This window comes from Haematobia irritans, chromosome 3 (genome assembly GCF_050003625.1).
Source record: "Haematobia irritans isolate KBUSLIRL chromosome 3, ASM5000362v1, whole genome shotgun sequence".
NCBI lineage: Eukaryota > Metazoa > Arthropoda > Insecta > Diptera > Muscidae > Haematobia > Haematobia irritans.
Window position 1 is genome coordinate 231,616,326 of NC_134399.1, and position 65,507 is coordinate 231,681,832.

A 65,507-nucleotide genomic window follows, 5' to 3' on the forward strand; every position below is an offset into this window, starting at 1 on the left:
AGTTTTTAAGATGCAACCACTATTTGCTAAAAAAAACACATAAATTTGTTTTGGAAAAAAATGTGGTATGCAAATGTTCTTTATTTAGCATTTTGCATATTATATACATTTTCGGAGGAATTGGCGATCTTGTACATTTAAGTGTTAATAGGCAAAATCTATTAATTTTTAAATTTAACGAAAAATATTTATATATGACAAATTAAGCGACTCTCATAGCTTATAGTTTTAAGCTAATAATAAAACATAAATGTTAATGAAAAAGAAAAGCAATATGTAACGAAAATGTTTTTCTAAACAGATTTATTGAAAAACAAACTTTTTGGGCGAAACTAAAATAATTCCATTCCATTTTTTTAGGATTTCTATAGTGCTTTGTTAAACTAACGAAATGAACCAACAGTAAATAAAAACCCGGTCATTAGTTCATTCTTACTACCTTTTCTTCTGTTTTAGTTTTATGTTAATGACGTACGTTGTACGATCATTGATTTTTGTACCCGTTTTAATTCACAAAATTTTTAAGATATGCACGCTTAATAGTATCACATCAAACCTATTTCAAGAGCATAATGTTCTTTTTTAACAGGAAACAATTACTATGTTTGTCGCAACCATGTTATTTTCTCGGAAATTATATATATAATATTGGAAATCCTATATAAGTATAAAGAGAAAATAAAATTTTTTAAGACAGAAATGTTTCATGTTCCCCGTTTCCCATTCACAACTAAATATATTATTAGGCTGTGGACATTAAAAAAATATATATATAAACATAAATTAAAGCAAAATAAATAAATAATTTTAGGGGCAGTTTAAAGATGTCCTTTTTCTACACTGAAAAAAATATTGTCGTGAGGCTAAATAATTCATTTCCTTAAAATACGAATGCAAATGTTGCTTAGCATAGAAGACGCATTTCTATAATATAAAGTGTCAGAAAGTCGATAAACTTTTCAATGAAGTCGTATTGTCCTTATAATTAAGTGATTTGATTTTAAAAATGGGTATCAAATGTTTAAGTGATGAGGATGGCAATCCGCTGGAGGGGAATGAAAATGGGATGCAACCAATCTGCGGGAGGAGAAGGACGGCTCGTGGGCAAACCAACAAGTCAATAATTCCCAATGAATATTGATTTGGTTCCTCGTAAGAAACAGTGGAGATTTGATTCCAAAAACGATACAAAATAAAACCACAAAAATGGAAAACAAGTGTATTAGGATTGTATTCTATGTTTTGGATTTTATTCTTTTCTGTGACTCTTACCAGTGTAACTCTAACAGGCAAAAAAAAAAAAGAAAAAATGTTTGGGCTAAGGTCAACTTGACTTTATTAATTCAGAAAAATTGTTTAAATTTAATGAATTTGTCTTTAAATTTGTTGTCTTTTTGCATTGTGACTACAAAGCAAAAAATCGTTCAAAGATAGGACATGTTTTCCAACACTTTATTTTAAATACGTTTTTTACATGAAACATAGCATAATTTCTACTGGAAGTCATGTCTGAATTTGGAAAATAAAGTCGTCGTTAACTTGTTTTTAAAGGACTTTGACCCAACGAAGAAAACAGTATTAGTAAAATTCCATGCGCTATTCTAGTTAATGAACTATTCCTAACTGCTTTCAGTTTAGGATTTTTTTACTGAAACAAGTAAATTTTATTATTTCACACAAAAATTTACCTTAATGGACATAAAATGGCTAAACTAAATTGATGAACATTTTTTCCTTTAGTTTAGAAGGCACTTTTTTCTGGGTGTAAAAGAAGGTCCATTAGCGGAATCGAATGGGGCTCTTTGATTTAACCAACTTATTTAATAATTATAATACAATCGTTTAAGGCAATAGATTGAATTCATGATCCTAAAGTGTGTTAACATGGATTTATTTGTACTTTAAAATAAATATCCAGAGCAAAATTTTAAAATTTTCATCTCCTTTTTGAAATATATTGAATAGATAAATATAAACTTAAAATTTAAAATCAATAATATCATACACACAAACAATTTTTTTCTGATTCAATCACCAAACTAATTGGTCCAATTAATTTTTTAATTGAAATGTCTTCAATCACGAAAATGATAGTATCAATCACAGTTTTAATTGGGCATAGAAAAAATTCTTGATTAAAAAATTAATTGATTTTTTTCAGCAAATTTCAATTATTTTTTTAATTGATTCAATTAAAAATTTTATCGATGTTGATTGCAAAACTCAATTAATTTATTAATTAAAAAAGGTAACTATTTTTAATTACTTTCTGAATTGTGTGAAATACATTTTTAATTAAAAATTAAAAAAAAACACTCAGCACTATTTTTAATTGAATTAGTCTTCCGAATTTGAAAGTTTGAAAAGTTAATTGTATCAATTAATTTTTTAATTAAAAATTTTAAAATTTTCAATCATTGACTTAATTAACTTAATATTTCTATCATGATTAAAAAGTTAATTGTATCAATTAATCTATTAATTGAAAAAATTTTCAACTTCAATTATCTTTTTAATTGGAAATATTTTGGTGATATTTTTTTCTGTGTAAAACTCGATGTCATAAAACTTTAAATCAAAAATAAATACTTAACATTATAGAATATTAAAAAAAAACTAACATTCAATTTATAGCTAATCGAAATTCAACCAAGAGGACCAAGATACAAAAATTACCATTGAGAATTTTTTCTTGTTAAGGAATAGAGAATAGTTTTCTTTACATTAAGGCACTTTGGATTATATATGACTTAAAGAACCCAAACAGGCATCATAAATTTAATTAAATAACTGTGTTAAATAAGGGTTATAATCTACTTTTATTAAACTGTCTTCATTATAAAGGATTTTGTTCTTAATATTGGTACTACAATTTATGCCACATAATTTTTCTTATAAGCTCAATATGTTTTTCAGTTTGAGAGGTTTGATTACCTGTATTATGAACACATGGTTGATCAAAATATGTTAAAAAATATCACCAAAATTTTTTCAATTAAAATCATCATTGAACTTGGAAAATATTCAATTAAAAATTGAGTTGTTATTGTGTTTTAATTACAAAAAGTCATTAAAATAGATAGTAATTGTAAAATTGATATTGCTAATTGACGTTGATTTGTATTAGAACCAAAACAGCTGAAAAAAAAAATAAATTAGAATTAATGTTAAGATTCTGTATTCTTAATGAAAGCTTTTGTGAAATCAATTAATTAAATTAACTCTATTTGAATTTGAACTGAAGTTTATTAATGTGTTGAAATTAGGGCTGTCGTTCGGGATCGATTTTTAAAAATCCCGGGATTCGGGATTTCAAAATATTGAATCCCGGGATCCCGGGATTTTTCGAGATTTTTTTCGGGATCCCGAAATTTTCGGGATTCTTTAAATATTTTAATTAATTACAATTTACAGCGCCAAAAAATTGTTGTACATTAAACCAATTTATTTAATTAATTCAATTTTATTAACAACAAAAGAACATAAGAGTAAATTTAAAAGCAATTTTAAATTGCTATCATACTTAGCGAAAAAAAAAAATAAATGAAAAAAGCCATTTCTTATCGCAATCTTACTCAGCAAACATTTTAAGGATTAGGTTAGATTAGGCGTATTTTCGTATACTTGTGATAATCCTTTTGTACTTCGATTTAAGTAAAAATATCGCAGCATCCAAATTTTTGTCAGATAATCGCGATCTTGTCATATTTTCGACGGACCTTTTATCTTTTATTTTTATTTTATTTATCTTTGCTTTTTATTTTATGTGGCACGAATTCCATTTCACATGAACTCATTATTCAAAGGTCCTTCTCGTTTATTTCGATTTTTGATGAAATTGTACTCTTTAGTATACCTCATGTATAATAAATTCTTACTCAAGATGTTTATTAACTCAATTTGTCGGTTATGAAATCTAAGGGCCGTTTACACTGAGTGAAGACTCCAATTTATTAATAAACAATCTTAAAAAAACACAATTTTATCACATTGGTATTATTTTTTCGGGATCCCGAAAAATCCCGGGATTCAAAATAAAAAATCCCGGGATTCGGGATAAATCCCGTCCCGAAAATCCCGGGATTTCGGGACGGGATTTATCCCGAGTGACAGCCCTAGTTGAAATGCTTTGTTGAAATCTAATTTTGAGTACACAGAGGCATATAAGCAAAATATTCCCACTTAACAAGTAAGTTGAAGTTGAAAACATAATCAAATTAACATTTTAATATGTCCGTGCAAATAAAGTTAACTTTAAAATTTATGATAACATTGTCTTAACGTTAACAAAGTGTTAACAGAGCTCTGCTAAGTGCTTAACAGAGAAAAATAAAGTTAACTTTAAAAAGAACAAATAGTTAAAATAAAAAAACGATCATTGTGCAAAAACTATAGAAGGGGCAGTATACACCCATGATGAGTTAGGGCATGATGAGTAGAATCTAAATCCGAAATAATTTCATAAAGTTCATTGCCAGAATTCGAGATATTTTCACTTTAAGTTGCGATTGAGTTAAAGTTAAAAACAAATGTGACCACTGTGCAAAAACTATAGAGGGGGTAGTATACACCCATATACCAAATTTTAGGGCACGATGAGTAGAATCCAAATCTCGAATTCTGACAATGAACTTTATGAAATTATTTCGGATTTAGATTCGACTCATCGTGCCCTAAAATTTGGTATATGGGTGTATACTGCCCCTTCTATAGTTTTTGCACAATGATCGTTTTTTTATTTTAACTATTTGTTCTTTTTAAAGTTAACTTTATTTTTCTCTGTTAAGCACTTAGCAGAGCTCTGTTAACACTCTGTTAACGTTAAGACAATGTTATCATCTATAGTTTTTGCACAATGATCGTTTTTTTTATTTTAACTATTTGTTCTTTTTATAGTTAACTTTATTTTTTCTCTGTTAAGCACTTAGCAGAGCTCTGTTAACACTCTGTTCACGTTAAGACAATGTTATCATAAATTTTAAAGTTAACTTTATTCTAACGGACATCATTTTAATTATATAAAATTTTATTCAGAAATAGTTTCATTGGTTAGACTACATATAAAGAAAGAAAAAACCAATTATTGTTATAAGCGGAAAATTATAAGAAAGGCAAAGGGCAAAATAATCACAAATAGATTAGCAATAATATATTAAATATTTGATTGATAAATTAGTTGATGAGTTTTTTAATTAAACCTAATTGTTAATAGTTAATTGTTAAGAAAAAATCAATTAATTTTTTAATCAAGTCCTTTTTTCATTTCTATTTCTAATTAATTCTGTGATTGTGATTATAAACTTAATTGGAACAATTAATTTTGTGATTGTATTAGAATCAAATTTTTCTGGCTACACAAAACCTGGACATAATAGTTGAGTTACTTCATTAAAATATTTTGTATTTAAAGAATCTTGAATGTTAAATGTTGTTTACGGCAAATTTCTTTTAGTTTACATTCTTAATTTTAATATAAAGTTTTGTAGCTTCCTACAATTGTCTTTATTTATTTTTTTTCATATTGAAGAAGCCACATCTTTTGCTAAGGATCAATACGAACATCTTTAAATCAAACTCCCAATTTTTGATTGAAATTACTTTTTTATGCAAGATATATATGTATGTACACAAATCCTATTCATTTTGTTGGAAATGTAAGAAAAAATTAATTTCTTAACACTACTTAATTCTTACCTTAATGTTTGATTTTGTTATATCTACTTTTACACGTTTTTTCCCCCAATATATAATGATTTTAATCATTTAATTTGAGGAAGCAAATATTTTAATCTCAAATTTCACTTAAAAAATTTAGGTCTCCTTTCGTACATAATCATCTCAAATCGACAATACGTTGATCAATATGAAATGTACTTAAATAATTGCAAACAAATGTCCGCTATATTAAACATTTATCACTCAGTCTATAACCTCGAACCAGACGTTTTATCTAAAACTCGTTTCGTCACTTCAGCCAAAAATAATTCGAAATGTAAATAATCATAAAACACAACGTTTCATTGTTGTTCGCCAACAGAATTCATTTCTAGGGTTAATAACCCATCTGAGAGTCATCAAATATTAAAAGTAAAAAATCGAGAAAAAAACATCAGCGATCGAAAAAAAATTTAACTGTATATCATCTATAACGTTCGCTTAAGTACTTTCATATAATAAAACATTCATATGCAAAATTGGAACCTCTGTTTGCATGGGATAGCCTATTAGCCCAGCTATGCATAGGTAAATAGATTTAATATCTGGTCTCAGTTACACTAATGACATATCTGTGTATTTGAATTTTAGGTTTCCGACTGTAAACCGTATAAAAACTCATCCAAAAGAAAACCATCACTCGAATTCTAATTAGGGTTTTTCGATTCAAAAAAAAATGTCTCGTTGTGTAAGATTTTCATAAATGGGAATTTTATATTTTTGGCCTGAATGAATTCATTAAAATTTTCAAAATGGTTTTACTTTTTTCTTGACACAGTTTGTACACGATCGACTCCTACTCGTCAGCAATATATGAAGTTTTCTGCTTCTCAATATAGAGAAACCAAAATCACTTTTATTTCGTTTCAAAGAAAAATTATAGTATCTGAAGAAATTATCGTAAAGGGAGAATTAGAACCATAGGTTTGAAGATAACAATGCATCAAATATAGTTTTAAGACATTGCGTCCTTGATTTAAAAATGGTTTGATTGTGAATTTACAATTTTTTCAGACTGGATTTAACACTTGTTTTCGACAAAATTTAAATGATTTGTACGATTTTATGAATTCTTACTCTGTTTTTAACCTATTTGAAACAAAAAAAGTTAAATTACCCATTTAAAGTATGAAAAAACCAAGTTATAAAAAATTGAATTAAAAGAACTTCCTGGGTAGTTAAAATACAGAACATCATTGGGAGTGCATCTTTTGGAAGTGCTTTTAAAGTTGTGCCTTTGGAAGAACTTCCAAATTTTTTTGCTGGGATATTTGTTTCCTTTTTTTATTTTTTAAAATTTCATTTTTTAAATAGAAAGTGATATTTCTGTTTCTTGGTACTTTACATAACAAAATTAAGATGCAAAATTTGTGTGTACAGTGAAAGCTCTCAATAGAGGACAATTATGACGAGTCGTAAAATCTATATAAAACCTTAATTTTAGGTTAAATTGCTTGATTGTTTTTACCATACAATCAAAATTTTGTAGGCGATTTATAAAAAAGTTCCTCTCCATACATACTACTAAACCTACAGCCATTTTCCAAAACAAATTGCATGTGCAGGACTCCACTACAGTCGAACTTCTCTATAACGAACGAGTAATATAAAGAAAATTCGCTTCATATGTTAGAAAAACACAAGTTTGTTCCCTTTAACTTTTTTATTTGCTGTAGTCAGTTATGTTGATTCGTTATAAAGACGGCTAACGAAGCCGTCTTATCAACCAACTGGGAATTGAGCCCATTTTAATCTGATACAATTAATTTTTAAACAAATTAAGCTTGAAAATATTGACTTTTTTAACTAAAATATTATAATTAAATGATAATTATAATTTAATTAATATATTTTCTTTAAAGTAAAACAACCAAATAAAAATATAATTGAAAATGTTGTCGTAAATATTTAGTTTCGGTGTATATACAAGAATCATTAAATTCTGGCTCAAAATCTAAAGAAAAAACTTGAATCATAATAAACCGCTCATTTAAAATATTATTGATTTTCGAGATAGACATCAATACAATTTTTAATTGAACAATTACTTGGAAGTACGGAAGAAATCAATTAAGTTTTTAATCAAGGATATTTTTAATTTCCAAATAGTACCCAGCAAAATAATTTGGAAGTTCTTCTAAAGACTCAACTTTAAAAGCACTTCCAAATATGTCCTCCCAAAAATGTTCTTTATTGTTTTATTTTAACTCTTTTTGTTTCAAATAGGTTAAAAACAGAGTAAGAAATAATAAAATGGTACAAATTATTTAAATTTTGTTAAAAAAAATCCATTGTGGAAAAATTGCGACGGTCAAACGGCAACCGGTCCAACGTTTCAGACAAGCGTTAGAACCCATTAAAAATCTTAAAATATTACAAAAATTATTTATTTGACAAAATATCACAAAACTGTTTAAAACACATCCATAACACTGTATGCACACCTTGAGAAGTGATGCAAAATCAGTGCAACTGCTGTTGAATGAAATTGGATCAATCAATCACGAAGTTTGAACCAGAAACAACTTTATTTTCTGTGTACATTGTGGATTTTAGTTTTGAAACAAATTTAAATGTTTTACTCGGTTTGCAATAAATATTCAAACTAACGTGTTGCGCATTTGGAACTTCTTGAAGGTCATTTTTATGAGTGTATGGTATAAAGAGATTAGGTCTCTACAAAAATGATGTCCCTTTGGTGATCATTTAGATGGTACCATTTCCACAATATTTATTTTCCATATACACGGCCATTCAGTTCACTGACTCACAGAGAGAAGGTCGCAGTGTTATAGGTTTTTGTTGTTGTTTTTGTTAATTTACCGTTTCTCACCCCCACCAACAACGTAAAATCTACATACGGGAATCACGCAAACTACAACAATCAGCCAAACAGCTCCTCATTATTCATTTTTTTTATTGTTACTGTACTCTGAGCTCTTCTACTGCCCTTCTCACCCTTCTCCGAATTTTAGGTAAAATAAAAAAAGAAAAGTGCAATACAAACTTCCAAAAACCAAATGAGTTATTGAGAGTGAGTGGTGCTTGTTCTTCTTCTTCGTATTCGAGTCATTTCACAAATTTTGGCAATCCCAAAAAGGGACAGCAGAAGCGACAAAACTGACTTACGATCCATTTGGTCGCCAATACCTCTCTCCTCGGCTAATGCAGACAACAAATGATCGTGGGCCAGAGACATTTGACGCCGACGTCAAAAAGCTGAGAGTGTAGATACTTACGGGACATATGCAAGTGATTATTGAATGACTCCAGTGTTACGTTGTAGGGACGTTGACGTTGCGTTCGCAGCGATGCTTGAGTACATTGTTACCGCATGTATGGCTTATGGCCATATGTTTGGCCGAGTGTGAGGCTTTTTTCTGTGACTCGACTGCAACGAATGTGCAAAGCAAAAGCACCAAAAAACAACGCCAATAACAACAACAACAACACAAATGACAACAACAAAATATGCCAAATTATACAAAAACAACAGAAGCAGTAATGAACACCGAAAATAAAGTGAAACACAAACAACAACAACAACACCAGAAGGGAGCAAATTGAGAACACTACGTCGCATAGAAATGCCGCACTGGGAATTTAACGTTCTCTGATTCAATGCGACACATTACACGCTGCAGCACGCCGTTCAGTTCAGTTGGATTTCTTAATTCGATCAGTAAAGGTTCGGTCAGCAGAACACACAAATTTGGATTAATCAGCCAACCGACCAGCTAGCCAGTTAGGCATCCAGCATAGAAGCATTTAGACCGTCGTTTACAAAGCTATAGGGATATACGTTTTAAGAGCTCTATCAAAGCCATCAAAAAGGCCTACAAAAATAAAATAAAAATCGGGACAGTTTTAAACCCGGAAGAGTTAAGTGAAGTAATAACTAATGAATTTACATAGAGAGTGAGAGTCCAAAGTGAAATGAGTAGTATTGGCTTTAAGAATAAAATACCAAAAAATAGAAACTCTCAAGGATTGAATATATGGTTCAAATTACAAGGACAACTAGAAGTTGTCATTGACCCAACAAAATCTACTTCTCCAAGCGAATCAAGTAAGTGCCCATCCTACAATACAAGACCTAAGGCCCTTCAATCCAAATCAAATGACATTGAAGTGTTCAGTGTTCGTTTCTCCAGTGTCTTCGCGTGTGTGAGAAATCAAACTAGTTGGGGAATTTCTAGTGGGGACGATGATTTTTTTCGCGAGTGTCTCTATGCGCAGTGCGTATTCGTGACAGTGTCGTGTTCAAAATTAAAATAAAAATATTACTGGCCTCTATTCAATCTATCATGATGATAGCTTTTGTTGCGGCCCTATGAATAACGAAAAAAAGCTTTATTTCCTTCTCACCCAAAAGGACATTTAAAGAGAAAGAGGGTAAGCTTATCGTTGCGCATTTTTTGTGTTGATTCTTCGTCTCAAGCCTTTTATGCGCCCTTTTCATATGGTGATGGGTATGGACTCTATATCCATGCATCCATACAAGCACAAGGACAGAGTAGTGCGTTTTTATTGTATGCGTGAGTGTGTGTGTGTGTGTGCCTACTGCTGCTCTTGCTGATCGTGTTTAGTTTTTGCTGTTCGTCTGCACTCTTTGTCTTGATTAATACCCTCCAAACCTCGTATGTCCCCCCTTTGTCATCAGCATTGTCATCATCGGTTTCCTACTCTTCGTCTGATTCGTAATTTTTAACTTAATGTTACATACCTACTACATAAGTCTGTGTGTAGACGATTTGCCTGACCGTACTAGTCTGTTCAAGTGTGTATGTGTTTGTGCCTTAGTATGTTGTATAAATGTTGCCTTGCGGAATGTGTGAGGGACAAGTAGATTCTTGCCTTGCGTTGCCTTGCTATTTTAGACTTCGCAAAGTTGCAAACGAGAACGCACGCATTTAACGGAAGATCACAAACGAGTGTTTTGTCGGTCAAGGCAACAGTGAACAAAATCCCCCTCTCTATCTCCCCCCCAATTGGAATTACCCACAAAATTAAAAAAAAAAAACATAAAAAAACTCATATACAGTGTAATCTTCAATCGTTTGAAAGTCGTGAAAATCAGGGGAGGGGGAATTCACCTTCACCCTTATTCCTTTCCACACCCCCTACGGTTTCGTGTTACCATGTAAAAGTGCCAAATTGTAAAACGCAAATTAAAATCACTCAGGATATTAAAAGCTTTACTCGTACCTCGTTTAAAATCTACCTGCATATCGAAATATCGATATAATTTAACATATGCACACGCACACGTCTACATGGAAGCGGCACCCCCACCTACTGATATAGTAGATTGTATATAAATAATAATTTACTCAGGTTTTGTGGTGCTTTGTTTTATTTTCGTTGACATACAAATGTTGGTAAGTACGAAAAATAAAACAATAACATAAACAGAGTTTGCGAAAATATATTTCCATGTTTGCTTCAATTGGATTAGTTAAAATTGTCCAATCATCGAAGTCACTTTCGTTTTCATTGCTACACAACTATAAATTGCATTCAACCACATATTTCTTTGGAACAAACACGCACACACTCGCGCACATGCTTAATAGTTGCTCAATCCTATCGTATCACACCACAAACTTAATGACGAACAATTATTAGCTCGTCTATGAATAAACTACAAATCAACCACAATTATTTACTACACCCAGGCAAACTCTTGTTCTCAAATAAAAAGGAAAATAAACTCCAATATAAGAGTGTGTGAGAGATAGAGAAATACACACACACACACAAACACGCATATTACATATAACAAAAGATCATGGTCACACACTAGAGTGCATAACTATCCCAATCCCCTCCTCTACTGCTAATGCCTTTCATTCACTGCAAATGCATCTCCAACAAATTTGCCATTTTAGTCATCAACATCACATCCGCCAACTCGAGGCAGGAACAGACAGACGATAGGAACGGAGCCACAAACATAGAGAGAGATAGGCCCCACTAGCACCATTCAAGCATTACAATATAAAGCCTCAGCCCCATATGATTTGCGTTGATGGTCAGTCGGTCCGTCTAGCTGAGTGGCTGAGTAGTGTGCCAGTCAGAGAGTAGTAGACAGTGGTTTTCTCTGATTACCCCATTTGCAAAAGCTAAGATGGTCAACAGAGGCGGCAATGAGCACTACACTCCACCAGACAACGGTAAGTGAGCCTGCTGGTCTGTTGTCGTCTGTCGGCTTTCCTGTTGCGCCTTATCTACTGCTGCCTATCCATGAATGCACATTCGTCGCACATATGTAGATAAAATTGTAACCCAGACCGAGAAATGCACAGAGAGACTATGAAACTAGTAACCCAGGTGACGTAATGCCCAACTACTCCACTAACACATTTTTCTACATTCCTCCGAACACAAAAACAACAAAAACTTCCCCACACACATGTGTAGTATGGTGTGTGAATATTTCTTCCATACTCTCTGAGAACTTAAGTAAAAAAAGCAATAATAATAATCACACACACACAGGCACTTCATAGCAGAAGTAGTTCTCTTATGGACCCTAGCAATGCCTAGCTGCATCCCTGCAAACATTTTCTATCGAAAGTGTATCGAAGTAGTTTCGCCACAGAAGATAAAACTTTCATAGGCGATATCATTTTCTTATCGAGTTAGTGTCCCCGTTCGGGAACAAATGTCCCACTACGCGATAGTATTCTCGGAGAATCGAACCAGTGGTTAAAAGAAGTCAAAAAAAGCGATAGCTATTTTTTAAAAAATGGGTCGAAAACCTTTGTAGTTAGTACCCTACATTCTGTCATTATTTATATTCATAATTTATTATGGTTATTTTTATTTATAATATTATAAATAAAAATAAATATTTTTTTAAAAAATAACAACGATGATCGTCCAGACCAAGTATTGAACTCGGAACCTTTCGTTTTCTTGTCAGAGGCTTTCCCAACGCTTGTTGACTGAGGTGTTATTGAAAAATTAGCTATGTCGATTTAATGAGTTTATATTTAGATTTGTAATCGCCGTTAGAGCCGAATTTGTTTCGACAAGGAAACGCCCCACGCGATAGTTGCATTTATTGTTTTTGTATTTCAGATATTACTACCAGAACACTTCCTGGCTATCCGAAATAGTGACATCGTAGCGAAAGACGATAAAACAAACAGCCAAATGTTGGCAGGGATAGTTCTAAACGATGGGACAAACGAGCCAGACACCCGCTCAGACTATCATTTTTTTTTTATTTTGCTACATATCGTAAACTAACAGACTAACCGTATGGGCACAAAGAGAGTCCCAAGCACACATACATGCACAATACTAATAGTGGAAGCGAGTGAGTGTGTGCATAGCGTTGTTGATGATGATAGCTAGCCTGTTGGTATGGATGTCTTCAGTTTCTCGTATTTCTTCTACTGCTTCAATAGAGAAACCTGACTAGAATTGCACTTTTGTATGGTCACATTTTCAAGGTTTTTGCGATAATCTTTTCCGTTGTTTGCTTTTTTTATTACTGCTTATTTTTTTTTTTTTTTGTCTTTGCTCGCACCATCATTTCATTTGACAACAGCAATAACAACTAGAGGAGAAGGCAAAGAGAGAAGATATTCCCTTACATACACTGCTAAACTTCACCATCATCCTATTATTCAGTGTTATTTGATGAAGGGGTTGCCTGTATTGTTGTGAATATCAGCTAAGGGCATTAATATAGCTGTCTACACAAAGAATAACTCCATAATTTTCAGCCAATCAACTTACTCTCGTTATCTTACTAACACTGACGAGGCAGTGTACACATAAGGTTTCATTGATAATGTGATACTTTCTTGCCACTGACAAAGGGTTGTGAATGACGTAAGGTAAGGCGATAGGCACTGGACAATAATTCACATGTGGGGATATCTACCATAATGTTCGAGAATCCTCGATTTTCTATCGAAAATACTTTTTACCTCCAGTGTCATTTGGCGTGAAACTTAATCATAAGTCGCCGGCGATATAGATGGAGTATAGAATTGTAGTAATAACTCGAGATTAGTCAATCCAATGGGGGCATTATTTGAGGAAAAAATCTTTCATAAACTCACAACTTTTCAAAATTCAAAGACATTTTCGAAATCAATAAAATGCAAGCGAAATTTCGCCCAACTCCCGTGGCGATCCTATTGTAATGAAGAAAAATTTTCAAAATAAAAATGTTCTTCACTGTCGGTGCTGAGATAAGAAAACTATTCTTTCAGTATAATTGCTGAAAAAGGTAAAATGAACAAATTTCGATTTCTAAAAACCTTTCGTAGTGCCACCAACACATACATACACACGTTGTGTGATCCAATTATTTTTGAAATAACAAATGAAGTGTAACATTTATCTGTTTTCTGTCCTTTTTGTTTTCAACACAAACGGGCAATTCATAAGCAACGATGGCTAATACTTCAATTCCATAGCCACAAAGAGAGCTTCCGTTAGCCTTGATCTCCAATTAATAGCGATAGCATGTCGTTGCTTTACAAGAGGCTTAGATTCGTAATATGGAACAATAGTTCGACCGTGGATATATACGCAAGCCAGAGTATGTTATGTGTGTGTGTGAGTAAGAATATTTTATTGATGCCATTCAAGGCCATTTCAGCGCGCACACACACACACACGCGCGAGCATCCATCCTCATTAAATCCCGTGAGGGAATATGCAATGCAATAAGGCGTTAATAGCACACTCAAACAAAAAATACACAAAATCAAAATAGGAAGAAGGAGAATGATGCTTGTCGTAGAATGCAATCATCCAAATGTGTATGGCAAAGTCAACACACAAATGATGCATGCGAATGCAATGTATCTGAGTTAGTGCGAGTGTGTTTCTGTGTGTGTTTCTGTGCCATTGTGCATTGGATGGATCAAGCTATTCTCGGAAACTGAAACCAAGGCCAACTGCTGGTTGCTTTGCTAGTTAGTTTCGTCGACGACGACGACTACAGCAACAACTTTTTCAAGTCTAGGCAGGAGGAACATTATAAAGTTCCATGAGTATTCTACTGCACTGCATATCATCGAGAAGTAAGCAACTGACTGCTGCTACTGTTGATGCATGGCATTACTAACAACACACACACACAGTCAACCCAAACAACAAGGATGGACGTGTTTTGTGACTGGAAAATTTCAAATCAACTAAAGACATCTCTTCATACATATTTACTTGTGATGTAAATATCTCCGTTTGTCTGTCTGTCCATCAGTCTGAGGCAGATGCAATGGGCAAACGCCTCCCTGATGCAGGCGAGACGTTCGAGAAACCACTATTCTTGATAATCGTCAATTCATAAGTCTAGATTTAACATTTTCCTAAACGCAGACACACAATCGCCCCAATAGATACTTCGACAACATAGACGGCTACACGTGAGTGTAACTCACGACTTTTGCCAAAGAAAATCTAGAAAAACCCTGGACAAAACCAAAAACGAGTACCTATCGTGGTAGAGGGACATGCAGCGAATAGAATTTTCCATCGAATTCCATTGCAATCGCTTAATTCTTTTGTTTTGTTCTCTCGGCTTTTGTTGTGGTTCCACTTCGGTTTCGGACTGAAGAAGGCGCCTTTGCAGACATTTTGTGTCAGTCAGTCAGTTGGTCATGTGAACCGTTTACAACTTCCACAACAACTGCTGACGACGAATACACCACCAGCACCAGTTCTCCATATATAAATGCAACCTTATACATATGAATGCGAGTGTGCATATTTGTAGACATGAACACGTGTAACTTTACCTCTGGAAGGCGTCAATGGGCTCAAGTTATGAATAAGTGTATAGCATAAACAAATGACCAACGAGTTAATGGGCTGTATTACTGGTTTTACTTTTCAGTTTGAATGGCCTAGTTCCCGAGATGCACAAAATGAGTAGGTGACATGTAATTGTTTCCATGTTCTTTCAATTAAATTTAAGATTAAAGTAAAGCGGAAATTGTGTGCATATTTACAATTTAGCGTTTTGTAATTAATGGGTAATTTTTGCAATTCGCCATAGAACATAGAGCGAATATGCATCATTCACCTTTGGACTTTTCACAAGAAATGCACGTAAATAAGTGTTCGCCTATCGCAATAGTTATGTTTTCTATTTAATAAACTCATTTTATCGAGTTTATCAAATAGAATAGTACGGAACAAAAAGATCGGTCCCTTGTCCTACTTTATACACAACTTAAATCAAAGTATATGCAGATCCACAAATACTTTTTACCCATAAACATAAACTTTTCGATCGATTTCAATACATTTGCGAAGGAACTCCCTTAGACATATATCCCTGTTTTCTATAAACCTTCCGATGTCATGCGATCAAAAATCCAGCGTATACTGCTCAATGTCAAAAATGAAGAAACGATGCACAATCTTAAAAACTCAATTATATTCAATACCAACACCAACCTCCATAATATCTTAAAACTTTACTAGAAGTTAATTAAAGTTTTTTAATTAGAATTTAATTCTTCTAACTTATTTTAGATTTTTATAAAAAAAAAATTAACTCTTACGAATATTAATTAATTGAAGTAAAACACCATTCATACAATATTATTTTTTTTTTTAATAATTGTAAGTAAAACTGTTCTACTAATACTCAAATATTGTTCAATATCGTATATAACTATCAATTTTTATTATATTTACTATGCCAATGCAATATTTCCATAATAATAATGTGATAAGTGAATTTTGGAGTATTTTGTTGCAACAAATGACCTTCGATCAACTTCCTACAACAAGTCATAATAACGTACGAATAGAATCGATGAACGAGATATTGTAGCTCGCAGTGCAGTTTACATTGTCCCTGCCCACAATGCCAACCACCTCGCATTGAAGATCATTAACAGCAATTAAAAACAGAGCAACAACAATATCAGGCATGAAAACACTTTAGAAATGATCAAACGAGCCACAACAATGAGCAAGCAAATGTGTCGATGATGATCATCAGCAGTTGGTGGTGTCCCCCCAACACGACTGCATCGTCTCTTTCCCTACAGAGTTGAAACAGAATTGAATTTGTACACTTCAATGATTGCTTGTTGTTCATATATGCGTATTTGTATATTGTTGTGGTGGGAAGAGGAGAGAGATGATTTGTGGATGTGGATGAGTGTGTGTGTGTGAATACTAAATTCGCTTTGTTTTTGTTTGTCTAATAACCTTGTGAAATGTTATTAAACCCAATAAGTTTCTTAACCTTTTAACTGTGTGATTGTATGGATATGCAAGCAACAAAAAAGCTAATAACAACACTCCCAGCAAATAAATATAGAAATATGCAAGTGCATATGTACACCCTCAAAAAAAATCGCTTCTTTAACATATGTTCCAAACATATTTTGCAGGAAGCACATATATTATTGGATACTGCCGAAACACTAATATGTTTGTTTTATGTGAACATATTAAATGTTTGGAAGCATTTTGAGCCCAAAAATATTATATGCTTGGAAGAATTTGTCCCAAAGACGATTGTGCTCATTGCCTAACATACTCGTAATTTTCACTTTCACGAAATATTTTAGTTCTTGGCTCCTTTTTCTGTAATACAAATAATGTTGAAGAAATTATTCACTTTTATAAATTGTTTAAATTTTACCTTTCGCCTACACGGAAAATCGAACCGAGGACCATACAGTTTGTAAGCCAACACACTATCCACTGGACTACGTAGCTGTTATAGTCACCAGTAGATAATTATCGTTATAAGTTACTTTTATATAGCATAGTTTGCAGCGCCCACGAGCCCATGCAAACATAACATTATTTAACAGAAACAAACATTTGTTTGCCACGTGGAGCAGTGATTAGCATGTCTGCCTTGCATGCAAAGGGTCGTGGGTTCAATCCCTGCTCCGACAATTTTTTTTTTTTTTTAATTTACACATTTATATTTATACTATATTAAATTTTTATAATGAAACTTCGAAATGTGGGTTATTAAAGATTTATAGTCAGTAACAGTGCTTGATATAAACGAAATTGACTGCGTTTTGGATAAAATATTATTTTTTTATTGCAAAAATAACAATTTTGTAACAAAAAACTGTTTTGGTACAAAACTTTGAAATTTGGAAGGAATTCAAAAACTCTAACAAAAGAAGAACGTGGAGTCGAGTATAAACATACATAAATAATTTTATAATATAAACATAAATTTATTTAGGCGTGAACAGTTTTTTACTAGCATTTAACACCATCGCTCTTTTATTTTTCTTTAATAATTCATTTTAAAGAAAATAAACTTTTTAAATTGTTTTAGCCGCAAAACTCGAACTTAATCCCCGCTTTTATATTTGAAGGAGTCCGTCAACTCCTCGTGGACTACCTATTAATAAAGAGGAACTAAACTTTGTTTTTATACATTTTACTGTGTAATTTTTCACTATTTCCTCCTTATTTCATTTTACTGTCCCAACTCTAAAAAGAGTATAGTGCTCTTTCGTTATTTTTATGAATACCCCTGATTTCTTTTAACGAACCAAGAAAAAATTGTGCACATAATGCCAAAAACGATAAACAAAACACATGTCCACACATACATAAAATGCTGTTCTCAAGGCGAAAACATATGCTGTTTGTTTTTCAAATGCATATTCTCTTGGTTCCGAATTTCTATTCTCTTTATTCAAATGAAATAATATTTAGACTTAAGCATATCAAATTTTCGGCCTTATCATAAAACAGTTTTCCGAAACAACATACAAACGGTTTCACAGAAATTGTTCTCTTTTGATTCTTTTGCTGTGTTATATTGATATCTTTCGTCAACTCTCCCGGTTTCCATCTCTATTTCTTTTTCTATACTCTCTCTGTCGCTTTGAATAAAATATCACAACATATGTATGTTTAGTCGAAATTTGTAAATTTATATATGTTTGCATTCACACATATGATTTTTATGAAACATTCATGCCCCAAACATAATATATTCTAATATATTAACATAGATGTCCCAAACATTTAGTGTTAGTTTAGGAACATTATATGTTTGCACTTAAATATATTGTGTTTTAAAATTGTGCCCGAAACACATTTTGTTTATATCGGAACATATGAAAAACATATTTTTCTAACAGTGTATGTATGCAGTCATATAAAGAAGGCGACTAATGGAATAGGCCCAAGTGATACAAGTATTAATAATGCAAACATTCGCACACACACTCTCACACTATTGCTCTTTCTCCTCACCTCCAGAAACACGTATGAAGATAGCGACAAAAATGTTGATGGAGTCTCGATAGAAGAGTAACGAAGAATTTAGATCGCACATTGAGTAAACAACTATGTTTGTTTTTGTTTTCCCTACTCTCTTTAATTGGGGGCGGCAGTATGTTGATCTTAGTATGCTATAAGCAATGGGATCATTATAGGGAAAAACGTACTAAACAACTCCACATGTACTCTATCTCTCACACTACCTTACAAACCATAAAGGTGAATGTTATTAGAATGATTTTACATAGAACACATACGCAAACTGCCACCTAGGACAATGAACCAACCAATGTTTCAAAAAATAACGATAAGATTATGTACCTAATATGTATATGTGCTTACATTCTGGCGAAGAAACGTTTCTACTCCTCATGCTCCACTCCGCTTAATTTTTACGTTCTATGTTTATTTTCGTTGTTTAGCATTTTTTTAGACATTCGGGCAATCCACGGAAGGAAGTAAATCGAATTTGCGATAAAAACAAACCACACTTCACTCACATAAATGACAATACGATGACGCGTGTGGAATGGTGGGCGGCAGAGGGCGGCGAATGGGTATCGTAGATGTTCGCCGTGCAATATTTTTGTTTTAATTTACACATGCATTGCGAACAACAAACATACACACGGACTCGCGCATACGTATGTATGCGTGTGCGCTTTTCGTCGTTTAAACATATTCAAATACTACGAAGAACCCACATTTGTATGTAGTACTAAGCGCATGAGTAAGAGAGTTTACGATGGTGATGATGTGTTATCATTGCGAAATAATGCAGAGTCGTTCGTTCGGGTTCAATGACACCTCGACCGCGGCACATGATCGGGAATAACCTCATGCGAAATGATTTTTTTTCCTGTGGGATTCATATACACACACTCAACGGCACAAACTAAGCACCAAAATACAACTTCACTTTTTTCGACATAGACAATTTGATATATTAGATGCATTGCCCTCTGGACAAGAATTTTCCTTCTTTCTTCGCATGTAGCTGTAATTGCTATTCATTTCTTTCCTTTGATTTTACTAATTTGTATAATTTTGCATATTTTTTTTAACGCACACTTCTAAAACTTTTTCACCAAACGCACACTTTACATTCGCTTTACACTCTACGAAAAATAGATCCGATCCCGCTAACGGTTTAAAGAAAACTAAAGGACCGTACATTTTTCTATCGCTTCTATGTGCTTTGCCTTCATGCGCCAACTAAAATAGTTTTTCACCACACACTCAAACTATGAGAGAAACATTGCGTTCATAGCTAATGTTGCCGTGGCCGCTGCAGCCACTGAGGCCAGCTACATGCTCACCAAGTGGCGGGTCTAGCCTAGAAGAGATTCGTGGTGACTAGCTCAAATAGTTGTCGATGGTTATGATGCCAAAAACCATACGAATCAACAGTTCGCAATAGAAACCAAAAGCTCGAAACTATGGAGAAAAGCTTTTTCTAGACCCATACCTAGACGGCGAGCGAAACTCAACCATATCAAACAACTACAACTATTATCTATAGTTGAATGGGCATACGTGACGCTGGCACTCAGCAACAAAGATCGTTTACACATCATTGCCAAACCCACTGGCTTAGATGAAAACAATCTGATTCTGTGCTTACCCATAGGAAGCGAAAAGAAAGAGTTTGAAGAGTCATTGTGTTTAGGAATGGAACCCTGTGGACAATGCTCTGTCCTCAATAGTTTATTTCTTTGGACTATAGAAATATTGCTAAATTTTAGGGCTTCTTATTTAGAGTTTCCACCATGTATCCAAAGAAACAGAAACGAGTTTGAAATGAATTTCTTAGAAGACACAATTTTTTCTGGCTTGCCTACCATTAAATTATTTTATTAGACTTGCTGTACTAGTAACCAAACATTGCTTGGCTAGCGAGATGCTTTTGGGAGAGGTGAAGAAGAATTCTACAAGTGAGAGAGACACCTACCCACACTTACACTGCTTGCCTCATTTGTACAAACGAAAAAGAGGTCATTGTGAAATCTCTAATTCTCCATCTAACACAATCGAAGCTCTCTCTCTCTCTCTCTGGTTCTCTTGTAGACATGTATTTGGCTCCGATTAGACAAATGGCTCAGTGTTAGTGGGACCGTATTTTATTTTATATTTCTTGTAGAAGGGGGCGCCACAAGAAGAGAACAAACAATATAGCTATCGCACTATTTAAAAACTGGGGTAAACGACCGAAAGTCCGACAAATGATGACTAGGTTAAGGTGAAGGTCATACTCTAGCCGGCTGGCTGGTTGAGAGCTTCAGAGAAACAGACCCCAACACACTCAAACACTCTCATGCAATATCCATTGAGACTCAACGATTGTTAGAGTGAGAATGTCTGCACTTTCTGGTGTTCGGTATGATGTGTTTGCCGGTGTCGGGTGAAGTTAGCAGCGTTAGACACACGACTAGCACTTTCAGCATGGAGGGGTCGAAATTTCGTTTCTTTGCCAGACGAGCCCAAACATCTTGAGGATGATTCTGTTTTACTATTTTTCTTTTGTTTGTTGTTCGAAATTGTACAGCACAAGTAGCTATAGGCTTTCGTAGATTTATATCTGCCATCAGAAGCAGACATTGGCGGTGATCGTTGGGTTACTCTAACGCCAGCTTTGTTTGAGACAGTGTGTACATGCTGGTGGTGATCATGATGCCACGCTGAGTATGTCTACGATTGTTTGTGTCTGTCTATTGTATATTTTTTTCCAATTTGGCAGACGAGTTGTTTTTGTTAGTAGAGACCTTGAACTTGAAAAAACGATGTGTATTCAGCGTATAGGTAGTTTTTTGTTTTGCTTTGTTTTTGCACTTAGATTTTTAGTATTTTCGCTCACAAATACCCATGCAGATAGTAATTATTATTTGTATCTTGTTTGGTGTGAGTACTGTGTTGTGGGAATTGGTCATTACCTTAAGAATTGCTGAAAATAGACTGCGATCCACAGCATGCATCTACTCAGTGATGGAGTCGTAAGGGGATTATATGTCCCTCCCATATTAGTATCATTGATTTCCCATATTCTTACCACTGATTTATTTTTCTTTAGTCTATTCTCATAAAAAGGAAAAGGGTTGAATATTTGCATAAAGTAGAATTTAATAATCTAATTTTGAATTCAATACCAATACGCGGAGCAACCATAATGCAATGCTTAGTTAGCCCGTCTTGCTCTGTTAGAGGCGAAAGCTAGTTTACGTTCATATTCACAAAATTTCGCCTTTGCAAAACTTATTTTAGGTGGTGTCCAATTCAAGTTTCTGACCACTCAAACAAAAGGTAATCTAATTTCATATTTCAATTAAAATGTTTCCTTCAACATAGAAAAGGACCTTCTTGGCATTCCGATGGATGTTTCAGCATTGGTAAATGCAAATGTATAACACATATCAAGTGTCCCAAATTCTATAACAAAACATAAGGAGTGATGGGGTGGAAGCATGTTTTCAAAATCGACCATTCACATATTTTCACAACCACGTGGTATGCGATATAGTCGTACAGTTCATTGTAGTCTTCCTACTAAATACTTTCACTTTTCCTGTCAACATTCACTCATAGATATAACGAACTATGCAAATGCATTTCGATTTGTTGGTTGGCTATGTCTGGTCTCCTCGGACAAGCCAAGCATCATCGTAAGCCTTTTTGTCTATGGTGGCGCCAAGCACCTAGCCAACGATGAAAGTTCATATGCTCGTATGCTCCATTCCAGCTAGCCGGCACACACGTTACCACACAGCTACCATATCCACCCACCACCCAATAACAACAAACTCGCAATCTACGTGCCTTCTACGTTAGAATGTTGCAAGTTGTGGCATCTATTTCTGAGCTCTTTTGGTCGTTTCTAGTTGTTGCTCCTCATAGCCATCATTTGAATAGAATGTAAAAATGCATGAATGAATGAAAACAGCTGCATACACACTTACACACACATCTATGACCATGCACTTACGCTTACACAAATGCAAAACTAACAACGAACCTGTAGCAGTAGACGTGGTGACTAGTCGCCGACGAAATGAATGAATGGCTTGACTGGATGGTTGGATGTTTGGCTAGGTTGCGTTGTAAGTTGAGGAGATGATGACGACCACGACGACGACAACGATGACTACACATCGGTAGATGGTAGTTTTTGTAGAGTAGCTGCTGGTGGTTTTTCTACTACTGGCTGCCTAATGCCGAACATGTGTACACAAATCTATGCAATTGTACTGAAAGGGTTGGGGGAAAATGGGACCAATCTAGCAGCACTAGTGAGGAGGCCAAAGTCAATGTGTGTAATGTTGTTGTTGCTTAATGCTGCTGTGGCTGGTCTATGGTACAATGTACATCGACTTGTACGTGTACATGGTATGTCTCTAGGTATATATTTCTAACTACTTTACATTTGCTGCTAGCTGGCTTCTGCGTTGTTTTTATGGCTAGTCTAGCAGAGGCAGAAGCAACAAGTGTTTGCATTTTCTATTACGTCTGGTGTGTGTTTGGTGTTTCTTTTTTGTTTTCCTGCATTGTCGTCGTAGGGGCTTTCCTGACCTTGTCGAATACGATTAGAGTTGTGGGTTACATAAGACTACACTGGTCTTCAGTATTACGAAATTGGTTTTACTATGAAATTCTGTGCAGGTGACACATATCATAAACCTCAACTGATGAATTTGATGCTTTTGAGTAACAAAAGTATTACTCAACCTTCTTCAAAATTAATAAATCAAAATATGAAATTTTATTTTGATTCAGAATCCGGACCGGACCAGCTTAGGCCTTCTCCCACTTCTGAAATATTACACTGTATATGCATTGCATAATTTGTTTGGGATTGAACCCATGATCATCGCCATATAATTTAATTGAACTTAAGTAAAAGGTAAAAGACGATGGTTTTGTTTAGAATGACCGTTGATTTAGCAATATTATTTTTACTAAACCAATTTATTACATTTTCAACTATTCCATTGAGATCCATTTCAAATATTCTAATGACATAAACTGTATGTCAATAATAACACACTAATACCATTCAATTTCACTATTCTCAAATTTTCTTAAACCATATTCCATAATGATTTGCCTTGGATAAACAAGTAGTTCACATCCCCTTGCTACGACCATGCTCTCATGCAATGGAGGAATAAACATTTCTAGTGTGAGAATATGCGTGCGTGGTGTTTAATATTAAATATACACAACTAAAATGTAACCTTGAAAATAGCAAAATAAAAAATATAAAAGTAATGTAGAAAGCTGAGAAAGCAAAACCCACAAAGAACTTTATGGATGGAACTCTCTCAAATAGTAATTCTAATTTTGCTCTCCATGCCTCACATACTAGGTGGCACTCTACGAAGAGAGAATATAAAAAATAGCATTCTGATAATTTTAACTATGGACGAGGCATAATATTTTGCTTAAATGAATATTTAAATTCCAATCGTGTCAGCCAAGGGGTTTGAAAGGGGATCGATCAAATACTGTTTTGTACCATCTCCTTAAAATGTCCATTTGGGATTGGATAGAATACAATGCTCTCACTCTTTACCTCTCCCATCATCACTCAGTTAACTCTAAACATTCAAGTCACAAATTCGACAATAAAACAAAAATACGAGGAATGAGTATATTATTCCCGAAAAAAACAGTTTTTGGGATATTTTAAGAGTGTGTGGCAAAAGCTTGAGTGTGTGAGTGTGACTACTGGACAAATCTCTTGCTTGCGAAATCGCAACAGCAATAAAAACAACTTTCAAACATGAATGCAAACTGCTGTTTGGATCTCTAATATATATATTTTTGGGTATGTACATACCTACTCACCAACATATATGGATAGGAGAGGAAAGCACAACAAAAGGCCAATTGCGTTTTGCCAGCCACAGAAATTCTCAGCTCATATACACGTATACTCCCGCAAAGAAACTCCTGTTGGAATATGATGGTTCTTTGTAGGTATGTTTTTTCACTGAGCATTCTAAATCAATAGTAGATGCTTTTGTTGTTGGTGGTGATGGTGTTGTCGTTGTCGTTGTATGCGACGACGATTATTGTTGCTGCTCTTTGTGTGAAATTGGGCGCAGTTCGTGTGGTTCAAGTGAATGTTTTGGATAGTTTTCTCAGCAGTTGCTTAATGCGCTTTTTTAACGCTGCTAGTCAAGACAGTTGCGCATATTCAAAGATCTAAATCGGTTCATCGGTCGGTCGGTCGGTCGTTCGCTCCAACAATAAAAAACTTTTCTGAAGAAATACTAAAATATTTCGCGAATAAATAAAAACTCCAATATTTTCAATTTCCTACACCTAAAGTGATAAAACCTATACAAAAACAATTTAAAGAAAAGTTATTAAAGTTGTGATAATAAAACAATTATTAAAAAACTCAAAGAACAAACACTCAATTTATATCAGATAAAAATAAAAGCAAGAAGGATTATAAAACGCATTACATTGAAAAAGACAGAGATTCATTGTAATTGTCAAACGCCTATCCCGGTGGCGTAATGCAAAGCGCTGGCTCTGAATCACACAGTGAATACTAACACATAATTTGTTATATGAACTATAAACTACAAAAAAAAGAACTACTAAACATATGCACACTCTCCGCAGTGCAGGTATAACACCTACAACACAGAAAATACTGCCGCACTACAATGTGAATTATGTGTTGCCAACACTATCATCTATTGTACCAACAACAAAAGGTGAGATAGTGGACGACTGAGAAAGACCTTGAAAATACCATTTCACTTTCGTTCTACACTCGTAGTCGACGATGCCCTCACATCGGTCGCCGATTAGATAAACCTTGCACTCACAAAACACAAACTAATGAACAAGTCACCACATCCCCCTTACCACTTACTCTATTAACCCAGCGACAATAGTTTCGTTTGCACTGACTGTGTTGCTGCTTTTGTTTCTTTAATTTTTTTCCCCGAACGAAGCACTGGCATGCACTATGTTCCTTCACCGCTTATAATGCCAACAACCAGAATTTGCTCTATGGCACTTAGATATGTGCGTGTGTGTTTGATTGTTCGTTCTAAGTTTGTTTGTATTCCTGAATATTTTGCACAATAAAAAAGAACAAACATTCATCCATAGTGAATAATAGATTGATTTAAATTCGTGAGAATGTGTGAGTGATCGCCCGAGTTTAGCATGGAAATGCCGCTGTTTCAGTTTCTGCAAAGTAAATACGACACAGCACGATCTGCATGCTAGAATTGTGCATATGTGTGTCTCTCACTCTCTCGCCTTCAAATTCCCCTACATATGACATGAAGAATCAAACACATTTCTAGATACAGCAAAAGCTCTATCGCTCTTATTTTGTGCATGACGATTAGAAGGACCGAGTAAACGATGAAGATGTAGTAGAGATTTTGATGATGTCTCTCAGCTAGACGAAGGAGGACGGAGAGTGAAAGTTAAATTGTTTTTGTTCTTGGTTCTCATATATATGGCAATACATTTGGAAGAGCCTAGGAACCGTTTGATTTAAACAGAGTGATGTGTATGTTAAGAGGGGATAGAGGTAGCTATGGAGTGTAAGGAGCCTGCATCGTAGGCTATACTGCTGCCTTCTCTATTGAAATAAAAATAAAACCTTGACCATGAAACAAACGGGAATGATTCAATGGGTTTATTAACACTGCTCAGATATTTGTTGTTTACTCGCATGGCACAATAAATGCAAGAGCATTCATTCCAGTTTTATTCTTAAAAGTGGTGATTAAAAAAGAATTTAGTTTAGATATGACCATTTTTAGTTGTTCTCTTTGTTTTTGTTGTTTGAAATATACATATATAGATATTTCATATTATTCGTTCAACTTATTTGCAAAAAATATACTAACGATATTATTAATCTAATGGAAATGTAGTTTGAAATTTAGAAACTTAACTACAATTTTCAATTCTATAAAAGCTACACAACTGTACTTTTTATAAAACTTGGCTCCTACATCTTACTACCTAAACAATTTGCTTCTAAATGATCAATTTCAACAAAAGGGTCAATCTCAACACATTTGCAAACATAGGGTGACATAAATTATTGTGATAAAAGTAGACTATAGCTGCACTCTCTGATAAGGGAAATGTTTGTTCTTGATTATTCTCGATTGTTTTGCGATATTTAGTAACTAAAAGAATATGAAATGAACTGAGTAAATTATAATAACTAATATTATTCATGATAGTTTTTTCTTAAAGTATGATTAATTTTTAAAATAAAAATTATTTGCAAACACTTTCTGCGAATATGGGTAACCGAGATATTCATTGGCCATGGTTATGAAAATTGAAATAATGAAAGGAGCCACCGTAGTGCAAGGGTTAGCATAGACGTCTTATATACAAAGGGTTATGGGTCCAATCCCAGTTTCGGACGAACAACAGTGGTTATTTAATAGTTCTCAATAATGTTGGTAACATATCTGAATATTTTAAAGCTTTACTAAGTGTCACTGACCTAAACATAGAAACGGGCAGCACTCATTGAACAAAGAGAAGTTTACCAACTTTAGTTTCACAATGGAGCATACATTAACTGATCTTGACTAATCTTAAAAAGTCGATATATAATTGCGATGCCAAATTAAAATAATTAAAACTTAAACATATCTCAGTTGGTTATGATGTAAAAAATTGGAAAAATATAAAAAAAGGAAAAACTATAATTATCTCAAAATGTCGAAATTATATTAAAACTCATGTTTTCTTATTATCTTGTTCTCATTGCAGTTTTATATTTAAGTTATCAGTGCCAATTGTTGGCCACTCCAGAAAAAATTAAATTTTAATCCAAACCCATGAATACGCATACGGATAAAGAGGAATAGTTTATATAAAATCGAAAGAAAGGGGACATTTACAAGAAATCAAGAGAACAACTCTTCACAAAAAACCCAAATTCACATCAAAAATATCACAACAGCAGACACCATGGATGAAACGCAACATTTCTGTCTGCGTTGGAATAACTACCAAAGTAGCATAACTTCAGCTTTTGAAAATTTGAGAGATGACGAAGATTTTGTTGATGTCACATTAGCCTGTGAAGGTCGCAGTATCAAGGCCCATCGTGTGGTCCTATCGGCATGCAGTCCCTATTTCAGAGACCTATTAAAGGTAAGTCAATAACAACCTCGAGTTTACCGAATCAATCCCCTCAGTTTTTAATCTCCCCGTTTCTTATATGAAGGACATTTTTCCGTAAACCTCTAATTCTGTCCATCAAAGTTGTTAGTCGTTATGAAATTTGCCTTGGGTCGTTTCAATCAGCGTAACCTCATATTAGCCGCATTTGCGTGCTAAAGTTGTTAGCAAAAGAATGCAGATAGAATAAACCCTCCCCGCATCTGGGAAAGCAATGGAGCAAGAATGTAAAACTGTAAAATGCTGCCTAAATGTCATTCATTACACGCTATAAGGGGACGGACGACAAACCATATAGCCGCAAAGTACACAAAGTGTGGTAACAGCTACCATTCTCTATTCTAATGATGTCTGTGTTATGGCAATCACCAACTGGAATCATTCTATGCAGCACTAGGTCGTCAGCTAAAAACCAAACTGGAACTCCTGTTACACTTTGTGCATTAGTGTTTTCTGCCAACTTATGCCATCATGTGCATTATTAAGTCTTGCAGGGTCCATAGAATGCCAAATAACTAACAAATAAATCCTGAAGACACACAAACCGCTCGTAAAGGCGAAGTCGACGTGACTTCCTGCACAAAAGTAACTTAGTAAATAAATTAAGCTACTAAATACACCCTTTCACTTGCCTTGCCGAATATTTGCAATATTAAGCGGAATTCTGTTATCCACTCCCATGACCCACCTCTATAGCAGCAGGCAGGAACTTGGTATCAACTGACGGAGCTTACCCCCGTATATTCGTCGTACGATACTTGTTTTTTGTTTGGGCTTTCGTTAAATATTATATCCATTTTATTAATTAGACTGATATTAAAGTTTTCAGCTGGTTTGGCTATTACACTTAGCAGCCGCAAATACCTGCACGAAAAACCAACACAAATCTCCGGTTACGACGTTGGTATTTTGTGTCTAATATGCAATGCCACCATTTCACCACCCGGTCTCCCTTTTGGGACAATAACAATAGGGATGGCAACGTATGTATTTTGCATGGGCCTGAAGAGTCTGAAATATCGGGCTGCCTGAAATATCGCGCAAAATACAATGATCATGACGCATACTGGAATGAAATTTAAACACATTTTAATGACCAATACCGATTTTTCCAACGAATGGAGATAGTAAGAAATTTGGAATGGACAGTGCCGATGTGTCATATATTACAGTCGTTGTATGTGACAAGCGATGTAACGATTGGCTCTAATCTTTTTCTTTTTATGGTTTTTCGTTCTACTAAAATTTTCCAAGTTTTATGTACGTTTGGTTCCAAATACCTTTGAATTCTCAAATTATCGGACTGAATAGATAGATTTTGTACCTCAGAATTTGGAGGAAAATGAAATACTACATGAATAACTAGATAATAGTATATTTAATTTTTGTCACATATTTAAGTTAATTTTAGACTTAAAAGAGGCAAATTAAATCAACTCTTATTGATGTTGGTGCAAATTTCCCAAAAAAAAAAAAACTTTACTGAACGAGTAAAAAATTTAGGGTATTTTATTTTTTTCAAAATATGTACATTTTATTCGTTTCTTTTTTTTTTTTTTTTGATCCAATAACGCAACGCCCTCTTTACGCGAGACCTTCGTATTTTTTGTGGAAATTGTGTCATATAACCAGGCAGTCAAAGAGGGATGCACCGTCAAAGAACGCGAGTATTGGAAATTGCCTCAAAAATATTTTTTTTTTTGACAAGAAAACACCATTAGTGATCATTTTTATTTCCATTAAACATACATTTTGTTATAATTCTCTGGAAAGGACAAGATACCTTGCCTTTAAGTTATTTCTAGAAATGAAATAACTTTGCAAAATCCCATACATTCAATTTCCATTGCAACCATGTCATCTCTACCAGTAGATTGACTTTAGCAATGTCCTTAGCTATACAAATGGCGTAATGCATTGCAAGTCAGGCGATATTTTAGAAACTACTAAGGCAAACTATTTTAGAAAGTTGTTCCTTTTGCCATTGCTTACGGAAAGAAAAGAAAATAACCTGCGAGCATAGACAACTAAATGAGCTATCAACTACATGGGAAGAGAAACATTGTAACAAATCAAATGCACTCACAAACACCGACACACCCATTCATCAAAAGAAAAGTTAAATAATGTCATCAGCATTCAGGCTAATAAAAAGGGGAACACACCACGTTGTGTCCCCTTCAAACTCAAATACTACTATTCATTAAAATAATCCGCCCTTCCCCCAACTTCTTGGGATGATCAATATCATGAAGATTTCTTGGCACAATATCTTCGATTTTCATGCAATCTAGAAATAATGAAGAGGGCAACTCACATTTGGCCACTCAATTGCCCTTCCACCCCCCAAGTAAAACTTATAGCCTACCTGATTGCCCTTAAAATGCGTTGTCGTCAAACAACAACTGAAAAATTGGAACTTTATTCGCAAAAAAATAAGCGATAGCAACAACAACAGCAAGAAAGCTAGAAAAATTAAGAAACTTGGACGATTGCATTGTTCAAACATCGAAATGGGCCTACTTATGCAAAATTTATTTAGCAAATGAAAAAAAAAACGTGAACGTTGCTAACAACAAAACAAAAAAACGCTTAAAAAACATTATATTCGACTCGTACTTAGTAATGTCACGACATTTTGCATACTTTCTTTGAAGTGCATAAATACCAGGAGGCAGCAGCAGAAGCAGCAGCAACAACAACAATGTCACAACAAAAGAATACAGCATTTAATTTGCTAAATAGCAAAAATAATACAATGCAAAACAGCAAACTGTAAGAAAGGCAAGAGGAGAAATCGACGAAGAAGACGCAAAAAAGCTGGGCAATGAACAACAGCAGCAACGACATCGACGACACACAATTGAACAGGGCCAACAAACAACCGTGCCGTAGTTTATTCGAGTCGATTTGGCTTTTAACAAATGCAACCAAACTGACAACAAACCGAAGCAACAACAACAACGACGAGAATCTCAACGGCAGCAGCAGCACATCAACTACAACACAAAAACGACATAACAGAACAAAAAACCTACTCTGAGATATAATAAAAACATGCCGAAGCAAAAAAATTAATTTAACATTATCAAAATATAATCAACTACAAAAAAAATGGAGCCCCAAAAAAACTAAGAAACACTAAAAACAGAAAACTATAACAAAAACAGCAAGTGCTTTGTAAGAAGAAAAAATAACGACACACAAACATAAAGGGATGGGGGGAATGATAGCAGAGAGAGGTTGGGAGGGGATATTCAAATTAAAATGGCACAGAACTTTGTTGGCACTTCCACACACACATAAACACAGCCACTGAGTGACACCAAGTAAGGATACATGTGTAGAGCGTTGTATTCTGTTGTCTTGCTCCACTGTGGATACCACCAACATCCACTAACTTACAATGGTGGACAGACAAAAAGTCATCATGACAAATGGAAAAGCACACAACTTAGCAACACTCCAAAGACGCCATTCAGCCAATACATCCTTGACGAGGGGAAGCAAAGCATCAAATTGTTAAAAGTGTATGGACACTAAACCTTTTGCAGCACTCCAACCATTGGGCCCACTTTTTGGAGAGCTCACATAAAGGCGCCTTTGCATCAATAATTAATTAACTGCAGAGTAGCACTATAATTTTAATTAGCTTTTAGCTGCAGCCAGTCCTGGCCTGGGTTGCTTACAAAGATTTGCAAGTGGTCAAAAAGCTCAAGTGTCTACCTGGCGGCCACTTGTAATGCTAATTATCTGAACGAACGAATGCAGATGCATTTGAAGCACCTTAACATAGTGGCCAAAACGAACAATAGCAGCCACCTAAGACATCGAATGATCCTATCTTTTTTTTTTAAACAATGCTCCCATTTGAGAAATTAAAATACAAAAAAGACCGATTGAGTGCTTCATAAATGAGGCCATTACAAGCCTCTCTAGCTATGTACTTGCTAAGTACTCAATGGCCCCAGCTTTTGTGCTCTTTATCTTAATAAAGCTGCAATATCCATGCAATGTTACAGTCTCTTCGCACTTACACACTCACGCATAGATACAGTTGTAAAGCTATTCCTCGTTGTGTATTACTTACATTCTGTTTGCTTTTTGTTTTTTTTTGCACAAATCGTATAAAACATTTTAGGAGGGCTTTTAGTTTTTGCGAGACCTAAACAAGACTTGTGTCGATCAGTTGACCTCATTTCTGAAAGAGAATAAGAAGAAGAAGACACCAGCGAATGACAATAACGAAATATCGCTCTGCCTCTGCCGATCTGTAACGACAGCAAACTGTTGTAAAGATTGCTACGAAAACAGCAACAACAAAGAATTAGCACGACGAACACGACGATGATCGTGTTGTAAAAGAAATGATCAATGGCCATGTATGCTGATGTATACAACGTAAATGTTTATTTTTACATGTGTGTACGTGTGGACAACCAGAATGGGCTGGTGATAAAGTTTTGCGGAGAGTCGTACAAAAATATCTCGTCTGACGCATGACCTAATTTCTTTGATGAACGATCGAACGATGCATTGTTACATATGTGCCACACTCTTAGTACCTTTGTATGTGTATGTGCACTAAGTGCGTATGTGTGTATCTCTATGTCTATAACATTTTCCGAGGGATGTTGTGGGGAACATATCTAGTACATGTTTTTCCACATTTCGTTTGCTGATCTGCATGTGTGCGCGCGTGTGTGTATGTTTTTTTGCAAGTGCATTTCAAGATAAATTTATTTTGTCCCCCATATATGCAACACTGGCAGATTCATAACCCTGAGATTTGTTCAATAACTTTGTCTGCAAGAAAAACAACTCTAATTTTAGGTTGTTCCAGATTTTCTTTTTGTATTGCAAATGGAAAAAATGCCGGGGAAAAAATGGCTTCTGATCTCAAATTTAAAAAAAAAAATGTAGCAATAAACAATTAATATACATACATACCTTAGACATTTCTTATTACTACAAAATGACCAATGTATTGTGATGATGCAAACTCCATGTATGATTTGATTTTTATGTTATCCGGCAACATTTGGATATCCTTCATTTTGATTAATTTGACTTAAACTGTATCTTTTGTAGATTCTGACCCATATGCAGTATTCTATTGTTCCACCAATGATTCGTATTTCATTAAAAATTAAAACCCTATTGAAATGTTTCTTCTCTCATTTTTTTTTTTTTTTTTGTTTTCAAACAGAGCACACCCTGCAAACATCCAGTGATTCTATTGCAGGATGTAAATTTCCACGATTTACATTCATTGGTCGAATTCATATATCATGGCGAAGTTAATGTACATCAAAAGTCACTGCAATCGTTTCTCAAAACAGCCGAAGTTTTACGGGTCTCTGGACTAACACAGCAACAGGCCGAAGAAACACATAGTGTAAGTACTGTCCCCCGAAATCGAACAATGACATGTGCTTGAACTTCCTTCTTCATATCTTCTCTAATAGCAATTAGCTCAAATACAGAATCTGGCAAATTCGGCCCGAACACCACTGAATCCGCTACACACACCAATACACGATGAGTCGCCTTTGTACCAGCGAAATGCGGTATCGCCACCACCACCATTACCGCCCACACAAATACCGTTTTTCAAACGTAATATGGGCATGTTGAGACGTGATCACAATAATTCCACATCATCTGCGGAAGATCCCACCAACACATTGAAGAGAATGCGTGGCCCCGACAATGGTTTGCCCCCCAGCAATAATAACAGTCCCGATATTGTCCACCCACGTAGTACATCGCCGCAACTTACGCCAACGGATTTCTCAACAATGAAACACAATAACAACAACTCACCAACGCCAAAGGATGAAAAACGTAAGTACCATAGGTGCAAAACGATAGTAGTACCATCCTGACTTTTTGTGTTTTTTTCGTATAGGTAATGGTTCAAATCCCTCTGGAAATGGTAGTGGCAATGGTAATGGCAACGGCAACGCAAATGCAAATGGTAATGGAAACGGTATTACATCGGGAGAAAAATTAGGCAGTCTTACACCCTCTCCACTGGCCCGTAGGGCTGAAGATGTCAAATCGGAACCCATGGAATTGGTATGCAGTAATAATAATGAGGAACATAGTAATGATTCGCACGGCGACAATGAACAGTTGCGTGTGGGTAGTGTCGATTGCGGCAAAGGCTCAATGAGGTATGTCCCTTTGCAAAGGCTTTGCTAAGGTCTTTCTTAATCTCGACATTTTTTTCTCACTCTGTAGCTCGGGAAACGATGAAGAAATTGAAAATACCATGCCCTCACATCAATCATCGGCTCCCTTTCTAATTTCGCCGGCTGAATCAAAGTTATTTCCATCAGCACCCTTCACATTTCCCATGGGCAACCTTGATCCAGCAGCTGCATTTGCCAGTAAGTATAGCCAGAGATTTACGCCGTGAACACTTGCAATTGACCATTCCTTAATTTTAGGCTTGAATTCCCAGATGCCATCCGCCGCCGATATAGCCGCTTCCCCACAAGGTGAGTCCTTACCCGTTTTTCTTGCTTACAACTCATTGACATTTTTTACATCAATGCGTACCAAAAAAACCCCTCCTTATATATTTTTTGATTATTTCTAGTTGTTCTTATTTTAATTAATTTTGATTACGATATACTGATATATTCTTTATTTAACTTTTGGTTTATTTTTTATTATATTTTTTTTGATAACTCGTAACGAAATTGAAATCGACAATCGAGAATCCAAACAATTCATTTACTTCTACGCATCCATTCAGTAAAAACCTTTAAACTATTGCATAATTTTCAAACTAAAACGCAAACGTCAATCGGGGAAGTGGCAAACTGCAAGCCGCGAGTATACAAACAGGACGTGAGAACTAAAACACACTGAGAAAGTTTAAAGCCTAGTCCTTGTTTGACTGCTCGCCAGTCTGCATGAAGAACAAGCACACTTCCGCCTCTTTAAAATAAAACAAAAAAATTCATTGAATTTTATCAAGCAGACACCAGAATCCCTGCTGAATATAAATTTCTTTCTTGTTTGATTGTTAAAAGAATGTGGTAAATGATTTCATTTATTTCCGTCACATGATCCTTTACGCGCTACCAAGGTCCTATGCAAATTGAAGAAGTATTGCAGCTGCCCCCGAAGCTTCTTCAGTCTGCATTAGTCCATCTTCTATCGCGAATTGATTTGATTTTGAATTTTAATTTGTTTTAACTTCTTTTTGGTAAAGAAAGTTGAGGCGTTGTTCTTTAAGATTACACCTCCTCCACCCATCAAAATGAAAAACAAAAACATTGTTAATTCATGTCCCGGATACAATGACCAACACATATGTACATATGGTTCCGGCTACGACTACTACGTATCATCATCAACCCACCCATCCACCACAACAGCTTCTTATTCTACTTATGTCCATTCCGCAACAAAATACCGGTTAAGAAAATCGAAATACCCGCAATACTAAGTCGAGTAAAATTCGTGCGAAATTTCGAAACTGAATTTCAGAGAATACCAGCAGAACATATATATTTTCCGTGACTTGTTCCTTTGTGTACTAATTTTAATATTCGTACTCTATAATTTTTTTCCCATAGTACTATGACTCCAAGCTAAACAAAGCGTACATCCTTTTTTGTTGATTATTTTGTTTTTCTTTTCATTTTGTTTTCTTCATAATTGAATTGTTCATTTTGTTTTTCGTTCGTTTGTTAACGTACACCTAATACATCCATATCTCTAAGTAAATTGTAATGTGAAATCGAATTCAATTTTGAAATATCCATCCATTTCCACCGCAAACCCCTCTGAACACCCAGAGATAATTTGGTGTCACCCCGCCCGCCTAAAAACATACATATAACCCACCCACACACCACTACCAACACCTCTACCACTTTCACCATACATACACATGTCCCCAGCCCGCCCTCCTCGGAAAAGATTTACATACAAGCGTATATAAATTGAAACCAGAATTTATTTTTAATTATGGTTTTTAAGTTTAGAATATATATTTTCTTTTTTTACTCTTTAGTCTCATTCGGTTTGGTTTGGTTTAGTTTAGAACTACTACTCCCCCACCACCCGACTCTACACGTTTGGTGTGTGCTTTTGTGTTATCGTTTATCATAAATATCTGTGTATGTATTTGCCAATTCCCCAGATTCGTTTTAATTTCCATTACATTTAGTTTTGTATTTCAATTTGGACAATTTTCAATCGTCATCGTTGCCGTCTTCATATTTGTATGTGTGTAAGATTAAAGAAAATAACACTTTTTATTTGCCTTTTGTCTACCCAAGAAATTGATGTAATGATGTGTTTTTTAATTTGTATCTTCTGGATGTATTTTTTGTTTGTTTTTTTTTTCGTAATTCATTGAGCGCGTTCCCGCACGTGTTGTTCTAATTTTTTTTTTGTATTCACATAAATTAATAAACTTAGTGTATGGTGATTACGGTCCCAGAAAAGAGTGCAACATTTTTGTAAACAAAATCAACATTATTTTATAGAAAACAAAAGAAAAAAATGCGCTACTAAAATCTCTACCTAACCATTGTATGTATAAGTTTCAAATGACCTATGTACATCATAGGTGCAATTGTATCAAATAGGAAATACATTTTAGGATAAGCGAGAAATAATTGGCAACAATTTTAGACAACTACCTTACATCAGCGGGTATCTTCCAGGTTCACATGCATTGATATACCCTCGATATCACACACATACCAATTCCACAAAACTTCATTCAGATCATTGCCGAGCACATATATGGATTTGAAATTGTCGACATTTTCCACTTTATCGTAGATAGAAATAAATATCCATGCCGGTTAGCTTTGAATTTAGCGAGAACAAATGAGTTTTAGTTAAAGAATACCGAACAATCGATCAAAACCGGGTACCTCCACCTATAGCTCTTGCCACATCCATGGATCATACACGAAAAACAAAACCCCAAACTTTCTCCTTTCACACATTAAACACATACAACGGCTTATGTTGCCCTCTCTCTCTCTCTCTCTCTCTAATATCTATGGAACATATGCAACAAGGACTTCAGATCGTAACCACAATCACTCACTTAACTCAAATCCACTACTACTAACAAATCTGAGTCTCTGAAATCGATTCGACATTAAATATTGATTCTCCATCAATCTCAACCACCCGCTTATGTCAAATTCGACTTATATCGCTAATAATATACATATACACACACACACACATTTATATATAACACATACACATATTCCAACATGCATATATTTTTAAGAAAATTTCAAAAAGTATTAGTGACAAATATATGGGAATACCTTTATTGTCATATTTAGTGAAAGATTACAAATCGAAATCTTAGTTTTAAGTTATCGAAATTTTGTATTGGCTCATATATACATATATATTAATACTATATGCACACATACTTACATATACATAGTTATAGTATATACTACACAATACACATACACAGAGCTGTGTAAATTGTAAATTGGTTTATCTTTAAGTTATGCTCTAAGCAATTTTCTGAAAGGAATTATGTATTTTCCACCACACCCAAATCCAAATAAGAAATTCTACAGACTGCATGTAAATAAATACATCAGATAATTGTAAACATTTTGGCTTAAAATACGTACACAATTGTAGCTCTACATACATACTATATATTGGTGAAATGGACAAATAAATAATAAAATAATAAAAAAAAAACAACAGCAACAACAATAAAACTAATTATAGCTGATAAGTTAAGAAATTCTACCCACACGCCTATCCTCCCAATTCCTCCCCCAAAACTGACAGCGGCAAAACACAAAAAGAATCAAAAATCTTAGAGAAAAACAAAGAAAAATGGCTTAAGAAGAATCGAAAGGAGAAGATGCTGACGAAGCTATTTGGATTATTGTTTGCTTTTGTGTTGTACCATAACTTGAAATTGGTTTATTGTATTTTGTATCCCACTACAATTAAACAAAATGGGCAAATGGTTATAGTACCCTAAATTATGATCTAGTCTAGTTAGAAACCAAAAACAAAAAAACTAAAACAGCAACAAAAACGCCATGGTTAAAGGACACACAAACAGACACACATCCAATGGACTTCAATACAACACCGACACAAACAATAACACTCTTAATTGGCCCTACAATTCCACATTTAACCACGCTGATCAATTTAGGATACTGTGCATATCGTGTGCTTATGATTGACCAGCAGTATGGATCAATTTTTATGTATAGTCCCTCAAAACAAATACTTGTCCACCACACACACACACATACACACTAGTAACACAAATTCTTCGTTGCCATTGTTAGTTAACATAAGGATACAAGGATAGAATTATAAACACAAGATCCTCCACCTTACTCCAAGATCCCAGACAACGAAAGGAAATTCCCGAAATATTCCCAGATATAAGGATACATACCCATCTACAAAGTATAATAGACTTCGAGTGATGATTACAACCACACGTCCTCAGTCACACATATACCACAAAAATCATACATTTGTATGATTCCAAATGAGAGTATGCTCAGATTATCCAACACCAAGAAATAAACACCCAAACAACCCCCACCTACTATCACACATATACACCCACCCAAACACACACACACAACTCCCAGCCTATCTAATTGCCTACAATTAATTACAAAAAAACACAAAAATTAAATGAACAAATACATCAGAATGAAAATTGGTGGAAATGCAAAAATGGTTCATAAGTAGTTGTTGGTATTCCCCCGATTAATTGTTTATGCCTCGTCGAACAAACGACGATTTCTTTCGGTAATGTTTTAAGGTCTGAACAGTGCATAAAACGCACTGTCACTGTCACTTGCACTAGCACTGGCATTTGTTCCCCTCCACCCATTCCCCTTTTCTCAAATGTTGCCCGATATTATGATAGATACAAGGAAGAAAACTTAAAAACAAAAACAAAATCTGAATATTTCAAAATTCAAACGTCTAATGAAATGCACAAAGAGTTTGTATATGTTTATTAAAACTACTGCTACCGCCCCCACCCCCTCACCCCTAACTACAACTGATGGAAATTTAAACAATCAAAAAAGAAATAAATTTCAGCCAAAAAAATAAACAAAGACATAGCATAGCGAAGTAAACCCAAAGTTAAATTGAGAATAATTCGAAATCGCAATCGAAATTACCAAAAACCAAAAAAAAACAAACAGAAAATCAAAATTTTTGACAAACAGCTATCAAAATCCAAATCTATGTACCACCATCCCCAGTTTTGGTTTTTTGACCGCATTCTCTCTAATCCAACTCATAACCAATTCAAATTCACAATGGGCTAATACGACGTTTTTTATTTCCCTTGTCGTCAGGTCAACTGACGACAAATGCACTTCAATCAACAATCGACCACCACTACCACCGCCAACATCATCACGACCAACGCCAACACCACAACAATCGACCATATAACAATGACAACAACTATAACAACAATAATAATGATTATTTCAATTTTGGTAAATGTCCCACGCCTTCCTCCCCTGACGGCAACAATGTAGGATCGACCATGCGCGGCATGAACCTGTCGTCGTTTTCAGGCAATTGCAATGCAAACAGTGGTTCCGCTTCCGCTAACAATACCATATTGTCATCGGCAAGTGGCAACTCTGGCAATAATAACAATAACGGCAACATGTTTGCCGCAGCAGCTGCCGCAATGGCTAACATAGCAGCCTCATCGTCCAACCATCCGAATGCCTTAAATTCCTCAGCGAACAATAGCCTGAATACATCCAGCGGTGGTGATGACTTTCGCTGTGATCCCTGCAATAAGAATTTGTCATCGTTGACACGCCTTAAACGTCACATTCAAAATGTCCACATGAGACCAACCAAGGAGCCCGTATGCAATATCTGCAAGCGCGTCTACAGTTCTTTGAATAGCCTGCGCAACCACAAGAGCATCTACCATCGGAATTTGAAGCAACCGAAGCAGGAGCCATCGCAAGATGTGGCGACCCACCACGCCAACCAAATGGGTGTGACCGTCAACAATAACCCGTATTATGCGCCCATCAATCATCGCTCGTCCTCATAGGGATTTATGTATTTCGATTATTTAGCAAATGTTCATTTTTAACCGTTATGCCTGTAATGTTAATATTAGACCTAAGCATTAAGTTTCTATCGCCTAGGCCGAGGTCATTCGAGAGTTATAGCTTAACCGACCATGTATCCACACCGCCCCATTCCCACACCCAACACACTCTCTCATGTCATCCTCGCTCTCAGTGCCTTTGGCTTCAGTCTGGGCGTAAGAATTCCATGTTGATTTATCACTCTGTTGGTGTTTGCTAACTTCAGAAGATTTAGAATTAAGACACAAACACGTAACAATCGGATGGGTACCTAGTATCCACATACACACACAGAGGTTCGTGTGTAATTGCGTGTGTATGTAAATGAAGTGAAGAGCAGAGATACTCAAAGAGCCCAATCTGAAGAGAATAATTTTTTACATCATCTATAAAATATCAAAGTTTAAGCAATATAGCTGATAAGACAAACACATACACTCTCTTTCTCTATCTATCTCTCTCTTAACTACACACACACACACCCACATACAATTGTCAGGTTTTTTTCTTTTTTGATTAAGATAAGAATGTAGTTTAATGATTTGTTAATGTGAAAACGTGGCTTTAATCGTAGGTTTAGAAACATTCTCTCTCTCACACACACACACACGCACGCATACATATAGATATATATATATATATACATAAAGATAAATATTTATATTAAATGTTGGTAAGATCCAACCTACCGTATATGCATAGATGGCTAGAATACTTGCAAGCCTTGGTCCAACAACTGAGAAACGAGCGAACGACTGACCGACCGACAGCTTCATCAATCTTGAATCAAACTGTTGACCCCATAGAACCCAGAAAGTTGCACTAGATTCTAAGCCAATAACAACCAAGTAAATATGCAAGAATGCATTCAATCAAGATTTATTTTTAAGTATGGAAAATATTGACATTTTTCGGAGATACATTTTGTTTAATTGTGTTCGTATTATTATTACAATTATTTTTATTTGTCTACATTAAGTCCTTCGTACATAACTAATAGTTTTGTTTGTTTAATTTCACATATTTTACTTTCTCTAGTTAGTTTTAGAGTTATTTGTTAACAATTTCATTTACATAATAAGTCCGAAAGGAGTTCGTATCATTCATCTAAAGAATCACTCATCCATTCACATCCAATCACCCACCCACCCACCAGCCATTCAATCAAGCCACCACCAACCAATCAATCAACCACTAAAAAAAGAAGCACGTTTTTCATACACATGCAATAAATAATTGGTATTTAACACTCATAACTATGAAATGTAAGTCCTATAGAATCCCCTCCCAATCCCAAAGAGATCGACCAACCAACACGGCTTGCATCGCCTACTAAAACAAAAGGTTAAAAGTATATATTAATATAACCGAACCCCTATCATACACCATCCCAAAAAAAAAACAATTTGAGATTCCCCAAACAGATTATCTACCCGGCTCCTATCCTATCCTATCAATCCATTCCACAAGTGATGCTACTGAATCGTATGAAAATGATTTGCTTTAAGTTAAGGCTGCCATCGCGCCGTTCCCCAGTAGAATGGTGCGCTGCCATATGAATAGAAAGGAAAAGAAAGAGAGACACTAGTGACATTTATTAAAAAAAAGAACTACAACTACTACAAAAACAACATTGTACTAAGCAAAAAAAAAATAAACACAACAAAAACCAACAAATCAATCAGGCCAAAAAATGTTTCAAAATTTTACCAAAACAAACAACAACAAACTTCTCTTCATCCTTCACATATCGTAAGGATTAAGATCACGGCATGCATCCTTGCCCACCCCTTCCCAGATAACATCAAGAACAATATTTGCTAAAGGCGTCGATCGGTGTCCAAGAATATCTCTCCTCTCTCTCTATCCCAGGGATGGGAAGAGACGATATTATTGGCGCCCGATCATGACGCCTCTAAGTGTTGTTAAGTTTCATTCCTCTTTTTATCTTGCTGTATCCATGTGTTGTTCTTAATCACAAGCGGTTTGATGGACGACTTCAAGCCATAGCGGGAACCATCCATGATTCCGTGACACCGAATTTTTCATTTCAGTTTTCTTTAGTTGAAGAATAAGATCCATAATCGCAAGTGCCACAGAGGCGCATGCGTGACATGAATCCTAGTCCTCTTTTGTTTTTGTTTTAGTTTTTTTTGTTTTTCGTTTGGAAGTGCAAATGCAAATTTACCATGATTGAATGATGATGAATTGTAAATGAAACCATTTGTTGAGCCTGGAGGATTTGTTTGTGTAAAGTAGAAGATTTTGAGGCAGACATAATGAACACATATCACAAAACGCGCAAAAGAAACTGAAGAAGAAACAGAAAGAAACGACACAGAACAGAACAAACTTATGCCATGTTGAATGAACAGAAAGTCACTATTGTCTCTTTTCTCTTCTCTTCCTATATTTCAATATAGGTGGAAGCACTAACCTACTCGGTGGCGTTATTGTGCCAGGGGTCAATGCAAATACAAGTAGCAACCACCATCATTCCACTCATGCACTTCACCACGAACACCATTTGCACCAAGCGAACGAGCGCAATGTGGCCGCGGATGAAGCGAGTGAAACGAGTGAGCGCCATCAGCGTGAACCACAATCGGAGCCAAGTCAGCAATCAAGTTCCTTCCCCAATACACCTTCCCCCCATCACCACCATTTGCATCATCACCAACAGCAGCTGCAACAGCAGTCCCAATCAGCCCAAAGTCCCCCACCGCACAGTCATGCACATTCGCAATTTGGCTTGCAACAACATCCCCTATCCATGCTTCCCACCCACCATTTGCATTCCCACCATGACCTCTCCCCTTCCACGCACCATCACCACCATCACTTGAATCGTGCTCCATCGCCATTCGATCATCACCATTTGCTGCAGCATCGACGTTCCTCTTTGTCGCCCTCACCCACCGGCCGCTCTTCCGCCTCATCTGCAGCCGGAATTTTAGCATCGTCAAGGGCTTCTGAATTGGCTGGCGGTAACCGCTTACTTCTGCCATTACCACTAAATGCCTGTCATCGTTGCGATGTTTGTGGCAAACTCTTAAGCACCAAATTGACACTCAAGCGCCATAAGGAGCAACAACACTTGCAGCCGCTCAACAATGCCGTATGCAATCTATGCCACAAAGTATTCCGAACCCTGAACAGCTTAAATAATCACAAGAGCATTTACCATAGGCGTCAGAAGCACCACTCGTATTTCCACCATGCCTCCGTAGGTGGCGGAGTTGGTGGATCCTCTGGTCCAGGCAGTCGTCTGCATCAATCCTTGAGTTCGCTGAGTGCTGCCGCAGCAGCCAATAGCTCCGCAACGCAAAGAGGAAACGACAATGCAGTAGCAGCCGCCGCTGCAGCAGCAGCTGCGGCCGCCGAACTCCTCCTATCGCCCATTGTGGGAGCTGCTGCAGTAGCCGGTGGCAATTCGGGACCCACCATGCAACTCTCCTCTCATCAGCAGCAATCATCACCAAACATCGTGAAACCCTGCATGGACTACTTATAAGATCAGCATAACTTCCTACAACATCTCTTTAGTTTTGCCATGAATCCCACATCCTCAGCGCCGACCGCTGGCCCGCACCACTCTTTGGCTAACGCCTCTGCTACAAACGAAGGTGCAATGACATCGTCCGGTGCTTCCCAACAACATCCGCCTCCTCCTCCTCCGCCACTATCGCAACCGGCACCACCGCAACCAACGCAATCATCGACCACGTCTCAACCACCGCCGATTGTAGATCTAACACAAATTGAGAATTATACCATGGCCTCCTGTGATGATCCATATAGTAGCATGCATTTAATGCACCATTGAAGTGTGGCTAAGCCCTCACACCAACAAAATTCGCACATCCATACTTCCAATACCGATCACCCTTCCAACCCCCCTCCCTTAAACCACTACCTGTTTGGATCTCAAAAACTACCACTTACAAAGATTTATTTTTATTAAGATTTAGGCGAATTCAAAACTGTGATTTTTACAATATAACATTTTTAAATTTCATTTGAAACAAAAACTCACACACACACATGCAAAAACCCTTGCAAGCAAGGGAAATACACGTAAAAAAATACGTTGTAGCATTATAAGTCCACTGATATGAAATGAAATGCATTTTAAGCAATGCGAATGCTTTAAGATAGGCATCCCCCATTGTAATTTTTTTTTTGGCCAGAGGCCGAGAATAACCCACACCCTTGCATCCTCCTTTTCCTTCTAACCCATCCACTTTTAGTGTATGAAAAATGAATTGTGCAATTGTATTTTTTTTTTTTTTTTTTGATAATTATTCTTTAATATTATTGATAATAGTTTAGATGATTGAATCTTTGATGATTTTTTGTGACAATATATGTAATCATACCCATAGCCGAGGGTATGTAGACCGAAAAGGATTCCAAACTGTAAATCTAATTTATACAAAATTCCTTGAATATTGAATATTTCCACTGCTTGAGTTATTAAAGCAATAACATCCTCTAATACTACTACTACTACTATTGCTTTATAAAAGAAAAGGACTAGAAGGACTTATTGTGTAAACTGAAAAGATTTCAAATCATTGTTGTAACATAAATTCAACCAATCAACCAACCAACCAGCATACATACATACATAAATATAGTTATATATAAAGAATCCAAACCCTCTAGAATCTAAGTTAGAGAAAGAATATTGTACATACACACTCACACACACACACACCCAACATATAAAATCATGCATAAATGCATTTTTCTTCGGTGTAAATATTCGAATTCGTTGTCGATACACATTCACATGAGAGAAGAAGCCCTGTTCCAAAATTGTTTTTCTTTTCACAAAACTAAGCATTTTACCATTTTTTTACATATGAAATATTTTTATTGGAATTTTTTCTGAATTTCTGTTCTTTTTTTTTCAAATTTATTTTTAATTTACGCACCGACCCCTTAGCATTTGTGTTTAACACGTAAGGAGGGACGGAAACCGCTTACTATATTGTATTGTTTTGTTTTTAGGCATCGAAAGGACTGATAGTTTTAGGTTTAAGAACAATTGAGAAAAAAAAACACTTTTACAATCCTTTTGGCAATGGTTGACCAAACATTTTTATTGGCGATATTGTTTTAGAGGGAGAATCAAAATTTTTTTCTGAACGAAGGAAAAGAAAATCCATTTTTGTTAAAAGACTGAATTTTTTGGGACTTTTTCGCAAGAAATAAAATTGAACTTTTTCGAAATTATCCCTTACAAAATAAAATTATTATTATTATGAACTACTTCCGTTTACAAAAATATAGAAAAAAAAACACAAACAAGCAAAAAGGTTAAGAACTGCAACTGAACGATACGATAAGTTATGCAAGCAAACAAAGTCTGAATATGTATATTTTTTTTCGTAATATTATTTTCTTTTTGTGTGTAATTTTTTTTTTCTTTTTACCAAAATTACATTTATATAAGAAACGATTTTTAATGTTCTCCAAGGTATTCTCATGAGAATAGTATGTAAAAAAAAAATATATATATATATACATATATATACTATACTATATATACATTTAAGTATTATTTCTTATCGTATACAATACAACACAATATAAATATATATATACATAAAAGAAAGAAAAACAAAAGAAGAGAAAAATACAAAAAGAATTTTTAAAAATATGTGTTCCAGAATTTCCATAATTTGTAATCGTGGCCCCCATTACAACGCCCCCGTCCCCCACAAAGTTTTTGATGTAAATGTTTTGTTGTTACAATAAATTATAATGATGTGTACATACCTACAAACCTATATATATATATACATACATACATACATTACATGCCACCAACTACATACATACAATTTACTAAATAAGCAAACTATTGATAGGAAAACCTACAAACATAATACATTTCGTTCATTCATTCGATCGTTTTCTTTCCCTTTATTGTTTTTGTTTTAATTATTTTATTTTTCTATTTATTTTCTTCTTATTGCTAATAATTTTTGCATTTCATTTTAAACATTTACATTTTCTAGAAGATCTAGTGAATCTGTTTACTATTGTAATTGTCCTCATTTAACCGTTGCAGAAATGCAAGCAAAAAAATATGCATATATAAACCATAAGCCTATTACTGTATACAAACAAACATACCCATACTCATACCCCAACAATACATACAAGTCGACAAACACAAATCACACACAGGCAAGCATATACATACATACATACATAAATAAAAACAAAAATAATGAAAGAACAACAGAACTTCCTATTTCTTTTCAACTGTAATATGTCAATGTCACAAACTTAAACTTACAAATCAAACAATAGCAAAGTGATGCAAAATAACCAAACCAAGGGAAGAAAAAACCAAAATCCAAACCGGAAGCGGATATCGATAATAAACATTTTACCATGCGCTGTTAGGCAATTGCATATAGACACCCTGTATATCTGTATATGTGCGCATGAATTGGCTCTAGAGTGAGTGTAGATGTAACACATCAACCTGTTGCTATAACGTATACAACTAAAAAAAAAAGAGAGAGATCGAAATCGAGAAAACAACTAACCAGAAAAACAGTACGATCCAGAGAAGTATTTTTAATTAAATGCGTTAGTAAATTACAGTAAGACATCCTTATGGGCATACTGTAAGACAATTTTGTGTACATTTCAAAAACATTTTACATTTTCATGTGCCCGAAATTTTCAGAAAGAAAATTGGCTATAAAATAAACTTAATATCCCTAACTAACTTTTGGTACGCAATGGTATTAATTTGTTTAAATTATACACCGAAAGAATTATCTTCGTTAATTTTACGAAGAATTCTATTCTTCGTGAATTCTTCTTTAAAACATCGAAATTTTCATTGATTTTCGTAAATTTTACGAAGAACATTTTACGAATATACGAAATATTCTACATTAGCTTTTCTTCGTAAAAAGTTCGTACTTTTAACGAAACTTTCTTCAAATTTATGAAGAAGTTTTTACGAATTTTATAATATTTTACGAAATATTCTGGGTTAAAATTTCTTCATAAGAAGTACGAAACATTTTCTTTGAAATAACGAAGAAGTTTCATTGAAGTTGTAAAATTTCCGTTCGCGACATAAAATTGTCTTTGAAAAATTGTCTTTGAGTGTATTCCTTTATTCAATTATTTAATGCATGTCTATGCTACTTCTCATTTGGGTGACAGCATACTATGAATAAAAGTGAAGGAACCAAACAAAAAGTTATTCAAAAACTTAAGATGTAAAGTAGCGATGATATTTTTAAAACTTTTTACATTTCGAGCATTTTTCACAAAAAGTACGAAATTGTTTCGTTAAAAGTACGTAACAATTTCATAAAATGTATGAAAATTTTGCGTAAAACTTACGAAATAAAGCCATAAAAAGAGCGAAATTGTTTCATAAAAAGTATGAAACTTTTTCATAAAAAGTACGAAGCTTTTTCTTACAAACTACGAAAAATTTGAAAGAACTTTCTAAAACGAACGAAATATTTCGTACTTTTAATGAAAAAATTTCTTTGATTGTAAAACAATGACAAATTTCGTATTTTTAACGAAAATTTTCGTTCTTTTTACGAAGAAAATTCTTTCGGTGTAGGGGTCAACAAAAGTATTTGTTTTAACACTTTGATTTAAAAATGGTTATAGATTGTGTGCTTGCTTATACGGTTCAAATTGCTTGTGTTTTCCAATATACACTTGAGCCCCATTCCACTCAATGTCGCATTCCAAAATGTGAGACAAGGTCTTTAGTTTTTAAAAATTCGAGTTAGTCGACTTAAACTGAGGTTAATATTCGATATGGAAGCCTTCATTATGTAATAAATTAAAATACGTTTAGTTAATTTCACTGAATCTCTAATACACTGCATTGTCAAGGTATGAACATTCAATCTCTCTCTCAAACCATCTCTCTCCTCTCCAGAGTTTAGATATCTGCATACATTTGTCGCAATTTCGTAACAAAACAATGTATCCTATTTAAATAAAGTGAAAATATACCGCTATGGAGATAAAATAGTAATAATTTTATGCTAACAAGAAAAACCAAACAACAATAAAATCCTATAAAATAGTAACAATAATAACGAAATCTGAAAGAATCTCAAAATAATAGCCATGTAAAGGAACAACAGTACCACACACACACGCGCATATATTCCCAACAACATAAAAGCAAATTTTCTAGCTATAAACAAAAAGAAACCAAATGAAAAGTTACAAAAAGTAGTAAAGGTTGAGTTACATATCATGCGTTAATCCGTGCATTCATGAAAGGGTTCATATTTTTCAGTTTGAAGCACTCTAACCAAAGTGTTGCTTTCAAAGAGAAAATTCAACTCTTCAATCAACGGACGCATTAAGGCATGGTATGTAACTCAACCTTAACACTCAATATCGGTGTGTGAAAAAAAATAGAAACGAGTATTATCAAATATCGCTTGTAGTGCGAAACGAGTATGATGTAGACCCATCCGATTTAATGGGAGAACGTTGCGATACGCCGCCAATGTCCCAATACAAGGATGTTAATTTACAATATATTCGTAGTGATGGATGTGCTATACTTGAAGAAAATTTTAACAGTGCACTTTCGCTGAGATCATATAGAAATCATTCCCTTATTCGTTGCACTTAACTCAATTTGCTTGTTTCGAACATCCATCAATCTACAGGTGATTTCGATTGGAATACTCGTGAGCATTGTTTTATTTGGTTTAGATTGGAAATTTTTTGTTTTGGTTTTTAGTTAATTGTGTTTCAAAAACACAAATACCCACACACACACACCTACACACATTTATACCGCCTACTGAGCCAATAAACAATCCTTTTAAAAGAAAAAAAAGTAATTAAAAGTGCTATTGTTCATGGAAAAGCCAAACAGAGAAACAAAATAGAAATGGAAATATGGAAATACATAACAAAATCAAACCACGAAGAAGTTACACCAAGATATTTTCATAAGGATAAGAGATAAGAGAATGAGTTATTATTGAAAATAAACTATAAAGATGATGAAAAACAAAATGAGAAAGTGTTTGATTTACAGGGCGATTAGATCCCTCTACCCTTATACATAAAGAACATTTTTTTTTTGTTGGGAAATCTATAGGTGGAAATGGGATGGTGTTGCCTAATAAGACTTAGATATGTGTTCCCCCCACTTTCTTTCGTCACCACAATTCGATGAAAGTTGCTATATTTTAAGTATTGGTTATCATTACATTACTAACTGTGTTATTTACTGTGTGTGTATATTTTGCCGCTATTTACATTTGTATGTGTCGCGTGCTCTCTTTCATTCGCTCGCTCGCTCTTTCGGTGTATCATTCATATTGTATTCCGTTTTTAGGTATGTGTGTGTAGATTGTAAACGTATTTGATTTTATTGTATCATTATTTTGTTTATGGTAACTTCCAAAATGCAATGATACCGCACCGCCAAGAGAATACTACAAAATCATTGTCAGCAAAAAAAAAAACACAAAACAACTAATTATAAATAACATTTAACATTTATTAACCAAAAAAAACAATCAAACATACTGTTACAAGAAAAAAAAAACAAAACTAATAACATGTTAACATACTCTCTCTCTCTACATACAACATTATAAGAGCAAATGAAATCGTATAACCTTCCAATCAACAAATTGCAGGAAATTCGCCTAAGAAACTGTTCTCATGCCAACTATGTGGTAAGCTTCTATGTTCAAAAGCTTCGCTCAAGCGTCACATTGCCGATAAACATGCCGTACGCCAAGAGGAATACCGTTGTATCATCTGCGAAAGAGTGTATTGTTCGCGCAATTCGCTGATGACCCACATTTATACGTACCACAAATCGCGACCCGGTGAAATGGAAATGAAGGACATTAAACTGTACAATCAATTCAATACCACAATCTGAGAGCAAACGCATGACTCCGTGTCATGCCAATTCTGTGTTAGAACCAACGACAATTGCATCAGATCTTTTGATGGCCACCATGACCACAACCATCCTCCTCCTCCGCCTCCACCTCCACCTTCTCAGAATCACCCACATAAATTACAACAGCAACACATTATGACAAAATCCCTATACGACTATTATTTATACCATTTGAAAACTACATGAAAGCAATATCACACCATCACCCCCTCAAATGACCCATCCCCATTCTTCTTTGGAATCGACATACATCGATCACCGTCACTTTAGACGAAATTAGAAAACGAAAAGACAACAATCAACTACCCTATTCTTATGGACCATTGACCTTCTATCTATATACATATTTTTATTATCTATTATACTTGCATACATGTGGCCTTCTACAAACATACATGACAACCTTTTTTACCTCTTCAACGTAGTCAATTTAATATTTAAAAAAAAATTTAGCTTTAACTATGACTGTGACTATAACTGAAACTGACTAGCAATACTACTACGACGAAGACCTCTCGAGTTACCCAATAAAAGACTTTCCATATACACATAACGCATCGCATTTGTAACGCTTCAATGAAGTGCACAAGTACACATGAATGATGGGCTCATCGGTGGAATGCGGCGCATTGACTTATATACACATCAGAGTGGTAAACATTAATGCATTATTTGAGGATCAATTATATGTTGTTTTATCCTGTTAACCAATGAGAGACGAGGTGAGGATCATTTAAAAATCAAAAAAAAAAAAAATGAAAAATACTTAAAACTCTTAACCTATTGGCTTTATTTCCTCTCAAAGTCAAGATCTTTAGAAGAGATTTCCGAACAACAAACATTGTAGTTAGTCTAAATTGCTAAACTCACTGACTCTCTATAAATACATATATCTCTCTCCCTCTCTCCCTCTGAAACTACCCTGAACACACACTCTCCCACAATCTATTTGTCTGTTTATTTAGCAAAGATATTCTATCTACCCCATTCTCCCTCCACAAAATCCTTTCCCTTTTCTATTACACACATCACTCTCTCAATCTCTCTACCAAAAATACAATGTTCATCAGTCTGTTTATCTGACACAACAGTCTGTGTAGAATCTAGTTATCCTCTGTGATAAATCCAATCTCATTGCATATTAACTTGTAGATACACTCGTTCCATAATGCCTTCTATAGTTCTACTCTCTACCTGCCTATAATTAATTAAACTTTAGTCTTGTTGAGTCACCCAATGGCTATTCTGACAGCTTTCATTATTCCTCAAAGCGTTAAGTATATCTCCTCTCTCACACACACATATACATTCTATATCTACTCAAACCAACACATGCTGTAGCAATCAACTATGCAATACTCCTTCCGTTCTATTAGAATTGTAAGTATGAAGTATGGATTCCTATTCCAACCTACTACTATGCCTACTGGAAATGCTCACTATGTAGCTGTGGTTGATCATCTCCATTATAATGCGACTACTACTACCGCTGATTAATCTACTTCAACTTCTACTACTACTACTGCTTCCACTACTACCATCTCTACAATATACAGTATAAGCTAAACTGAAAAGAAAAAAAAAAACAACTACTCTATGTCGATAGAGTAGCGGATATCGTGATCTCTATTCTCTCCTGCAAGCAATCAATCATTCAATTATGAGTTTCCTAGATTCTAGACAAAACATATTTATTTATATATACATACGTACATAAGACATACATATTAAGTATTATTACAATTAAATTCTCTATCAAGTCTAGATGCGATATTTTAGTTTTATTTTATGGTAAGTTTGATCATTTCATTTTTCAGTTTCATTTGTATCTACTGCGATTCATAGCTGTCTAAGATCTCATCTGCTTTGCTTTGCATGTTGCCTTCAATTCATCATTAGCTTAGAATATATGGGTAGTTACCCAGTAGTGTGCATGATATAGTTGTTTGTGTTCTAACTATCTCCATCTCTCTCTATGTGTATCTTTCTTTCTTGCTTTATGTCTAACTCACGTTTTGTAATATACACACATACATGCCGTTATTTATGCGCGGATGTATGCCCGTTTTTATGAATGTATACGGGGTATGTCAGCAACACTACTCCAAAAGTTTTCAGTGGAATATAATGTGCATTTCAATGCTGTTATAACCACCACTGTACGATCGATTTTGATAGTGTTGCCGTATGACTGTCTGACCGCTAAGTTAGCCGCTATTAAAGAAAAACTATATGATCGTTGTATATACGCTTTTCGTGGTAGTAGTTTCTGATCCCTATATACTTCTATGTTTGTATGTAGTTGTATTTTTTCTTGTACTCGTTAAATTGGAAAATATATATATTCTCTACAAAAACAAACAAACAAATATATACTCTGTTGTAAATCTGGACATATGTATAAATAATAGACAAAACAAAAACCAAAAAATATATAAAAATCTCCCCCTCTCTCTCTCTCTATCTGCCATGGAGAATTTGTTCAGCATGTTTTGGAACAAATCTCTTTGGAAGCAGAAAGTTTTAGAGAGTTTTCGCAATCGGAAGCAGAAATACCAAAATCACACATTAATCTAAGTAAAACAATACCATTTGTAGATTTTTTCCTATCGCTTTATATAAAATCTTCCACTTCAACAAATTCTTCAAGCAAAACAGAAAACTTTCTTTGTTAAATACTATCCCTAAAGCAGTACTCCTTTCCTTTAGACGCGTTCATGCTAATAATTCGAATTATTACAATTACAACCAAAATCAAAATATATTTATCTAGAAACTTTAATTTCTGTATTTAAAGATACACTCTAAGAATATAACATAACCGAAAATGTTAAACGTTTTTGAAACTTGATCGCTTAGAAACGACTCTTTACTTTTTCATAACTTATTTTTCATACCTGATTCATTTGTTTTTCTCATTTCTCACTTTCAAGCACTTTGACTATTTTGAGTTTTCTTCAGTCAGTCAGCTAAGAATGATATTAATACAATATTCTTTGGTATTTCTATTTTGTGATAATGTAGGACCACTCAATATAATGCGATCGTCAGCCTCGTCACCAACCAGTTCTACCTCAGCGCCGCCATCGCCACCCACAGCTATGACATCACCAAATTCGTCGCTGGGCTCTATGGTGGGCAATGTAAATAATGGTGTGGGTCCTTTTAATCTGCATGCTTCGCCACCTCGACCTGCTAGTGGTGGCAACACTGGTGTAGTACCGGCCAATAACAATAATAATAACAGCACGCCACAACTGCCTTTACGAATGCCTCCACCCACAAGCGGGGGCATTAATGAACCTCAAGAATGTCCCTACTGTCGGCGGACCTTCTCCTGCTATTATTCCTTGAAGCGGCACTTTCAGGATAAACACGAACAATCGGACACGCTGTACGTGTGTGAATTTTGCAACAGACGCTATCGCACAAAAAATTCTTTGACTACCCACAAAAGCCTACAGCATCGGGGTTCCAGCGGAATGCTAAAGCGCCTGCTCAAAACGTCAATGAAAAATGTGCTGGTACCTCCACCACATCATCACCATCACCACCACCATCCCCACCATGCGCATGCCATAACGCATCAACGTACGTCGCTCTTTGACTTCAGCAGTGAATTGGGCCAGCCACCACCAGGCATCCAATAGGATATGTTGTGGAATGCCATATTTTAGAGATTCATCCCATGTCAATTCAACAGAAACACATCCAACCTACCCTCTGTACCATATCCCAATCACCAACAACAACAACCGCTACAATAATTGTAGTCCGTCGTGCAATATTTTTTGAAACCCAGTGATCGCGATCTGCTGCAACCACTCAGCCTTGCGCTCCATAAATTCTCCCGCCAACGGAAACCCAAGCAAATCAACTCTTCTAATTGTACATAGAACATAGTAACCTAGAGCACACTCGTTTAAGTTATCAATGAGGTTTTCAGGTATTTTTCATAGTTAAAAACATGCCAAGTACCCTGTACCCCAAACATATACATACAAACATATTTACTTATTTACTTTATTGTATACTTGTTTATAAGAAAGCCATACAGAACTGTGCGAATGCCAGTGCTGTATTCATTTATTTATGTAAGCCCCACCATCTCCCCTTAAGCTTTAAGTTATAATCTTCGTTTACTCTGCGTCTGTTGATGAGTCGATGGTTCGATCGTTCTATTTACCCAACTAACAACTATGTGTTTACTAACATCAACAGACAGGAGTAGTAGTTTGTATCTATTCTATATTATATCATAGTTTACTTACCATGCCAATGCGGTCGAAATCAATTGGTCAGCAATATTGGCTTAAAAAGGAAGAGAATTAAGGACTTTTTTCGGTTAGTTTATGTTTAAATCCAACAGAGAAGAGAAGCGTCGATATTGGTGCATAGAAAGCCAACGAATCAACTCTCACAATCGCCGTAAGTAGGTAACCTCTTTCGGTGATTTACTTTTGAGAAGACACACATATCACTGCGTATACGCAATATCTTCAAATGCAACACTCATACGAACACATACACACGTGTGAGCTTATTCATTGGCACATGCACTCTCACAGGTTTGTGCTAACAATTGAGAGCATTAATATCGATACAACGTTCCTCTTCGAGATTTTTTCGTTTTTTAATTACAATTTAACCTTGTATATAAACAAACACAATTCCGCACGCACACAAATACCACCCCCGTAGGCATGTGACAGATGCTGAATTCTCTAAAATATAAAAACTAATTTAGGCATATTCACAAAACACAGATTCAAACTCGAGACTTCGAAGCAGAAGCAAATGTAAACAAATAGAAATGAAAAGAAACTAGAATTTTTACTTAATTGTTAAGCTACAAGAAATAACAAAAACAAAAAGAACCGTAATACAAGAGTATAATTACTTCAGGGAAATGCTGCATACTGAACATAGGCATCTCTATGTAATAGTGTGTACGTCTATTAAATAAACATAAGACACAAATTTATATACAAGAAGAAGAAGAAGAAGAAAAAAGAGAATATTTTTAGATACAAAACACAAGCTCAGTGATTTTCACCAGTGAAGTACAAATACGAAGCAAAACAAAATCAACAAAATTTTTCAAAACTTACAAGATATTTTGAATGAAATCTAAATAAAAACGTAAAATACGAAAAAAGAAAAAAAAGGAGGTTTAAGATGAATCCCCCTCATCTCTTTGTAAATATAAATGATTCACTGATTCGTTAGTTTGTTATACAATGAAAGCAACGTATTTTTTAGATTTATCTCCTCATCCCCACCCAGCCCCCAGTTCAACCCTAATACACTCGTATGTAACAAGTAAATCAAGCAAAAAAACTAATGAAATTGAATCACTTTCAAATCTTCATAACTCTCGAAACTCCCCCTATCCCTCTCCACTATCTCTCTCTCTCTATCTCGCTCCCCTAGGCAGGAGTTTAACTAAATTCATATTTAGCCCATCTATCTAACTAAAAAATATAGAGTATAGTTTGGAAACAGACTCTTCTAATATGCACATATCTGAAAACTGTCTCAGGAATTTTTCAATTTATATACAAAACCATACATTTATATACATACATATAGTACATAAGTACACATAATGTTAATTGTATGTGTGTTGATCTATATATGCAAACACAACAGCGTTGGGATGGATTCAAACACACACAAACACAACCATAAATAGCAAATACATATATACAAATATTTGTATATGTATAACGTTTGTACAATGAATAAGAACCACACACACAAAGATATGTACGCAAAAGTTCATCGACGTTAAATTTATAGGAAGGATCACAAAGTATAGCAAGTATTGCGGAATCGTATACACTCTTTGTGAAAAAGATTATAGACTGTTAAACAGTTTTCCTCTCTCTTTAACAAAAATGGTCACATTTGCACAGTGTTACCTTATATATTTACATGCAGATATACATTTAGTTTATACAACCGAGCGAAAGGCCTGCCAAACTACTGTCCAGGAGTGTGTATCAACTGGATATGGCCGAGGCGAGTCTTAGCGTTGATACCTCATATTTATTAAGAAAAGGGCGGTTAAGTGGCGCTCACCTCACACTCGCTGCTTGAGGCGGCAGTTAGTGGGGGTTTAGTTCATAGTGTCCAAAAATGCATACTTACATACATATCTGGATTATTTGTATGATTTGAAATACCTCGTAGCTTTTAGTTTAAGATTATTTCCTTCTTTAGTTATTACATCTTAAAATTATTATTATCATTATTATTATTATTACTATGATCTTATTATTAGTTCTTTAGGTTTTTGATTTAATGGTATATTTCGTTGAAAAGAGAATAAAAACAAACTTCAAACTGTGATCTTTATTTTCAAATAGCACATATTTACATGTATGACTAAATTTATGTTTGGCTGTTAACTACTTTTATAATGTAAAGACCCATCCTGAAAGAAAAACAGAATCCACCAACATCCTATTCCTAATCGTCCTTTCTTATGTATTTTATAATTTATGATTTTCAAAATTTTATGTTTCGAAATAAATGTGTAAACAAATTTAAATCTGACTTTAGATGCTCTGGACAAAGTCGCCACTAACACTAACTCAAAAGCCTTGTTGCGGAGATCGCCTCCAAAACGAAAATAAAACCCTCAACAATAAAAATATATACATATGTGCCAAATGACACCCATACACATATCTCTTATGCTCACCAATACATAGTACTAACATACATACAGATGTATACCATATAAACAAATAAAGGACCATCACAGGACATACATACCTCAGGTTGTTAATAGTATATCCGAAATAGAAAATATTGTCCTATGGAAACTTTAAATGTAAAATCTTCCATAACCATCGCCTGGACAACAATGCATTTTAATCAGGAAATAATAACCATCCATGCAACCGAACGTATTTCCAAGATACTTATGTAGTTAATAGATGTATGAATAAAAATTTTAAAATATAAAACTAATAATAATAATAGAAAAAATTACAAAGACATACAAATGTTTCATTTGAGTTGGATTGTTTGACTGACGATAATAAAAAGGGCAATGTTTTTGCCCAACGAAAATTTGACTTTTCGATTATACTTTTCTTAATTCTGTATGTATTATTGTTGTTACTTGGAAGTCTACCACAAGCAGATGTTAAACAAAAAACCAAACAAACCTCTACAAAATTTTTTCAACAATGCAACGCATATCAAAGAAATTAATTAAATTAACCAACTTCCAAATTTTATTGGTAAATATAAAACAAAAACAAAAGTACACCCAAATACACTCAAAATCTTTAGGTAATTAATTTATAAAATGAACAAAAAAAAAACAAAAACAAATCTTTAGCGAAAATTACGAAATTTTTAACTTTTAACTCTTAGACGTACTCAACTTTTTATTTCGGAATTTTTTAAACCAAAATCTGTGATTTAAAACAAAATTTAAATTTTTATTATTGCTCGTATGTATAAATAGAGAATTAATCTTTCGATCAGACACCGATTCAGATATCAAGTTAAAAAGAAACAGAAAAAACAAAAACAAACGAATATACAAACCTGTCCGTTTTATAAAATGTCCAAGATGCACAAAGTACATGCACCCATGTCGTCACCATCATCTATACCATGAAATCTCCCTGCGGGTCGTAACGGGCCACAATTTCCATTATAATCTCTACTTCCCCCTCCAACCCCTGTTCCAAAACCTACCTTTACCCAAGAACATAGACTACGTGTGCAAGTCCACGTAATCCCTCTCAATTGTATTTGTTGCTGGTATGTCCATGCAAAAGAAATTACAATAACTTTAAATTAAATTAATCATCTATTTGACAAAAAGTCCGAATTTACTACATAGAAGACATAAAGAAATTAAAACATGAAACTATAAGAAGAAATAAAAAATATTTATGAAAATAGTTTTTAATTCGTTAATTAAGTGATCTGATACACATACAAACATATACGCATACAAACAAATAATAAAATTAAAATGAAATAACAAAACAAAAAAAACCCAACCATAATTATTAAATTAATTAATGAATTATTCTAATGTAAATGTTAACTCTTAAATAATGACCATACAAAACGGGATGCGATCAACATCATCGCGCCTAACGTCCGGGAGACGAGCAGAGCATTGTTTCTCATCTTTAGATCAAAGGGAATGCAATGCAGATTTTTTCTCAAATAATTCTAAATCAATTGCATGTATACAGAAGAGTATGAAATGAAACAACTACGAAAGAAATAAAAAAGAATTAAACCATTAACGATTTTGTTTTCATTGGAACCTTTGGCGAAAAAAATACAAATGGTATATAAACTATGTAAGTATTCCAAATGGATAGTATTTTTTGCACATCTTTATTTTAAATAGTTCCATGGCGTAATAAAATACTTAATAACTGAGTTCGACCGAAGAATCCACTTTAAAGCCTTTTGCAAAAATTTAATACCAATTATTCGTTTTACAATTTTCTAAAGGTAATTGAATGACTTTTACATTAGGCGACTGAGAAGGCCAGTCAAGCACACGCAATTTTTCATGGGATATCCATTGTTTTACCACCTTACACATGTGTTGGATGATCGCGCTGAATAATCCATGCAGACGGCATTTCCCGGAATGCTTATGGAAATATCACTTCCCAAGGCCGTATTCAGGGGGGGATCAAACCCCCCCCCCCCCCGAAATGAATGAATATTTTTATTTAAAAAAAATTTATATGTATTTTTAGCTGCATAAAAAAATCTTATCGAAGATGTTGAAGAAAAGCTGGAGGTTTTATTTTGAAAAACGCTTACCTATGAAACTAAAATATTCTTGAAGTTCAATAAAATTCTGTTTTTGACTATGTCTTTTACAAAATCGAGATTTTCTTCCCACATGAACATGTCTGTTTTGCCACATTTGTAAAAGACTATTAGCAAATAAGGTGGATAAAGACTTTCTCAAAATATTAAAAGATTTTGTCAAAGCTATTGTGCCATAAATCTGATATCGACTCAAAAATGTCTACACAAAAGGTAACGGACGGACAGACGAACAGACGGACATGGTTATATCGACTCAGGGACCCACCCTGATCATTATTGCCAAAGACACCATGTGTCTATCTCGTCTCCTTCTGGGTGTTACAAACATATGTACTAACTTATAATACCCTGTTCCACAGTGTGGCGCAGGGTATAAATACGGGAAGCATTTAAATCTGAAGCAATTTTAAGGAAACTTCGCAAAAGTTTATTTATGATTTATCGCTCGATATATATGTATTAAAATTTTAGGAAAATTACAGTCATTTTTACAACTTTTCAACTAAGCAGTGGCGATTTTACAAGGGAAATGTTGGTATTTTGACCTTTTTTTGTCGAAATCAGAAAAACATATATATGGGAGCTATATCTAAATCTGAACCGATTTCAACCAAATTGAGCACGCATACCTACAATGCTAATTCTACTCCCTATGCAAAATTGCAACTAAATCGGAGTATAAAATTGGTCTCTGTGGTCATATGAGTGTAAATCGGGCGAAAGCTATATATGGGAGCTATATATAAATCTGAACCGATTTCAATCAAATTTGGCACGCATAGCTACAATGCTAATTCTGCTCCCTGTGCAAAATTTCAACCAAATTGGGCCAAAACTCTAGCTATTAGAACCATATTAGTCCATATCGGGCGAAAGATATATATGGGAGCTATATCTTAATATGAACCGATTTCAATTCAATTTTGCACACTTAACTGCACTACTAATTTTACTCCTAGTGCAAAATTTCAAACAGATTGGGCCAAAACTCTGGCTTCTAGGACCATATTAGTCCATATCGGACGAAAGATATATATGGGAGCTATATCTAAATCTGAATCGATTTCAATCAAATTTGGCACGCATAGCTACAATGCTAATTATGCTCCCTGTGCAAAATTTCAACCAAAGTGGGCCAAAACTCTGGCATTTAGGACCATATTAGTCCATATCGGGCGAAAGATATATATGGGAGCTATATCTAAATCTGAACCGATTTCAATCAAATTTTACACACTTGACTACACTACTAATTGTACTCCTAGAGCAAAATTTCAACAAAATTCGGCCGAAAATCTGGCTTCTGGGGCGATATAAGTCCATATCGGACGAAAGACATATATGGGAGCTATATCTAAATCTGAACCGATTTCAATCACACTTGACTATACGACTAAGTGTTATGTTTGTACAAAATTTCAAGAAAATCGGTATAAAACTCTGGCTGCTGGGTCCATATTAGTGCATATCGGGCGAAAGATATATATGGGAGCTATATCTAAATCTGAACCGATTTCTTCCAAAATCAATAGGGATCTATTCTGACCCAAATTAGGAACATGTGCCAAATTTGAAGGCGATTGAACTTAAATTGCGACCTAGACTTTGATCACAAAAATGTGTTCACAGACAGACGGACGGACAGACGGACATGGTTATATCGACTCAGGGACACACTCTGAGCATTATTGCCAAAGACACCATGTGTCTATCTCGTCTCCTTCTGGGTGTTACAAACATATGCACTAACTTATAATACCCTGTTCCACAGTGTGGCGCAGGGTATAAATATTGTATACATACCTATGCATAAATGAAATTTTCTACACATGAGATTATATGAATATTTGTTTTAAGTTGAAAGCTCTACTTCTGATAGTTATGGTTGATATATCCAGTTTAATTTAATTTTCGATCCTTTTAGATGATATTTGAGTTAATTGTTGCATAATTCTTTTGATTACATGATCTTATTTAGGCGTAGTCTTGATAAGAATAAAAAGTGAGATTGGCGATTTTTGTTTTTCGTTTTTTAAATTTCTTATTCAAATGAACTTCCAAGGCAACACTTCTAAAACAATACAAAGGATTCCAAAACGACTGCATGAAAATCATCAAGTTTCTACCAATTTTAATTGGTTGCACTTTGAAAGATTTCGGAAACTTTCTCTTCTCGATGAGCCACCATAAGTTTTTCATCGTCCAGCTTCTTAGTGTTTCCAAGGATGTAGCATCTAAAGATTTCAAAGTACAACCAATCAATTTTTTTAGAAACTTGATATTATTCCATATCAACAACTTCTGGATGAAAATGTGCATCACATCGTCCGTTTAATTTACATCCTATTATCAGTTTAAAATTGATATTTTGTGAATTCCTTCTTCGGGAAATCTACTCTAACACGCTGTTCAGCACGTTCCTAATTTCAAATTGCCTGTATATTATTTAATTTTAATGCAATTTTATAACACCAACAGGAAGGAAATCGAATTATATATGCAAAGGTGTTTAAAATAATGTTTAAGATATTTAAAGTTTTGTTGTTTTGCCCTTATTTGTTGATATGTTTAATAAGATATTTATTTTTCAATTAGTATTGCAGTGTATTATTACATTCGTTATTTTGACGAAAATTAATAAATTATACAAAATTCATAAAATGTTGGCTTTGACTTTCTATCAGAAGTGGGGTTATCATTAGAGTGATCAAAAAAACGGATTGTTTGAAAGTCGGGTTTTATCGGTTCAAAAAAACCGGGCCGTTCTTTAAAACCGGTGGGCGATGTTTTAAAAATTAAATAACAGGCATAACCGGTCCACCGGTTTTTTCCCAATGTAGCAAAAACGCTTAATTTAATATAAATGAAGGAAAAATACTTAAATGTTTTAATGTAAAAACGAGTAAGGAAAGTCTAAAGTCTACAAAGTGGTGCAGGGTATATTATACCCTGCACCACTTTGTAGATTTAAATTTTCGATACTATTTCACATCCGTCAAATGTGTTGGGGGCTATATATAAAGGTTTGTCTCAAATACATACATTTAAATATGACTCGATCAAGACAGAATTTGATAAACTTCTACAAAATCTATAGACTCAAAATTTAAGTCGGCTAATGCACTAGAGTGGAACACAATGTTAGTAAAAAATATATGTTTTTTTGCTATATCTAAATCTGAACCGATTTCAACCAAATTGGGCACGCATAGCTACAATGCTAAATCTACTCCCTGTGCAAAATTTCAACCATATTGGGCCAAAACTCTGGCTGTTAGAACCATATTAGTCCATATCGGGCGAAAGATATATATGGAAGCTATATCTAAATCTGAACCGATTTCTTCCAAAATAAATAGGGATCTATTCGGAGCCAAAACACATACTTGTGCCAAGTTTGAAGTCGATTGGACTAAAACTGCGACCTAGACTTTGATTACAAAAATTTGTTCACGGACAGACGGACATCGCTATATCGACTCAGGAGCCCACCCTGAGCATTTTTGCCAAAGACACCATGTGTCTATCGCGTCTCCTTCTGGGTGTTGCAAACATATGCACTAACTTATAACACCCTGTTCCACAGTGTGGCGCAGGGTATAATGAAATTCATTGGCTGTAATGGCGGTAACAATACCGTAGATAAACATTAAAATGTTGGGTTTTTTATTGGTTCCATTTGGAAATGTGTATGAGGTATTAGCCATTTCAAGTCTAGTTTATATTTAAAATTAAACTGAAAAAGTATTGCACATGAAAAATGTTCATGCTGTGTTTCATGGGCTAATGCGCTTTACAGACTATCAGTTATTCCGGACGGAATGTCGGTGTTTGTAAAGAATCTTACAGTGTGTCGGATCGATACGACTTGTCGGCGATGACTAAATAATCGGTAAATGTGTTATCGATCCCATAAACATGGAGCAGTATCGATTATGCTTCGGACTTAACTTATAATGTGCACGATATATGGGATATGTTCGACACGAGCACTGTCGTCCGGAATAACTGATAGTCTGTAAAGCGCATTACATATTATCAGTTATTCCGGACGGAATGTCGGTGTTTGTAAAGAATCTTACAGTGTGTCGGATCGATACGACTTGTCGGCGATGACGAAATAATCGGTAAATGTGTTATCGATTCCATAAATATGCAGCAGTATCGATTATGCCTTTGGACTTAACTAATAATGTGCACAATATATGGGATATGTTCGACACTGATAGTATGTAAAGCGCATAATGCGCTTTACAGACTATCAGTTATTCCGGACGACAGTATTCGTGTCGAACATATCCCATATATTGTGCACATTATAAGTTAAGTCCGAAGGCATAATCGATACTGCTGCATGTTTATGGGATCGATAACACATTTACCGATTATTTAGTCATCGCCGACAAGTCGTATCGATCCGACACACTGTAAGATTCTTTACAAACACCGACATTCCGTCCGGAATAACTGATAGTCTGTAAAGCGCATAACGCATTATGTGCGCCTACTGACAAACGCTACAGACGTGTTCTGACACTAGAAACGTAAGCCGTGAAGAAACTTTGCAATTTAGGTTAACATCAAAGATTATCGAATTAATTATAATTACAAAGTCTTTGGCACTAGTCTTGGGCAAAATCGTTCACCATAGTGATTCGGACTCGTCGTTCCTTTTGTACAAAGGAACTAGTTCCTTCAAATCGTTCCATCGTTCCTTTTCGTTCCAGCTTTTTATATTTGTCATCACTGTCATCTACTAAAGACAGAGATGACATTGTTTACTTTGTGCAACGAAGTTCGTGGTCAAATGAAAGATACAAACAATATTAAAAATTGAATAAAATTACTTAAAACAGTTTATAGAAATATAGGAAGAAAAAATAATGAATGGAAAATTTAAAGAAGTAACTAAACTCATTGCAAGAAATTAAGAATCATTAGTTCCTGAAATGGAACTAATGGTTCTATTGAATAGCAGCATACCAATCAATGATTTAATATACATACGCGCCAAAATGAATAAATTGTCAAATATCTCAAACAAAAGTCAAAAAATCAAATTGCGATCCGCGGAACTATGGAGCGTAAGATGAACATAAAACTAAATGACAAAAGGAACGACGAGGACGAAAGAGATGGAACTAGTGACAATCGTTCCTTTTAGTGAACCGTTCATTGGAACTAGTTCGTTCCGGAACGACACAAGACTATTTGGCACTTCAATGGTAGTTTTTGAACGGCGTCAATTTTTACGATACCGATCCCGATATATGTCCTCAGGGCATATGATTGTCCAAGGGAGGTGGTTGTGTGAGGGGTATGCGGGGGACTTCTTTACTTCTTCTTCTTCATCTTTTTTCAGATTTCTTGTTTTAGGTAAGTGAGGACGTTGTCCTGTTGTCCTCAGCCTCTTGTCCGGCCTTAGAGAATTGATGGAACAAATCACTAGCCATGAGGTCGAGCTTGTAGTGTTTTCTTAGAAGTTCGCAATTTAATAGTAGTTACGGATAACATTGTGACTCCTTTTTAACTTGCAGCCTATTAAAGTGGTCGCAGCCGGAAAAGACATCTGAAATAAAGCTGTTTTGTTCAATTAATTGTGTTATTGTCGAAAATACCGGCTGAAACGGATAAACTGCATATACACCAATGCTGATGTGCGTTGTAGCTTACAGTAATAGGGAAAGTCAACAAGACGACAAATAAAAGGATCACGGATCACAGTCCAAATGGCTTTACAATTACGACAGTTCTACTTTGAAATTCCTCCGGTGACACGTTTCTATACAACAGGTGAGTTTTATGATGGTTGCTTATGAAGTTGTATTTTACTCCCATGTCCAGTTGCATAAATGATATCCATCCTAGTAAGGCTTGGAATACAGACAAGAAGGATTGCAATGAAATTGGATGAACGAAACGAGACACTTAATTCACTGTTTACTTTTATTTTCTTTATCATTTTGCAGCATGTGTTTGTACGACATTGGCAGTGGTATGTAAATGGACACGTCATCCGTGGATCTAACACTATCTACATTTTCCAATAAGTCGTAGATATTAGAACAAAATACTAATTACATACATACATATATATAAATGTTTTTAGAAGTACAATAATTGTAATTTATTTCCTTAGCATTTAGATTTGGTCTCACCCCTCCAGTTGTACTTCAATCCTATATTGATTCTGCGAAAATTGCAAATATGGCGATTGGCGACTACATTTCTATTTTTCGGTTCGGTTGGTATTAGCTTTTTCTTCAACATGGTTTTTACGTACAGATATTGCCGAATGCTGGAGGAGGGCTCATTCAGAGGTCGAAGTTCTGATTTTGTAATGATGTTCCTCTTTGGTGGCGCCCTCATGACATTCTTCGGTTTATTTGTTAACCTGTTGTTTTTGGGGCAAGCATTTA

General features: G+C 34.8%; 3 protein-coding genes across 3 annotated transcripts in view; all 3 read left to right on the plus strand.

Annotated features, from left to right (window-relative positions):
* Positions 1 to 9,461: 9,461 nt before the first annotated feature.
* On the plus strand, positions 9,462 to 49,346 carry br (broad-complex core protein). Its single transcript, XM_075298489.1, has 8 exons — positions 9,462 to 9,784; positions 27,745 to 28,131; positions 33,368 to 33,556; positions 33,627 to 34,005; positions 34,070 to 34,337; positions 34,405 to 34,553; positions 34,614 to 34,664; positions 42,719 to 49,346. Exons 2-8 carry the CDS (start codon positions 27,946 to 27,948, stop codon positions 43,807 to 43,809), a joined length of 2,313 nt encoding a protein of 770 aa, XP_075154604.1. The 5' UTR covers positions 9,462 to 9,784; positions 27,745 to 27,945; the 3' UTR covers positions 43,810 to 49,346.
* Positions 49,347 to 50,230: 884 nt separating this feature from the next.
* Positions 50,231 to 58,541, plus strand: LOC142228152 (uncharacterized). The gene is made up of 2 exons (XM_075298491.1): positions 50,231 to 50,975; positions 53,278 to 58,541. Exon 2 carries the CDS (start codon positions 53,292 to 53,294, stop codon positions 53,901 to 53,903), a length of 612 nt encoding a protein of 203 aa, XP_075154606.1. The 5' UTR covers positions 50,231 to 50,975; positions 53,278 to 53,291; the 3' UTR covers positions 53,904 to 58,541.
* A 5,939-nt stretch (positions 58,542 to 64,480) lies between these two features.
* Der-2 (Derlin 2) overlaps positions 64,481 to 65,507 on the plus strand; it is a 1,856-nt gene continuing 829 nt past the window's right edge. The window contains exons 1-3 of the mRNA XM_075298493.1: positions 64,481 to 64,881; positions 65,058 to 65,083; positions 65,228 to 65,507. The exon at positions 65,228 to 65,507 is cut by the window's right edge and continues 77 nt beyond it. Of these exons, the coding sequence (XP_075154608.1) occupies positions 64,818 to 64,881; positions 65,058 to 65,083; positions 65,228 to 65,507 (370 nt within the window). The 5' untranslated portion in view covers positions 64,481 to 64,817. The remainder of the gene's footprint in view (positions 64,882 to 65,057; positions 65,084 to 65,227) is intronic.

Coding starts and splice junctions, on each gene's coding strand:
- br (XM_075298489.1), top strand. CDS start 27,946: ATGGATGAAACGCAACATTTCTGTCTGCGTTGGAATAACTACCAAAGT. Junction 34,006..34,069: donor AACGCCAAAGGATGAAAAAC/GTAAGTACCATA, acceptor TTTTTCGTATAG/GTAATGGTTCAAATCCCTCT. Junction 34,338..34,404: donor TGCGGCAAAGGCTCAATGAG/GTATGTCCCTTT, acceptor CTCACTCTGTAG/CTCGGGAAACGATGAAGAAA.
- LOC142228152 (XM_075298491.1), top strand. CDS start 53,292: ATGCGATCGTCAGCCTCGTCACCAACCAGTTCTACCTCAGCGCCGCCA.